We start from the raw sequence: 72,089 nt of genomic DNA on the forward strand, positions 1-72,089 counted from the left end.
TACCTGACAGTTTTAAAGAACTTTTTTGTTAAAACAATCAAGACACTAGTGTTCAAAAATTGGTATTTAGTGCCTTTTAGCAGAAGGAGAATTGGTTCCATGATTAAAAATAAAAGTCTTACGACTTGGATTCACAAACTGTTTAGTTAAAACAAGCAAACACAGACATCTACCACACTGGCATTTTGGTGTCTTTAAAAATATGCTATACAGAGCATTGTGCTGATTATGAATTATGAAAAAGAAATAATCTGCAAGGCACTTGTTAATTTTCAGACATTTTTATTCCAAAACTTCACAGCAACAGTGTTTTTGTTGTTGGGGGATTTGAAAATAAAATCAACAGCTGAGGTCAGTTTATTTAAATGTTTTACATTAAAATTAAAAAGAAAGTATGATTACTTAAGAGGTATTTTTGTAGAATCATTCAAACGGTCCACATTTTCTTTCTCCCAACCATGGATGTCCACATTGACCTTTCCTGTAGAACATAAGAAAATAATGTAATTCTTAACTGAAAAGTAAACCATGAAATTGGTTTATTACATTTATGCCTATATTTTAAATGTTTATATAAGCCTGTGTCTTTAGGTAAATTAGATAAAATGAACTGCTAAAGTCATGAAATCATATGCTGAGCTCACCCATTAGACCAGAGGGTAACTGGCTGCAGTAGCGATGCCGCATTGGTTGTTCTTGTTCCTGGACATCAGGATGTAGCCTTTTTCACCCCATCCCAGACCCCAGCTAGAATAACAGCAGTTTGGGGCATTTAGTTGTTTGGTCTCTGTTCATTTGTGTTCCATTTTATATTTTAATTCTTGTTTCATCATCTTGTGATTTTTTTCTTAACCTGTTCTTGACGATCCAGTAGTCCTCTTTATCCAAACTTCCATATCCAACAGCCAGGACGCCATGATCTAAGTCAGAGCTGCTGCATTCAGGCTCATCGTAGATACCTAGGAATATTATTTATTAAGTTAGCCAGGGACATTTTTATTAAAAGCTGAAAAATAATGAATACAAATGTCAAATTTTAAAATCTAGCACCTAAAAAACAGGTGATGATGACACTTACCTGATTCATAGAGCTGAAAGCTGCTGTGTCCAGCATCGATGGCAACAGATACAGGGCCGATTGTGGCCACAGCCTCCTGTAGTGCACTTTCATCCCCACTGGCAACATCAACATATCCTGTGCAGGTGGCACCCACAGTGCTCGGGTTATAACGGCACTGATCATCCTGCGTGGAGAATACTGATGAGCAAAAATTATTCAGATTGTTTTCAAAAATCAGCTGAAGCTGATTTATTATTCAAACATCATTAGGACTCACAATGGCTTCATACGGGTAGGAATCCTCTGTATCCAGACCCCCATTGGCTTCAATGTATTGGAAGGACTGGTCCATCAGTCCACCACCACAGCCCATGTTCCCAAAAGCACCAGAGCAGTCAACCAGCTGCTGCTCACTTAGGGACACCAGTTTCCCTGTCTTCTTGAATGTCTGACCCTCCAGGGAACCAGTCTGAAAGACATAAGATCGAGAAAGGTTAAGAATGCTGAACTGGACTTTATGGATTCAATAAACATTTTCATTTCAGATCTGTTTATAAAGGCAAAAATTTGAGTCTTACTGTACTGAAGGCCCAGCATGATCCACAAATCTTCTGGTCTTTAACATCGGTCACGTAGCCCTCGTCCCTCCAGTCCACGGAATTGGGCAGCACAACGGCATCCTTCAGCCGGAAGAATGTAGCACCACCACGAGCCTTTGTGTTATTCAAGGATCCCAGGCATCCATTGAACGCCACCTGTCTGTATTCCTCATTGCTCTGAGAGAGGATAGAAGGAAGATATGGGATGAATTCTAAAAATGATAATTAAATGAATTAGTGCATTAAATTTATATATTATATAAAAATAATAATATAATGAAAAACATAAAAAATACACTACACATTCATCATCAATTTTCTCACATATTATTATGATGATTATTATAATGAGCTGATTGTGTGTTTTTGTGTTTGTGTGTGTGTGTGTGTGTGTGTGTGTGTGTGTGTGTGTGTGTGTGTGTGTGTGTGTGTGTGTTTAATTTTTTACCATGTCAGCAAAGTATGTCATGCCAAGCCTGTAGGATTTGATGCCCTGATCTGCCATCATGTTGTGGACCAAAACAAGTTTGCGATTGGTCAACCAGATCTGCTTTCGGTGAGACTCTTCCTCCACAGAAAGGTATGCTTTACCTGATACACACAAGGACAAGGTTTTGCTGTTAAAATATTTTAATAGACATTTGTAAAAAAAAATATATATATACATATATATATATATATATATATATATATATGTATGCATGTATGTATGTATGTATGTATTTATGTGTATATATATATAATGTGTTTAAAATATTAAAATAAATATTTAAAATATTAAATTAATGAAATGTGTGTACTAAATAATGCAAATATTTCGCAAATGATATTGGGTAGAACAATAAAATCTTAATAAATACATTTTAACACAATGAATTTGATTATAGTCATCTGTAATGTTTAAAATACAATTACACAGTTTTCATTATAAAGTTTCATGTTTAAAAAACATGCAGAAATGATTTGACTGTCAAATAATTTAAAGTCTTTTTTTATGTTCAGGCATCTCCTAAAATTGTTCGGATGTTCTGATTCAACCAAAGACCTATTTTTACATTCCTTAAGCAACCTGTGTACCTGTAAGTCTGGAAAATTACTCTGTGTCAAGTGCTGAGTTAGATTAAGTAATTTCTCATATACACTAGAACAAAAACCTGAAGAGAGAAAGGACACAGTGAACAACTCTTCTGTCTTTGATGGATTGTCTGAATGGCTTCTGTGTCTCTGTTTCTGCCAGTGAAGAGAACCTGATGAATCTCTTTTCCTAAGATTTTAAAGAAGATATAAATAAAACTAAAGGAGACTCTCTTACCAAATTTCATTTTCCATGCGTGAAACTCCATGTCCTCCAGAGAAAGACTGGCAGCACTGGCAACAGCCAGAAAAGCAGCGGCAACAACCAAAAACCTCATCCTGCACAGAGAAAGACAAAAGTGCACAAAATAAAACAGAACAGACTCAGAGTGTCTAACGTCACTTTTCATTTCTTCTGTCACTCTCCCCCACATTTTTCCTCAAACAGTATTTTTTTTTTTTAAATCTGGTAAAACCTGAGTTCTTACTTGTGATGGTATGTAGGATATATGTTTCCTTGATGTCAGTCACCCGGCCTGTCAGTGTTTACCAGAATGGAGATCTAAAGAGTTTATATAGGAGATTTTGTGTCTCTGATCAGGTGCCTGTCATGAACCCATAAAATAAGTAATGCTGAGTACAAGAGAAAAAAGGGGAAATTACATAACAACAATTGTTTGTGACGAGTAAGGGTGTAATTCTGGGGAACACATTGTGTGGAGGGAAGTTTTCTGTCAACATCAACTGGAGATTGATTCTTTTCTTCTTTCTTTCATCTTTTACAGTGGATTTGTTTGATTGTGTCTCAGCAGTATATGAGCTGTGTATTTATGAATTCAGTTATTCAAGTTATATTAAAAAACTGTTAGCTTTCATACCAATGACAACACCGCAAAATATCAGTCATAAATATTTAAATATGAAGTTGCCAATTTTCCTGTACATCCAGTAACAAACTGCATGTGACATACTTTCAGTACCGGTATGCATGTGTATATATGTGTCTATGTCTATATGTGTGCACGTGTGTATACAGGCTTAGCTATATGGCCTATGAGGAAACATTCTGACTTAATCTGAAAAATCCAGGAAACATTCTCGTTTGTATCGTTTTTACGATAGTTATTACGATATACATACAGTGAGTTTAGCGTAAATTACCTCAGAGGAAGCTAAGCAGAAGCTTTAAGATAAAGTTCAGGTAAGATTAGCATCATTTTAAACTAATATCTCATATCCAAACATGTTACAAATGGGATAATGTTACAGAGAGGTCTGTGAAAGGAGGTTATTTGGCAATAATGACAGGCTCAATGTTCAGTGACAACAAAAGTCTGTTGCCCTTTTAGTAAGCATGTGAGTGAATTTTTGTAGGTTGGTATGGCTTTGTGTGCCCCTATAACTTTCTTTAATTTATAGCCCTACAATACAGACAATGTTTATGTTAGCCCAAGAAGAATCATCAACTTCCCTGTCCACACATTCACATGTGCAATTTTCCACATGGATTTTCCTACACATACTGTAATGACTATATCAGGGTTTTTCTTGAACTCATTCTCTCTTCTTTGCATGTAAGCATTGTGATCTGTGTGGCGTTTGATTGACTGTTAATGTGAAATACCATTTGAGTGGGAAGATTCAGATTACTTTGAAACACATAGCTTGTCTCGATTTCTTTGAAAAGTTTGACCAAACCTCAGACGTCAAGTTCAAGTTCAAGTTTATTTTTAAAGCACATTTAAAAACAGCTAAGAGCCGACCAAAGTGCTGTACACTGTCAATAGCACAAATACAATAAGTAAAATACTAATAGCATAATGTCAAATACACATAACATGACTTTAGTGAAATCAATTATTAAACGCCAAAGTACAAAGAGGAGTTTTAGACAAGATTTAAACACAGGTAGAGTGGAGGCCATTCTTATATGAGATGATAAGTTGTTCCAGAGAGTACCAGCCTCTCAGATCATGAATTATGTGGAATATGGACTCAAGGCCACTTTAAAAATCATTAATTTGTCTCTCTCGAGAAAAAAGATTACATGACACAACAGAGTTCCTATGTTTGAAGAACATGGCAGATGTGGTTTTAGGTTAACATGCTGCAGTTCTCTTAATGACAACTGGACAATGAGCTCTTTTGTGTTGAAATGGACAAAAGTACAGAGCTCATCTTGTTTTTTGCATGTGTTTCGTGGTGGTTTAAAATGTATATATGTAGGCATTTGTGTTTGGTCATGTGTTAGTGCTTAGTGTACATTTTATGTATGTGTGTGTGTGTGTGTGTGCTGTGCGTGTTTGTGCATAAACATGTTTTGTTCCTCATTACTGTCTATCATAATAATTAAGTTTGTAATGTTTTTGAAAGAAGCCTCTTATGCTCGTTCACTAGGCTACACTTATTTGAAGGCATTATTGACATTATTGACAATGACAAGGCATGATGACAAGTGTTATTATTTTGGGTAACACTTTACAATAAGGGTACATGAATAATCATGTACTAATACCTAAATTAATACTTGATTATATTATATGACTTATATTATATGCAGCTTTTAAAAAAAATTATGATATTACCTCAAAACCCACAAGGAATATCTGGAGATATGATTTCTAAAGAAATGACCAATGTAAAACATGCAGGTAAGGTCACAGCGTTTGGTGGGTGTCAGTACAGTTCACTCTCTATCCAGACGCAGGCAATGATGATCCTCTACCTCCGCTCTCTGACTTCTTGAAAAGCCAAACCACATCTCGTGATCAGACTCATACATACTGTGTTTGTACATGTGTTTTTGATAGAAAGTACAAAATAAATCATGGGCTGAGTTTAGTAAGTAGATAACAGTAAATTAATTATGATTGGGCCCCCTAAAGAAAAGTAATGCCAAGAGAATGCATTAACAAGCCATGAGTACTGTAAAGGTTCATTGTTAATGTATGTTAAGGAACTTTGTGGCATGTATTTTTTTTATTCAAAACCAATGTATTATTTCTATATTCATAATCATATGTAGCTTATAACATAAATATAAATAGTTCCTGTTGACAGACAGAGATTTTGTACCAGCTGGCTGTCATGTTTTTTGGCAGGGTAGTCTTAGAGGAACCAACTATCCATGCAGCCGTTTATAATTTCATGATGAGGCAAGAGTGAGATTGAGCTCTGCAACATCAGTGATAAGCCTGGAACATCTTTCCTTCCAGAAGAACATAAACACAGTCTGATCAGTATCAAATCTGGGCTACAGCAGCCCATCATTACACAACATATGAAAGAGAAATGAAGGTATTCTGTCTGTGACTAACATTTTAGCTGGAAATGTTTCTTTGGTAAATGCTCATAACCATAGACATCGTTTAGAAATGAGAAATAAGCCAAGAACAAGGCAACATATTTAAATGCATTTTTATTATGGAAATACAAACACTTGCTTACATTTTCAGTCTTAACAGAACAAGTCTGTTCATTTTTAATTCAGTAAAGTAGACCCACATAAAAATAAAAAATAAAATAACTTGCCACTTATAACAACATTTATGGAACCTTGTCAGTTTTTTACAGTGGTTCATTAACTTGGAAAATCACATCATTTTATCTCACTCTTTTATAAAGTATGGTTTATTAATTATTTGTGTTCTCTCTGGTTTATTGTAGCTGTTTAACACCATAGCACGTTTTCCAAGAGAAGAAAAAAAAACTAACAGCACTGGCCGTAAGTGTATTTTAATGAAAACATAAATACTACTGTAGATATATTTATATATATAAAAATACTGTACATGAGAAGAAAAAATAATGCAAAGAAACAATAAAAACACATTGCTGACATCCGTATTCAATCAAAATATAAACAGCCAGATTTTCAGAAAATGTATCATTTTGTGTACTGCACCATGCAATGTTTCTTGCATCTCACCGTCGAAACAAAGTACTGTAGAGGGCAAGCTGGATTTTTACACCACAATAAATTAATTTTAAAAAGATCAAAAACAGAAAAGCGGATAAAAAAAAACAAAAAAAAACAGAAGGACCATGTGGTCTAGCATCTCTGCCTCCCCAAGGTGTTCTCTCATCACCCTATGTTCATATCTCCATGGTGCACACAAATAGTCCTGGAGCGTGTTCAGAGCGTGTGCTGCGCTGGTGAAGAGAGCCGCTGTGTGTGGAGGCTAAAGAAACAACAGTTCAGCTACAATGGGCCAAACTGCAGACTTTAATTGGATGGTCAATGAAGGGCTTCTCATTAAAACCAGTAGAGCTCCTTCCCTTTCTTGTGGTGCTGGAGACCTGCGGTGCAAAGCAGAAATGAACACAATGGCTGAAAACAAGACGGACCCATTCACACACACAATCTCCATGGTGGCTGCAAGCCCTCTATATAATAAGCACCAACAACTGAGGCCAAACAATCCATTTCCTGCCATTAACCTGGAGGGTGTGTGGCTTGTTTGCTTTTAACTTCATTCATGCACTTTTCTAAATAGAACATTGTGGAAATTTGATCTGTAATTTGTTAGTTTGGAAAATGAAGTTCTGTAGCAACTATGAAAACTTAATAGCTTTGCGTTCCAAACTGAGTTTACCAGCAAATTACTGAGGAAGTTTCCTCAATGTTCAATTTAAAAAAGAAAAATAGCTAAAATGCTAAAGCTAAAAACATTTGTGGGCAGTTTTATTTTTACGTTTTATATTTTATGTTTTTATATTTTTACTTATTATGTTTTATTTATTGTACTCTTGTGTCACAGATTGCCAACTGCCTTAAATGGTTAATCATGTGTCTCTGGGATTATAAGTAAAATTTATTAAGTTTGATGAATAGCTGATGCTGACTTAGACTATTTGTTAATACAGTATGGACATTTTTGATGTTGCTCAGCCAGGTTATATAGCATTATTTTTTAAAGTGATAACCTATTCTATGAATCGATATTAATCACTAACATAATCATTTGAAGAAGTACACTCTTCAGGGACACTTTTCTAAATTCCTAAATTTCAAAATTCTCCTTTTCTATCACATTTTGTTACTTTGTTTTTTGAAGGGGTGATTTTAAGATGTTGCCAAGATTTTGTTTAAAAAACAGTTGATAAATGTTCATTGGAAATATCAGCATTAGACAATTACGAGAAGCAACTTTTAGTTATATGACCATGAACCATGAACCATAAACCCTTTCTGAACACATAATTATATCTCTAAATATTAAAATGTATTCATTTCCCTTGAAATGTCACAATGCAATTTATTTAATTTTATTCATATTTAAATTATGTAACATTTAAATAAATTATCTAGAATGTTAAAAAAAAAATTATATCATTAAATATTCATATTAATTAAATTATTAATATTCATTAAATATGAAAAACACAAATTTTAACTACAATAACCTCATTATTCGCATTTTATTTTGCCACATTAGATCACATTACCTGGTTCCATGTTGAGAGCCAGACTTTGTGCCACTTCCCCAGGCGGAAGCAACCCTGGCCATGATGGGTTGGCGTCCAGCTTTCCCACATCATAATGCCCGGGCAGCGTCGAAAGATGAGGCGGCCGGACAGCAGGCATCAGTAGGGGTCCGTAGTGTGCATCCAGCCCAGGAGAGGAGTACAGTTCGTGGAGGGACCGTGGGGGGGGATAGGGCTGGCTCTGAGAGTAGCTCCAGGACTCTGATGGGTGCGGGTGAGCGTGTGAGTGAGGCAGACCCGGGTGCAGGGCCTGGGAGTAGGGGTCCATAGCATAGCTAGGAATGCCTGTCGAATCACAGTGGGGTCGACTGGGTGGAGAGGGGTAGTTACTGTCCCAGAAAGATGGAGGGAAACTGTGCCGACTGCTTGAGGCTGAAGCATCTAAAGCAGAGAGAAAAGTAAAAGAATCACAAAGAGAAACAGGAAGCAAAAGGTGTAATGTAATGTTACCATTGATTTACGGTGTATCATATTTTGTTGTTTTGCAGCCAGTTTTTGTTTTATCCAGCTGTATTTACTCAGTGCAACTTATAATGTCCAAGTGAAAGATGTAACTCCAACATGTAAAAAAAAAAAAGTGAGTTGAAGGATCACCCCTCTCCTAAAAATGATTGTAAACTCAATAAGTTGTAGACAATCACCTTCTCAATGGCACACAAAGCTATGTGACTTTCAGCTGTGATTATCTTATTTTGATTAGATCAGCATGGCAAGAGCTATCCTAGAGCATTTCAATCCTTGGTAGTGCAGCTGAAGCAAACAATCAACAATGGTTGAAAAGCCACTGTCAACAGATGACCAGGATAAAGTTGCTCAAGTCAGGAGATGGATACAAAAAAAAAGTTGTAAAAAGTCTTTATCAATGCCCTGAAGCACAGCAAAGTCTATTATTAAGAAGTTAGGGGTGTTTGGTAAAACACAGACCCTCTCTGGATCAGGACGTCGCTCCAAACTGGATGAAAGAGCCAGGAAGAAACTGGTCAGAGACGAACAAGAAGCCTACAGCAAAACTCTGATGCAGTTACAGGAATTTATGACAAAGAGTGATCATTGTTTGCATGTAACAAAAATATCAGAAATTCTCCACAAATGTGGCTTATACGGAAGGTTGCAAGAAACTAAATCCAATGAGCTTTGCAAAAACGCACCATGAAATTACGAGGCCACATGGAATAAGGTGTAATGTTCAGATGAGATTAAAATTGAACTATTTGGCTCAACACCAAACGATATGTCTAGTAGAAATCTAATACAGTTCACCATCACCAAATCCATGAATGAATGTTAAGAAGTGAAGTAAACTTCAACAGATTTCCACTGCTCGGGGAGTAGGAAGCAATGAACACTGAATAGGGACCATGTCAGTCGGAACACAGTTCATGCCTGAGCTCACTTCTAATGAGCTGATTATTTGAAGTGAGACATGCAAAATACTGAACTGGGGTCATGAGGACTGGAATTGAAAACTGCTTGTATTGTCATTATAATCCATAATTATGTCCCCACTGGATGCAACAAATGCCTAATTTATAATGTTTTTTTTTTTTTTTTGTCTCTGTGCCCCGGGACAGATGACATCAAAGTATATTAATGGGCGTAGCATTTCCGTCACATGCTTGAGGTATTCGGCCAATCACAATACACTGAATAGCTGGCCAATCAGAGCACACCTTGCTTTTCAGAGCGATGTGCTTTGTAAAAATCTCTGCGTTTCAAGAAGGCGGGGCATAGAGAAGAAGCAATACTGTACAGCATGTGGAAAATAATATGTATGTGGAAAATAACCTTAAACCACATAAACCTTTTTTATTACACCAAATACACAAAATAATGTTATTTTATGCAACATCATATGACCCCTTTAAAGGAAAATATGTTGAAAAAAATGCACCAGAAAATCAACATATATGTCTTTTATGCAAAGTTTTTCTGTCACTGCAGTTGCTATGCTGACCTCAGGAGAATATAACCACTGTTTTAGCGCATCTCTCTGCGGTGTGCTTTAACTAACTTGTAATCTCAAGTTTGTGGTTCCTGAAATGTTGTCTGAACGCTGTTGAAACACTGAAACTTAATTAGAGGGGACCGACTCCCTCAAACCCTCCTCTATTTTCTACACTGGTGTCGGTCAGTTATCATATTATTAGAGGTTCAGCTGAGATGGCATTTCTCTGTGTCCCATTTGTCCACATATAAGGCCGTTGCACCTTGGACTTTCAGGTCAGCCTTGTCACATGATTTCACATGATTTCCAGCCCCACGCCCTCAGATGTCTTTCTGATTGAATCATGTGGTGTTCCATTTGCTTCTAAAGAGCTTAGCACACATCACAGAAATACACATGGCCACATGAGAGAGATGAGAGACGGAAAGAGAGGGGGGGCTAGAAAAGAAGAAACCCCATCAAAGAGACACAAAAGACGAAGAGGTCAAGATATTGGCCAGCAACAAAACAGCAGAAGAAAGACAAGCAAAAGGCACACACGTCTGTCTGTCATAAAGATCTATATAAGGCAGAAAGTTAAACCTGGAGAACCGCATGTGGTCTTCTCCTCCTTCATATCGGCCCCTCAGCACCTCCACAGACCTGCAGACCCCTGTCTCTGCTCGTGCCCCCACCTGTTGTTTTTACTAACCCTCTCGCCCCCCGCAACCCCTCATAGAATGTGGAGGGAGGGGTGAAGTATTTTTTTAGCCGATACTTTTATATTTAGAATTCTTCTGAAAAAAGACACCGGTGATGTAGTCATGATCAGAGGAGGGGTGGGCGAGCTCCTCATAAATCTGATGCTCGGTATTGTGAGCCGTTTAAACGCGATATGAGCTCGAGCCATTGCGCTTACTGCCACGTATAAACATAGTATCTGTTGGGAGGCAGGCAGCGTCTGAGAGACTAGATGAAGATGTCATTGGAAAGGAGCGAGGGAGGGAGGGAATATACCAAAGGTTCATTAAAGTAAACACACACATTAAGCACCACCTTGCATTGCAGACACTAGTGCAAGCTGGTATTCAACAGGCTACTCACGCTAACTCAGCTGGCGGCACAAAAGGGACAGAAAGTAAAAGAAATGTTTGACTATTTGTTCATTTTCAGGGATAGTTCACATAAAAATGAAAATATGGTCATCCCTCATGATGTTGTAAGCTCATTTTCTTTCTTCTGCAGAAAACGAAAGAAGATATTTTAAAGACCGTTTCAGCTGATTGTTGTTGAGTGATTTCCTGCAGCTGTTACCTTAAAGAGTTATCTCTACTTGATTTAACCCATAAAAGTGAGTGTTGTTTGAATACATTGATGTAGGTTGGTTCAGTGATGTTAAATTACACTTTTGACTTCAATAAAACCAGTTAATTGAGATACTACTGTTTTTAAGTTACATTTTTTGTGTATGTATACAAACAGCTGTAACATTCTTAAAAATGTCTTTGTTTGTATACCTCAGAACATTGATTTCCATTGATTTCCTATTGATTCAATAAAAGAACCATCTTGAGTTCCCCAAAAGAACTTTCTTAAATCAATAAATCAATAAAACATTGAAGAAAAGATACATTTTTTCTTAGTTTTAAGAATATTTTAATAATCTGAACCTCTTTCCGCTATAAAGAACATTTTGTGTAATGCAAAGTTGGATATTTAAAGTTCTTCATGAAACCATTGATGCCAATAAAGAACCTTTTTTTACATGTGCAGAAAGAAATATCTAAGTCGCACCGGTTTGGAATGACTTAAGGATATAATGAGATGACTAAATAATGACATCATTAACATTTTGAGGTGAAATTTCCCTTTTTTATGTATTTTATTTATCACTGACTTTGAGAAATAAAAGACAAATTCAAATTCAAATTGATTTGATTCAATTCAGTGCATTGTATTCAAATGTAACTGAGCTGTGTTTACTTAGATGACTTGAGATTTGTGCACGTAAATTATTTGCAGTGATTTTAAATTCTTTTTCTTTTGCCTGTGTCGTGCATCTGTCTCCATTCAAACTGATGAGTGCTTTTGCCGTACTCTTACCTGTGCTGGGATCACTGTGCCTCTTTTTGCCCTCTGCTTCCATGTAGGTGCTAAGAGCTCTGGAGAAGTGTTCGTCCACCACACTGCTAATGTCCCCTTGGTAGTAGGTGAAGAGGACACATCGTGAGCTCAGGTATTCTGCCTCCCCGACCTCTTTGTCCTTCGTACCCTCCTCTACCTGCCCAGCCGAAGGATACGGTGATGAGGGCGGTCCCCCAGAGCTGGAGCTTCTTGCAGAAACCAGGACACCGTCCGAGCAGCACGGGGCCCCCACACTGTCCATCAGATCCCTACAGCGAGACGAGGGGCTTCTCAGTCCAAGGGGTGCCTAAGAAAAAGAAGTAACTGAGAGACATTGCGACACATTCTGTTTGTGTCTGGTGTGTTTGTGTGTGTGTCTGACTGTGTCAGTATTTTTGTATGCTTGTGTGTATGTGCATATGTTTGACCTTGTAATTATAAATGTATTTGTATGACAGTTGTGAATAGGTAAGACCAGGGCTAGTTGTCATATTCTCAGTAACTATACATTTGTGTCAAAAATCCTTACACCAAAGCTTGTTTTCTCTAGCAGTGGTTTTGTATGTTGGTTTCAAACATCTTGTTCTAAAATCTCTTAAATCAGAATTACTTTTGTGAATTTAATCTTCAAAATTACAATATCATATTTGTATTACAATATATTTGGTTGGATAAAAAAAACATAGACATAATAAAGTTACACAAGTACATACAGTTAGGCTACCACCTGTGTTGTTAAAGTTATTTCAGATTTATTTGTGCAATTTATCAACCACAATAGTCGTTGACCACAACACTTGCTTGAATTTTTTTTTTTACATTATATGCAACGTTTTTGCTATTTCATTAATTGATTTGTTGTTTCCTATTTTTTTACTGTTTAAATGTAGCTGAAAAGTTTATGCAAACGATTTAATGTCAACTTGTCCCATCTAATGTGACCACATTCCCCGCGCAAAAGGTCAAAGTCTTCAGTGAACTGCATCTTACTGAATTTTATTTCTGTGTAATAATGGAAAATAAAGGTTGGTGCCGATACAGCACCCTAAGAAACTTTCACTGTAATGTGACAACTTGCCCCGCTCTAACAGACCTCACACGCAGACCAAAAACATTCGTGACATAAACATTAAAAAGTAAATAAACAATAACACTTAATTACAGTTTAAGCATGCACTTCCCATATGCATTGCGCGGAAACCTGCTTACCGGTAAAGTGCTGATAAACGCTGAAGCTTTGTGCGCGTACGGTGCGTAATGACCATAAGCCGGGTACATAACATCCAGACAACTCATGATAACCCGCTCGCTCCTCTTGGATCGTAGGCAGCGGAACTGTCGCGCTCTGTTTCACGTGCAGAAGCAGAGAAACGACTAAGAAAAGTCAGTTCGGACCGTGCAACATCTCGGTGTCAGTAAACAGAGCGCGCAGAGACTGATCGGTGATCCACGGTGACGCGCACCTGACAGCTGCGCTCGCGGGACTGTGGTTAGGTTTATACCACAGAATGCACCCAAGAAAGAGATTCACATGACGACCCCTCCCACCCCAGACCAAGACCCCCGACCACCCTCGAAAATTTTACAGCGTAATCCATACAGTGCAGAGCACGTTTGGGCTACCGGTTTGGACTACCCATTTATCTATCATGATTGATGCCTAAGCAATTACATGTACCACTTTTTTGGAATAAATATATGCAATATAAATATACCTATTTTGCATTCTTCCCCCCATAGCACAACTTTAAAATTTATAAAGGCATAACTTGTTGTAGCTCTAATTTCAAGTAAAAAAACTTGCTGTTATCTTACTGTGCTGAAGAACATTGGTGGTATTTGGCTGATTCTCATGGTGGCACAAGGGTGTGAAGTATAGACTGGACACCCAATCCATACCAGCACATGAGCAAAGAGATTCCTCTCAAATCTAGCTCGCGTTATCACCTTCACTTAAACAAACACGAGGTCAGTCAAACACACACCTATTAATTTTGTCTCTGTTCTAGTATTAATATTCCAAATCAAAACTGTTAATGCTCTCCTCGAGAAGGAACCTCTTCTAGATCCTGCTCTGTTAAATGTGTCAGATATTCTCCCAGATATTAATATGATCACATTGGACCTTGAGTGCCAGGAGTTTTCTGACAGACATTCTAGAACGTTAAGAGAATCATGTGGAATATTTGCAGAATTTCATCCAGCAGTGTTAAACAGAGAGGAATGTCTCTGAAGTGTTTGCTCAGGGTCGACCGGGGAGATGTGTGCCAGAACTCTGTCAGCTTCAATTGACCAATAAATTCTCTGTCTAATATAATTGTTTTCAGACCAACTGCTTCTGCCATGTAAAGTGTCCAAAATTTCAGTGCTTTTAAATAATATACACATTATTTTTCAATGAACTCAAGAACAAACGCACAAACATGTCAATTACCAATTTTTTTTTTAAATATTAAAATATTTGATAAAAACATAATTAAAGCAAAATACTATTATTTATTATCATATTTATTTTTGTTGTATTTAAATATAGATAAAATGCCAATATGTTATTATTATTAATATCTTGTATAGGGTCACTTCTATAACAATAATAATAGTAATATAAATGTAACCTTATACAAGATATGAAACAGTTCCCGTGTATATTCACATAAAAAAAAAGCACTTGCAGAACTTCATGCAAATGCAACGTATTGATTTGTTTTAACACACGCAATAGACTCAGTTATGAAGTACATTTATGGGAATGAGAGACATGGACACTTGAGACAAAGTTGGATCAAACTCCACACTGCTGTCATGAGTACATGCTTGAGTATTCCTCGGTGGAGGTCAGAAGGTCCGGGACCATTAACCTCTCATTTTACATGCATTTAAAAGACTTGTTATCTGAATGTGTTCTGCAGTCATGGACATGCTGTTGCCCAACTAATGTCTGTCTCGGCTAAAGCATACTGTGAAACTTTACTCGCATTGGTGTGGGGTTTTTTTGGGTAACAGGGGGAATGATGCAATGCCACAGGGAAAGGGGTTGAGAGCTTTAGTGTGACGGACAGCTGCTCCTGATGACACGCAGCACAGAGTTTAAAACAGACTCTGCACTATGACCACATGTAGGACGAACCATTTATATTAATGGCCATGACCGATTGCTCTCGCTCTCTCTCTCTCTCTCTCTCTCTCTCTCTCTCTCTCTCGCTTTTTCTCAAAGTCTTCCCAGCAACACATATCACTCTCTCCTTCCTTTTTGGAACAGTAAGTCATTTGTCATTACTAAGAAAACAGGTTGTATGACTATATGTGTATGCATGTGATGTCTAGCCCAGTCTGTATCACAATCTCTGAGCCCCAGTGTATGACCCCCAATGTAGAGCTCTGAGTGACCAAACTAGGGAACAGAGGAGAAGGACAGATTGCCCCCTCCTTCCCTTCACTCTCCTTCAAGCTCCATTTCTCTTTATTCCTGTTTCATTCACTGTCCAGGCCTCTCTTCCTGAGCCTGTATGTTTGTGTGTCTGTATTTGTGAGCGAGCAGAAAATAAACACAGATTACATCATTGTTTGGTTTAGACCCTTCACGCTGTACCAAATCACCCAGTCATAAAACTAAACTGACAACTCAGTCTGGTGATCATGGGGTTAAAATACCATATAAAATACAGTACAACATACTGCAGGATTTAATAAATATAAATTATATGAGCAATAATAAAAAAAAAACATTGATATGTTTTCATGTTTTTCTTCTGCAACACTTAAGTTAACAAGGAAAAATTATCTGAAATCTGAGAACACATTCAGATCCTTGTAAAGATAGTATTTTTTTACAAAACACATTATGGAAGTTGATGTAATATTGTGTAACATGCTATACAAAAAAATTCTAAAACAATTTGAAATCAAATATTTATATTTGATAATTATTTTAAAATGTTTTACTTTTTAAAATGTATTTAAAAAATAATTCTTTCCAAAATACTCGATACCTTATATTTTCATATACATTTTAACCTTAAAATCTTATTTAAAAAAAAAGGAATGTAACACTTTTTTTTGTTATTTTACTTTTAGTTAATTATAATTACACTGACTGACTGACATGCATCTGTGATACAGGAAGCATGGTATTGAACAAGATGGTTTATATTGCAAGTACAAAACAAATAAAACAATTAAATTCCTAAAAATAAATACCAAACACTCTCTTTAGCTAGCACACTTACGGGGGTCATATTCTGTGAGGACCCTGAAACAATAGTCTGATTATAGGACCTGATCTAGCCCATCACCAAAGGGGTCGGGGCTGGAGGTTACAGTGTTGTTTGTCAGCTATAGCTCAATGTGTGGTGTCCAGTTCCTCCGGAAGTGCACACACACACACACACACACACAAACACGTGTGCTGTCTTACCACAACAAAGGTCACAAGCAGTCTGATTCTACATTATAACAAGGGCTCTATAATGTCGGTTTAACTTTACCCCCAAACACTTAACTGTATTACATAATCTAAGAGCAGGAACTAAAGATGCATGATTGTCATCTAAGATTATCTCAAGCTTAACAAATTGTTAAATGTTAAATTTTTCCCTTGCCATGTATTGCAATTAAACTACTGCAATTAGATGAATTTGGTTCAGTTTGGTTCAGTATGATACCTTACACAAGGCCATGGAAAGTCCAGCATTGTTTGCTAAACCATAGGATCAATAACAATTACAATAACAGTATTATTTTATTATGTAACTATTATTTTTTATTTTACAATATGAATTATTATAAACCTTTAACACAATAAACCTTTTATTGACTTTTAACTCAGAAGATCATATTTTATTTTATTTTTGAAGCAGGGGAATAGAAGAATTGCCAACATTAATAGCTCACAACAAACCTTTTATTGCCTTTTAACTCATAGGATTATATTATATTATGTTATGTTATGTTATGTTATGTTATGTTATGTTATGTTATGTTATGTTATATTATATTATATTATATTATATTATATTATATTATATTATATTATATTATATTATATTATATCATATCATATTATATGAAACAATGCTGGTAAGTTTTACACTTAATTGACCCTAACAAAAGCACTGACCTCCTCTCCCTCAATAGCCTTTTTTACCATCAAATGGGGATACTTTCTCCTTGGGCCTGTTTATTAAAAGCTAACCCACTCAGTATTGGTAGTACGTGAACAAGCAACATGGCTGAAGTAACTGACGGGTGCTACATTCCCCCTTTGGCAGCCTGTAGTGTTCCAGCGATGTAGACAAGCAGCTGATGTCATCCTCGGTGTATATGTGTGCGTGTGTTTGTAAAGGCCTAGCAGGAGATTGTCACCCTGCTGTTGAACATTCCTGTCCCACAAGCACAGGAGGGCACTACTGTCCCCAGAGAAAGAAAGAAAGAAAGAAAGAAAGAAAGAAAGAAAGAAAGAAAGAAAGAAAGAAAGAAAGAAAGAAACTGAACTGAAGGGGAGATGTGGTTTCAAAGCTGTTGTGTCACATGCTCCAACAGCGATAATTTACTCCACTGCAGTCAGATGGTGTTGGTTCCTCAGAATGCCTGGAACGCAGATGAGTTCATTCTGCACACTATCAGACAATCACATGTACAATTCACGTTAAAGGGCAGTTCCCCCAAATGTTTCAGTGCTCTCCAATGCTTCATCATGGCTTTTTGTTTCCCACAGTATTCCCTGAATTTACCTAAAACACTTTCAGTTTTGTTTTGTAAAAAAAAAAAAAAAATCATGTAATTGGATAAAGTTCAGTATAAATATGTTGTTATTTAGTGTATTTAGGGAATTCTGTTTTACTGGTTCTACAGGAATGTGCTGCGGTACTGCTTTGAATTGTGGGAATTCTTCACCATTTCATATTCAAAGTGATTTATTCAGTGGTGACATCATAGATTTCACAACTATTTTTATTGGCCGGTAAACTGGCAGATCTGCCCTCAGTTACAACAGCTAGCCAATCAGAGAGGGTCGGGGGGGGGGGGGGGATGCTTTATGCTGATAATCAACCAGACTTCCACATGGAAAATCTATGGAAAATTATGCAATATACAAATGACATTAAAAATCAAGTGTCTGTAATTGTTGACTCTATGTTAAGAAGGTCATTGCCCTACCAACTGCACAACTCAAACCGAATACTTTATCCCATCGTTTTCCCTCTCTTATTTCTCACAGGACCCTGAAACTGAGATGACACTTACCACATCCCTGTGCAATCTGAGTGCAGGACACTCTACTCAGATCACTGCCATCATTTTTAAATATAAAATTCACCCATCATTGACCTGTCACATGCAGCAATGAGAGGCAGAGCTGTTATGACATCGCAGACAAATGTTGGAACTTTTACTCTTCAACAAATGATAGAATGTGTGGTCCTTTATTTGCAATTATGTAAATGTGGGGGCAAGTGTTTTTTTCTTCTTTTTCTTTTAATTTAAATAAATTAAATAAATAAATGTATGCATTAAGCAGACGCTTTTATCCAAAGGGACTTACAGTGCATTCAGGCTAAAAGTTTTTACTTAACATTAACTTTATTATGAGCGTTTAAAAGCAATACCCTGTGAAATATCTCAGCTATTTAAAAAATTGTAATATGATGCATTTAGTGCCCTTTTTACACTGTAGTTATATATTTAATTACTGAGATAATAATTACTTACTGTAGGGTTACGTTTAGGATTAGTTGCATATAATTATTCATGATTTACTTTTATTACTATAGTAACATCTAATGTGCAATAAGGAAGGACAAGAGTTACTGAAAATTTGTATCAGAACATTGTGCAAGGAATCGCAAATGTGACACACATGTCATTGTGAAACTAACAACTGCCCTTTTCTTCCTTTTTCATGGTCATTAGATTTCAGTTGGGACCCATGTACCCTATCTACAAAACGTAAAATACGACAAAGACATTTCACTTTTTCTAGTTCTAAAAATAAAAGATAAAGTATGGCTAATTTGGAATGAACACATCCAACCACAACATTCAAAGTATACACATCAAAAGCTATATTAAAACAAGATAAACCAGAGAGCTGATTACTTACACTATAAGAGATTCATTAGACCACAAATCATTTTTCCATCAGAGCAATCTTAGAAGATCTGACATTCGGGTTTTAAAAGCAAATAACAGGCCATGACTGAAGCTTGAAAGGTTATAGAGCACAGGTCTCACATCTCTTCAATCAATTACAAGGTGAGATAGAGCTACTAATGAGTTGTTCTGACACAGTCTGAGACTCACAAATTGGATCAATACACATTCAGTAAACGGTGAAGACACCATATTCATTCATGTCACTCCTTGCAGGTTTTAACTGTGTGTGTGTGTGTGTGTGTGTGTGTGTGTGTGTGTGTGTGTGTGTGTGTGTGTGTGTGTGTGTGTGTGTGTGTGTGTGTGTGTGTGTGTGTGACTAAGTGATCTGCCTTGTGCATATGTTTATTATTATTAGTGTATTTTTTGCAGAAGAAATTATTCGTAAGACTTCAGAATAGGTCTTATTGGATAATGCATTACATTTGTTAAAGTATTTTTTTTAAGTTTATTCCTCTAGTTTGCACTGCTTTAATAGGCTAATACAGTTGTACAGTTTTTGTAAAAATTGAGAAAGAGAGAGGGGTTAGGCAACTATTGTTAATTTTCTAGCTCACACCAAAGGCATGTGTCTTATCCACTGCGCCAACACCACCTCTATAATAAAGGACTTTGGCTCAAACACACTACCAAAATGAGAATTAGCATATAACTCACATGTGAACACTTAAAAATAATGCATTTTTCGCTTACAAGTGGTCAATTTGTTTCAATTAAGTTCTTTGTGCAAACTGCGTAAAAATAACTGGCGTCTGGCGGTCAGTGGAGCAAAGCTTCGGTTTGCCCTCCAGGTGACGTCACGTTAAAACTATCAATTGGCCAATGGACTGACTAATATCAATTTGCTGCATAATAATAACATCTAGTGGCATACAAGTGACAGTGCAGATATTATTTCTACCCGGATTCTCATAATACATAAAACACAACAAACAATATAAAGCCATTATATTAATATTAAAATATAAGCAGGGTTTATTTATCTATTTCTTCATTTCTGTTCATAACAGGATGGAAATAAAGTAAGCACATGTGTGAGATAACTTACACAAGGTGTGTTTTATTTTATATTAGATACGTTTAATATTTTAGCCATTTTTTTATGTTTTATGCTTTCAGGATGATATTTTTAAACTGAGACAAAAAAGCTTACCACAGAGTTCATCAAATTTAGCCGATCGCCTACATCCAGATGTTTTTTATTATTATTTTTTTTTGCAGTCATTTTTTTCTCAACAGAAATGGTGTTTCTTTCAAGATGATGTTGATGATGATGATAAATATTATACATAACTATATGTAATATATAACTTATTTTATGCCTAGCACACTATGAGGAACGAGCACTATCAAAAACATGTTTTATAAATATTAGATATGAATTATTATTATTATTATTTTAGATATTAGAATTATTATTTATTTCTTTATATAAATGTCTAAATATCAGATACCCTATACACCCTCCTCCTCCCAGCCGTAGGGTGGCGCTGTACCGCCGTGAATAAACGTGCGGCTGCCGCTCGGCCATGTTGAAGTGTGGAGGAACTGCAGCCCGCCATTGTGTGTCTGATCTACAGCTGTAGCGAAAGAGAGCGATAGAGAGCGGTAGAGAGAGAGACGGGCGCAAAGACTCTGAAAACACACACATTTCCCGTTGACTTTAACCCGCAAACAAACGCACAGGCTAACACACAGTCTCCGGGGAGAGAGAAATGTCAGCCAGCAGCCTTCTGGAGCAGGTAAACAGCGGCACTTTGTGAACATTGAGCAGAAGTGGCGTCGAGGCGGGTTTTTTTTCTCTCGCAGCGCGAATTCAGGCCTGAGCTTCATATAAACCTTCATTTATTCTCCCTCTTTCCTCTCCAAAATCACACCTTCATGAATCACCTGGACCCAATCCAGAGACCGAAAGGCCAAGCAAACAAAGGTAGGTGAAGTGCGGCTGTGCTATATTTGTGGGCTATTATGAGTCTCGTGTTGGTGCTGCTGTTAGCAGGCCGAGTGTTAATACCGATTCCCCTATTAATTCAACCGTTAACCCTTCTTAAAACAGTCCCACGCGGAATTAAAAGACAATGAGTCTTATAGTAGAGTATGGGTTTGGTTTTAGTTTCTCATAGAATGTGCGTTTGGTGCCAACGCTAGCTAACGTTAGCCGCCTAGCACAGTAGTGAGGCCGAGTAACGTTGACGTTACAGCCTGAACACCCACCTACATTCTGCTTTAATGCTGTTTTGGAGTGTTTTCTTCAAGTTTACTTCTGAAGATATCTCACTTAAACGTAAAATCATCATCTGTAACGGTGGCCAAGACGCGGGGGTCTAAACACGCTGTCATGAGGAACCTGTTGAGGGGATTTTCAGCACCACACTCAGCGCATCTATCTTTCACAATCCAGTTGCGTGTTGATTCAGTGCATATGACCACGTGGATATGACCTGAGAACTTTTTATTTTAGTCCATTTGCAATTTAGAAGAGCTTTTCTGACATCGTTTGGCTTACAATATTAAATAAAGACACTAACAGACACGAAGTGATAAAAGTTGGGGAAATAATAAAACGGGGCCAGTATAAACTTCATTAAATACCACTATATAATGAATAAACATCAAACCTTAATGACATATTTAAGATTACAGTGTAGTATTGACAATAAATAGACCAGTATGAAGTTAAGGTCATTGGCTGATTTCTGATGTTCAAATAAATTTGGCTGTGATGAATGAACTTCTGACACTTTAGTAAAATAAAGTGTCTGGCTGAATAGAGTTTCATTCAGTTTGTATTTTCTGTTTAAGATGAGATGCCTGTTGTTTGAGTCAAGCTATTTCTTAGAAATTTAAATTTGGTGATATTCAGTGTTTCATGTTCATGTTGATCTCAGCAGCAGGTGCATTGATCTGATGGTCTGTTCAAGTCATGATGAAAAGATTGTTTTTACAAGTAGAAAGCACATGAACACCACCAAAGTCATAATTATGAGTGGGATTTTCTTTGAGCCTCAAATTTTTAAGTTGGGGTGTCAGTGAGAGAACATGGTTGACAATGGGTACAACATCTGTAACTAATTGTGTAATATGCAGTGTTATTTTACTTCCTAAATTGATTAAAAGCATACCATACAAAAGCACACCTAGTGCACAATTCATTTTGTACAAGTAAAAAACTAAAAACAAAACTATTTTGTTGAAAGTTTCCTCAGCATCTCGCTCCGACCAAAGGGATTTGAATGCACTTGATGTAATTAGGACTTCCCAAGTCTTATACAAACATCCCCTGGGGTACTTAAATGCACCATGACTTTTGATTTTGTGCCTTGGGAAGCACCCATAGGTTGAAAAATTCCCAGATAAAACATAGATGTTTGGCCTAATATTAAAATTATCACGTTTTAGAAAAAAAAAAACAATGTTCTCTAACTTTCTGTATCCTTTGCTTTCCAGTGCAAAACGGAGCTGTTACCCAAAAGGATACTTTGAATGATGATGAGTTCGAGCCTTACCTGAACGCTCAGCCCAGACAGGTAGGTCTTGTTTCAGAGCTGAACAAAAGAAGGAAACCATAGAGACAACAAGCAGGGCAATTGTTTTTGTTGCCTAGTCTCTTGAGGATTCATTATGGCCTGTAATTGCATCCTGGTCTCTGGGCTTTGTTTTCTTATTAGGGTGTCACTTTGGCACTCTATGCTGGAACCAAAGACCTTATGAGAGTTGTTTAAAGAGGTGTGTGGACTTGGTTAAGTCATCCATCATACATAATGACATAGACAGATATTTATTTGCTGTCTAAATTGTATTGCATGTTGATGAGTCATAGGAAATTGTGCAAAATGCAGAGCAGCTGTTTACCAGGAAGTAATGAAAAGTGATAAAAAAAATGAAATAATTAAGTTTGTGCTCCTGTGTAGACATTCTGTACATTCATTCAAATGAAAGAATCTCCAATTTGTCAATCCCAACGCTAATACATGCTGAAATAACGGGTTTTCTGGCAAAGGATGTCTTCTGAGGAAAATGGGACACAGATGAATAAAGGGTCTACTATTCACCCTGTCAAAGGAATGCTGGGATCTTTTGTGGGAATCTGTGCCACTGTTGCCCTCACAAAGCTTATTGCTGGTGTTGAAAATATGAGCAGGCTGTATGCCTGGAGGGGGGGCCTGGTCCATGACCAGTCCCAAACTATCTTCTCAAAGCTCTCTTCCCAGCACTCAACATGTCAGAGGAGGTCTTTTAGGACATTGTTTCAGTACACTTTTGAGGTTATAGTTCACAGTGCTGAACAATAAAGTTGGTCTGCTGACCTGAGGTCACTGTGAGTTTAAGAGTTTATGCAAGTTGATTTAGGGTTTTGTTTTTATTTAATTTTTTTTTTTTTTTTACATTGGATCAAAAATACATTAAAAACAGTTTAAATGTGAAATGTTATTACAATTTACACTGACAAATAACTTAATAACAAATATACTTTAAGTTGTAATTTATTCCTTTGAAGGCAATGCTGAATTTTCAAGAGCCATTACTCCAATATGCAGTGTTTCTTATAAATGTTGGAAACTGTATTTTTGTGGAGAAGATAATTTTCAGTTTATATATATATATATATATATATATGTATATATAAAAATTTTTTATTATTATTTTATTTTATTTTTTTTAGTAAAGTTCAAAAGCACAGCATTTATTCTATGTATAAATTTATATTTAGCATTTACATTGTGTTGGTCAGTGACATTTCACAGTGCAGGTAGTAATCTGAATTTAGAGCAGAATAAATCCTTATTGTTGAGTTCCTGTTTACTTTATTTCTTAGCCCCAGCTTCATTTTCTATCGAATAAGCAGTGATGGTAAGGGAAAGTAGAGAATATTTAATGACAATGCAGATAATTGAAATGGTGTTTTTTTTTTTTCAGTCTGTGCAACTGACTGTGCTTAATATGAAAACTTATATATTGTTCTTGTTTTTGCAGAGCAATGCCTATACGGCCATGTCGGACTCCTACATGCCCAGTTATTACAGCCCCTCGATAGGCTTTACCTATTCGCTGAATGAAGCAGCATGGTCTACAGGCGGTGATCCCCCGATGCCTTACCTGGCCTCTTATGGACAGCTTAGCAATGGGGAGCACCACTTTCTACCTGATGCCATGTTTGGCCAGTCCGGGGCACTGGGGAGCAACCCTTTCCTGGGACAGCACGGCTTCAACTTCTTCCCCAGTGGGATTGACTTCCCTGCCTGGGGGAACAGCAGCTCTCAGGGACAGTCCACACAGAGCTCAGGTTACAGCAGCAGTTACGCCTATGCTCCTAGTACACTAGGAGGTGCTATGATAGATGGACAGTCTCCCTTTGCAGCCAACGAGCCACTCAACAAGGCCGTGGGAATGAATAGTTTAGATCAGGGCATGGCGGGGCTTAAGATTGGGGCTGGGGACATGACGCCCAAAGTTGTAGGTTCTGGACTTCCTGGAGGGCCACTGAGTCAGGTGTCTGCAGCTCCCACCATGCCTCCCGCCTCCTTGGCTCCCGCTAAAGCTGCGTCTTGGGCGGACATTGCCAGCAAGCCGGCCAAACCGCAGCCTAAGCTGAAAACCAAGGGAGGACTTGTTGGGACGAATCTGCCGCCGCCTCCAATCAAACATAACATGGATATTGGGACTTGGGACAATAAGGGGACTATGCCTAAACCAGTAGCCCCACAGCAGACTTGCCTGCCCACTAATGGACAGCCGCCAAATCAGTCGTCTCCTCAACCAGGTGCTACTGCCGGTGGGGTGCCGCAGCTGCACCTCAGCAACGGACAGTTAGTGCCTCCCACTGGTCAACTCGGCCAGCACCCACTTCCTCCAGGTGGCCAGCCTGGAGCTGTCCCACCTCCACTCTCCCAGGGCCCTTCAGCTCCCCAACCCTCCCAGCCAACCCGCTGGGTGCCCCCGCGTAACCGTGCCAATGGCTTTGGTGATGCAGCATGTGGACCTGGCCAAACCCCTCCCAATTCAGGAATTGGTGGTGTTGCTGTGCCATCAGAGCCCCACCCGGTTCTGGAGAAACTGTGCATGGTGAACAACTACAATCCCAAGGACTTTGACTGGAACCCAAAGCACGGTCGCGTCTTTATCATCAAGAGTTACTCTGAGGACGACATCCATCGCTCCATTAAGTACAATATCTGGTGCAGCACAGAACATGGCAATAAGCGTCTGGACGCTGCTTACCGTTCACTAGTCAACAAAGGGCCGCTCTACCTGCTCTTCAGCGTGAATGGCAGTGGGCATTTCTGTGGTGTGGCCGAGATGCGCTCACCCGTGGACTACAACACTTGTGCAGGCGTGTGGTCACAGGACAAGTGGAAGGGGCGCTTCGATGTGCGCTGGATCTTTGTGAAGGACGTTCCCAACAGCCAACTCAGGCACATTCGTCTGGAAAACAACGAGAATAAGCCAGTGACCAACTCCCGTGACACACAGGAGGTACCGCTGGACAAGGCACGTCAGGTTTTGAAGATCATCGCAAGTTACAAGCACACCACCTCCATTTTTGACGACTTCTCACACTACGAGAAACGCCAGGAAGAGGAGGAGAGTGTGAAAAAGGTAATCTACAATGCTGTTTCTCCATCAGGAATATAAAGTTGATTATCCGGTTCTTCAGAAAGTTATTTTGATGTTTTTTGATTTTTGAAATGTTAGGCCCATTGTCAATATTTTCTTTGTTTGATTTTGTGAATCTGAAGTCATGCATTTATTCACTTAAAAATGGAGTTGTTTACTTTGAGTTTATCTAATTCAAAAGCATTCCCATTTTCCTAAGGATAATAAATAAAAACGCAATGTTTAGAAATTGTAACCTAACCACGCATCTAGTGTGTCGCCGGCCGCGCGCTCTCTCTCTCTTGCGCACGCGCACTCTCTGGCCCATACAGCTAATGAATAACGGATCAACTATGACAGCCTACATTGCACATCCTGCGATGTGACTATCGTGGATTCGTACATTGCGATATCGATGCTTAAACGACACATCGTGCAGCCTTAATCACATGAATTATTATTATCGAAAATGAAAATCATCGACAACGATTCTCTATCGATTAGGCAGGTCTGCCGAAAGTGCATGTACAACTGCAGCCGGTTGCATCATATTACAGGACCGAATAAAACTTTTCTATGGACAAAATGCATCTACAGATATTGGAGGAAACTGAATGAGATCTTGCAGGAAAAGTACATGATACAATTTGCCCAAAATATGATAAATCTTTATTTTAAGTTTCAAACTGATGCATTAGCGTAATGGCTTGCCTTTTAGGCACTTTTACAGATGCTTGTGTGTGTCTTCAGCACAAAAAAACTTTGTTAATGGTCATATCCTTATCTGTAAGTGTCACAACTTCTCGTAAGCGTTTCCATTTTTGCATAAAGGCCCGTCCTGGCAGTCTGTTAAGTTGCAATCTTTACTGAAAGAGCGCCGGCGCAGCAGGTGCGCGTGTTAAACAGACAAAACAGGGAGGCGATATTCAGCGCAAAAACATTAAATTTGCTTAAATATGTTGTTTAACATTTATATTTAGGTTTAAAAGTCAACATGCAGTACATGTAATTCATGAGTAGGAACTGTGAAGGGACAGCAGCGTCTAATTGTCTGAATATAAATATAATACAGGATATTATTGACAGGATAAAGAAATGGCATTAAGAGGAGACTGACTGTGATCAAATTGCACGCAGCACGTGTTCCTGCAGAGCATTACTGTGATTTTATTCTTCTTTGTTTTTATTTTTAATCTAGAGATTTAAACTATTCACTATATAGCTTACAGTGATTTTAACAAATATCTGTAAGGTTTTTAACTAGTTTTGTAAGGTTTGTGCCACTGCTGCCCTTAACTTACAGTATTGGTAATTAGCAAAATATATTTTTTAGCTTTCTGTATTGGTTAGACCTCCAATATGTGTAAGCTTTTTAGTAACGGTAGTAAGCTTTTTTTTAATGCTATAATAATTATTGCTGTTATCTGTGAAAGGCAGAAAAAATTGTCAAGTGTTTTAGTGTTGTTTTTATTTTTATTCACATACCCAATTAGTCAAAAAGTGCATAAACAAAGCCAGCAACATGAGCTGTTATAAAAGGCAAAGAGGTCATTTTTGTTATGTGAATAAATACTATTTAGTTGTTTCAGTTCCTAAAATATTTGTTTTCTCTTATGACAGGTGGTCTAATAAATTAAGCACTGTATGTTTTCATAGCATTCAGTTGGCACATTTGTTTTAAGGACATTGGGCAGAATGTGGAATAGTGTTTTTGTCAGTAAAATTCTGATTAATTTAAAAAATAATCGGCCAACTAATCGATTATCAAAATAATTGTTAGTTGCAGCCCTAACTGTGGCTATATAAAGCAGTTTTACCATTGTTTACAATGGGCTTATAGCTGACAGATTACTTCAGTGTCTTGATTCCACAAAGTCATGGTATTATTAAAATGATCCTCTGGTCAAATGAGGTTACAAGAAGTGTGGCATTATTTCTTTTCCCAGTCATTGTTTTTTTCTTGTGCTCATTTGCTAAGCTGAATAGCCAATTGAGGTGTCTTTCTTGCTGATGAGCTCCATCACTGAATCGACATCCAAAAAACTAAAGCTGACCGACGCTCACAAACCACCCAACTTTGCCTGACACACAACACTTGGTGTGCTGTGGGGATTTACATTATTTTTATTTTTTGTAAAAATTGCTGAACTGTCCCATTTTACTTATGGTATGGTGTTAATGGACTTTAAAAGTTAAATGAGAATTAAATCTAATTTTCTCTCTCAGCTTGAAGTTTTTTTGTTTTTTTTTATAAGTAGGATGATATCTACCCTTTTGAGTCCCTATAAACCTGTCTTTGGTTTGACCTGAATGTTAGTATGTTAGTCACAAATGACAAACACGGGGTTAAAACCACCTTGAAAACTTCAGCCACAGGTATGCTGGGGTTTTTGGTTTACTGTCACTGCAAGAGAACATCTGTGATACATTTTTTCAGTCACATCAGTTCTCAGGTTACTTGAACAACATTTTGATGTTGCATGTACATATTTCAGATTTCACCAAACATCGGCTTACAATGTTTTTTTTTTGTTGTTTTTTTTTTGTTGTTGTTTTTTTAATAAGCAAAATAGTGTGAAAACATTTAAAATAGCACATAAAAGGAGTAGACTTGTTATATATGGGTGTGATCACTTTTATTCTGTATTTTCTTGAATAATTTAGTGTTTTGTGCTCCGTCATTTTGCTTTCTTAATAGTATCTATCTATATATGGAGTTGGAGTTGTGTTGTAAACGCACAATAAGCATATAAAGTATTTTAGTGTGGTGAACAGCATTTATAGAGTTACCTGATAGCACATAATTAAGTTGAAACAATTGAAAGCCCAGCCCAGATATCCACCATTCTGCTTTGTATATTGTCGACACTAATGGTTTTTCTTCTGTGAATGCGTGGTGCTGTTGAAGCCAAAAAGAGAGGTATTTTTAGAGAATTAATTTCTTTACCATGGTTACGAGGATGAAGTGAATAACGGGCGTAAAGCTCCAGAATAGAGTTCTTACTGCAGTTGTTTCTGTGTACGTGGGCTGTCATTACCAATGTTTTTAGCAGGACAGTTCTTCTGTTTGAGTAAGATGTAATTGCTCTATTGTTGAAGGGTTGCATACTGAAATAATACATTATAAACAGAACCTTTGAGTGAAACTTGCTTTTATTGTCCTTTTTCCTAAGAAATGCTGGTACTTTGGTTCCCCCTCATCTCCCTGCAGTGAATAGACTTGTTTATTTTATTTACAAGTTTCACAGTTAGGTATAATATGACTAGAGAAACCTAGCAAAGAAAACTTGGAAATATCTGTAATTTCCAGGCCAGAAAAAGAAAATAAAAAATCAGGGAATTTCTATAGTGAATATAGATACTTCTGGAAAAAATGTCATTACTTAAGGAATGATAGCACAATGTTTTAATATATAAATATTGACTTTCTCTATAATTTGCATTTGTAAAATGTTTGGTTTTTGAAGGGTATTAAATGGTGTAATTCTTTTGGGCAGGTGGAGGTTCAGGGGAGTGACCCGTACTCCAGTAACTCCAGTCGGAGCCACTACAGAATGCAGGTGATTAACCTCCTGCTCATATTGAAAGCTTTCTGACAGCATGCTTGTAAATTGTGTGCCTGTGAGCTTGTAAATAATGGGTTTTTAACCAATTAATTTCAGCAGGCCCTGACCAGACTTGTCAGTAGGCATGTTATTAAGAAATGTTCATTTTAACAGTTATAGATGTCTCTTGTTTAGCAGGCAGTGCTGGCCATGTAACAATAGCTTTCAACAGTTTGGGAAGAGTACAAATTTTTTTTTTTCACCTTATTGTTTTGAGAGTAATTACTACTTTGAAAAACAAAGTAGAGTCCTGAAAAGAGTCCTGAAAAATAAACCACGGTTTCATCAAAGCTGTTAAACAGCACAGTTGTTTACAACATTGATAATTGAAATGTTTCTTTGAATGATTTCTGAAGGATCATGTCACACTGAAGGCTGGAGTGTTCGCTGATGAAACCTCAGCTTTGCCATCATAGGAGAAAATTGAATTTTATAATGTATTAAGTTATTTTAAATTGTTGTAATATTTCACAAAGATGCTGATTTACTGTGTTTGATAATAGAAATGCAGCTCAAGGAACTACCCCCATCTTTTGGTTTGATTGTGAATAAAACACCGTAATCGTTTGTTTGTTTTGTTTTTATTTAATTTTTTGGTAACATTTTTCTAGGAAATGCTTATAAAAGAATTCATCACATAGTTTAAGGGTCCGTTCTTTACATAATTTTTCAAAACATCTTCCCAGCATGCATTGTTGATGGTTTTATTCATTCTCTTTTCCAGGATCGCCAGGGACGTGTGAAGTAACAAGCACTGCTTTGGGCAAAAGACTGACAGGCCCGATTGTCTCTCCCCAGTCTTACAACCAGATATTTTCAGAATTTGTTTTGGGGAAAGATTTAACCAAGGATTCAAAAAGAGGGAAAAAAGAAGCTAAATGAAGACTCTTCTTTTGATTTATGTTGACCTAAAAGACTTCGAACTTGTAGTAAAAGAAATGACACGATTATTCATAGGACTACAACTTAATTCTATAGGATTCTAATAGTGAACCCAGTACTTTTCACTTTCTTTTTTTTTTTTTTTTGGTCCTGTTTTTGTTCTGCTTGCCTCTTTTTCTCCTAAATTTCTTTTTTTGTTTTGGAAAAAAAAAACATCTGTTTTTACAGTCCAAGCACATAGATTTGCTTCTCTCTTACCACAATAGTTTTTTTTTTTTTTTTTTAATCATTAAGTTCCAGTTCCCGGATCCTGTATAGGAATTCCTCCTCTCTTTATTGGAGCTGAAAGCATCCAGTCAGGACGTGCAATGATCGTCGCCTTCTCAGTGGATGCTCCATTATCGGTTAATTGGCCACTAGTCAGTACAAGACTCTTTACCTTCTGATGAGAAAAAAAGTTTACCCAGTTTCAACCAGGGGAAAAAATAAAAGTAATTAAAAAAAATCTAATCTAATGAATGTCCAGGAATGTCTTGAGTTTTTTTCTGTTCCTGTTTTTTGTTTTTGTTTTTTGTGTGTGTGTGTTGGAAATAGAGGGTGTTTGGCAATAAAAGGAGAAGCCAATTTAAGTTAAGGCTTTTGCTCATGATCAGTTTTATAGTGAACAAAGGGGGCTGTGTTTGAGCGTTGTCATCTTATTTTCCATATACTCCTTTTTCTTCTGCAAGTTAAAGAAAAATTTTTGCTATGGGCTGCTCTCCTCCCGTAATTTTTTATTTATTTTTTTGTTCTCGTCTTTCTCTTCCGTTTCTTAATTCTGCAACGAGGTGGGCCTTGCACCCTCTCTTTCTCATAATCAGTTCATTAAAAATAAATGTGGTATACTCGGCAAAACGTGTGTTGCATTTTCACCTTCTTTGTCTAAATACTAGGTCATTGCACTAACCTGTGTCCCGAACTGCCTGGTCCCCCTCCACCCAGCACCCACACTCCTCTCCTACACTAGCTGCCTGCACACTTCACCCCTTCTTCTACTTTGTTCATGTGCATTGAACGACTCCTGCAAAACTGCTGGCGTGGTTTAGCAGTGTCAGAATAAAGATGCTGCGCAAAGCTTCAAGTGTGTTTGCTTTCTGAAGAAGTGAATTGACAGATTGACCAACAATTTGGTTGGTCTGTTCTTATATGCAGTTTGAGGGTTTTTTTTTTTTTTTTTACTTGTATCCATGTCTCTGTTTAATTGTAGCAACAACATGATTTTCTTTTATACATATATATATATATATATATATATATATATATATATATATATATATATATATATATATATATATATATGGTATAAGTTAAATCATTCATTACCCTATTGCTTTATGTTTAAGCCAGGCCAAAGAAAAAAAAACGTGTCGTGATAATTCTCTAGCGATATGATTTCTTACAAGCTGAATTGTGTTTTTGGGTTGACCAGCTTTTCTCACATTTAGTCACGTAGGTCTTCCATGAAAGGGTTTGATTATAATTAGTCCGTGATCGTCTGTTTATATACATTCTTCATAAGCCATAAGGTGGCGCTGTTTCCACAGCTCACGTGAACGCGAAAACCAGGTTTTACCTTGAGGAGCGTGTAATCAAATCTCGTATGTGTTAGCAAATCATCAAATTCTAGCTTAAATTTTGTAAAAAAAAAAATATATATATATATATATATATATATATTGATTTTACATTTATCGAAGATGCATTTCAGCAACCTAAAATCACAGTGGGCCTCCTTCAATACTCTACTCGACGGAAGGACCATAGAGGAAGGACAGGTTTAATCCTAAAATGGCGGCACTGTGTGGAAATGAACATGTTTGTCCGACAGAGGGCGTCAAATACTTTATTATGCCTCCTAAACTGATGTAAACGACCCGTTTGAATGAAAATAAGAACTCGCATTTATGACCAGTTTAAATCAGATTTTTATTCTGTTAATTTGAGACCGTTTCTATGTTTTTTTTTTAAACAAAACCTCGTTCCTAATTAAATTACATAACTAAACCCTTTAAATAAAAAAGTATAGCTCACTCAAAAAAAAAACATTTTAATTTTCTTACTCCAGTCTGTATGACGAACTGTATGACGTTCGGTCTTCTGTGAAATATAAAAGGATATATTTTGAGAAATGTGGCACTTTTCTTTCACAGAAGAAAGTCATATAGTTTTGGAATGACACAAAGGGTGACAAAATAAAGACAACATTTTCTTCTTAAAATCCACCTTTTGACCTCAAAGAGTCACACGTAATATTGCAGTGTCATAAAGACTCAAACATGGCCAACACTGTGAAGATTCTGTGACCACCCTTCACTCAGAAATAAAAAGCTGTCACTGGGGTGGCACCTTTTCAAAATTATCTATTAGGTATAACTTTAAGGTACCAAAATGGACCATTTAAGGTACAAACATGTACTTTTTAAAAAGTTACTGCCCAGTGACAGCGTTTGTAGCCTACCTTTATTTCTGAGAGTGTTGTTTGGATTGTAGGCTTTTTCTGTGTTCGCAACATTAAATCTTTCACTTTGTTTCATGAGTTAAAATCATCAGAGACATTTCACAAGAAGTGTTTAGACCATTTACATTTTTACCATCCAACGGTTTTGTGCTTGGGTAATTTGTCAAGGGCCACAGTGTCAATGAGGTCACAGCCATCAATCATATTAAACCTTTTAATTGACAGTGTGGTTGAGCTCTGCCTCCTTAAGTGCTAAAACCATGTTTACAAGTTGGCTTATGTGTCTGAATCAGTTCTTGTCTGATGTGTGTTTGGCTATAGTGTGTATCTATTTGTGTCTATTTTAGAACATGAGGTATTAACCTGTCTAATTTGGGTAGGCCTACGTGTGTGTGTGTGTGTGTGTGTGTGTGTGTGTGTGCATTGTTGATATTGGGGGTGTTTTAGGCATGAGGGGGAATGAGATGCAGCACATGGCTCAACCTCCTGTCTGTCTATATAATGCCGCCTGAGGGGCCCTTCTCTGACCTCAGCCTCTCTCTCCCCAAGGACCCCAGAACCTCTTGGGATCCAGACAACATGAAGGTGGGGAGGGGACCGGCACGTGTCTCTGAGAGCGTTGATGCGTTGTGTGTTTAAGACAGATGCAGTCTAGTCTGTCCATGTGTCTACTGTGATTCTTCTCTGAAAAGAGAGCAAACAATATAGTGTTCACGCCTGCTGGTGTTTACATTACGATTTACCTTTTTGCTATTAAAAATAGCCTGCCTTAGGTTTAAAAAAAAATCTCAACCTCAGAAAAATATTGGGAAAATTCATATTAAACCATTTCACTTTTGCATGAAAAATACTAATATATAGGTTTATCCTGTATACTTTTGGATCAATCGCTATAACAGTGCAGGCCACAGGAAAGTCTACTGTTTTCCAGGCTTTTAGATCATATCAATTTGAGCGCTGATAACAGGCTGCACCTGATCAACAAAGAGACGCAGGCCTGAACTCAATCAGTCTCGGGTTGAAGAGCAATAAATGTTGGGAATTTCTCATTTAGGTTCTTCCTGTACCCCAGACAGAATAAAGGCTTTTTATCCTGCTGCCGTTGCCGTCCGGATTGTGTGCGGGGTGAGGGGCGAGGAGCGCGCGCTCCGTTTATCAGTGTGTTGACAGTCGAGCAGCCGCGTGTGTTCAGCGCATTATCAAGAGCGCGCGCGTGTATTTTTTGCCATTTGTAACGCCTGGCCATGTCTGCAGAACATGTAATTTACATAATAAAATCATTTCTGTATTACAACGAGGGATCGATTTATTTCAAACGAATATGTATAAATGGAGGTCGAATGAAAACATGAAAGGGTCTTTAAAATGTCATTTCAATTGCATGAAAACAGCAAAATAAATAAATAAATAGCTCGATTTTAATTAAAACCATTAAGATTAACATGAGTAATTATATTCTTATCTTGCACATTTAATGATGACTAATTTTCTAGATTTAAGTGACCAATTTGTTTATAGGCATTGGCTATTTGTATATTTATATAACAAAGAAATTATCCAAAATAATTGTATTCAAAATATTTATTAATTGTAATTTGCTCTTAATTGTTCTAAATGATGTTAAGATGTTTTCCATTTGCTAAATCTTACGAATATTTGTCATGTATTTTTTTTTCTCTGTAGAGGATTTTGAGACTGTAGGCCTAAATTAAAAACAAAAAACAAAAATCATTAAATGCATTAAATTAAATGCATGTTAAAAAATAAATATATAAATTCACATTTTTTATTAGCGTAATATCTTTTCCAGAGACCGAATATTGGACACATGAAAATTTTAGGCTATTTGTCGAAAAAAAATATTTAAATGCTTACAATTTTATAATTATGCTCCATTATTCTTTGATACAATATACAATGTTTTTCGTGTGATTTATGTGACTTATTCGTGGTCGTCACAGGTTTGTGGATTGCAAGAATGTAACTCGTAACCTCAGCGTGGTCGAAGTGCAAGGTAACGTTCCTCTCAGTCATTTAATGAATGTTGTGAATGTTGTGAATTATCTTTTGGAGTGGTCGCCTATATTTTAAGTCTTCATAAGGACGAATGTGGAAAAGTGTGGGGAAAAAAAACAGTCCTACGTCTCAAAGGTTTGTAAGTTGCACGACCGAAAAATACTCTGTGTAAAAGTATATCAGCTTAAAATGCAACACCAGCAGCGTCATATGCAGTATGAATGACTGTCAGAGTGATTAATATTTGCTTTTATTGTCTTCACAGTTGTGTGTTCCGTAGACGGAAATCTAGCCTGAGGAGAAGTGCCTCATCCCAGACCCTGTTTGCCTTTCTTTTGTGAGTAAAATTCATCATTAGGAATAGTCATCAATAAATACGTAAACTTTGACCCCTCTAACCATCTGCGCCACGTGCCTTGAGCAGATAGGTGATTTATTATTGCCAGTTTGAAGGAACATGATTTGAATGTCAGAAGCATAAGAAGTAGGGCCTTGTGTGTTGGTGTTTGTGTTTGTGCTGTTCTCCTGTTTAAAATCAGCATTAGCAGGTTGTAACAAACCTCAATAATACACTACTAAATTGTTTAACTTAAGGGGTTGGTTGCAACAGCCCCCTGATCTTACTCTACATTCACTGTGTCACAGATTTCGACAGTGCTGTCAGAGATGACAGAATTATGAAATATTATGATTTTAAAAATCTGCACAGATAGTATGGGTAATATTTAAAGCCTTTAATCCCATACTCACTACACTGCATTTGCATATTACACTCCATTGCTTGCAATGATGGCTTGTGTTGTGAAATGTAGGTCATAACGCAACCTTTGCAGTTTTCGCCTCTGAGCTTATTGCAGAGCATTCCTACTAAATATAATCTCATGGTTTGGAAGAGATACATCCGTCCTTTTGTAAATCATAATATGCATATTAGGCCCTGTGTTTGTGTATTTTTGTTTAATTTAATGAATATGCGATGGTCTACTTAAATGTTTGCCATGTATAAAGGGATAAGCTGGTTGCATGATATCGATGTGAATCAAATAGGGGTTGGCAAGTGTAGTATATTATTTTATTGTGCACATATGATGTCTAATATGAACCCACAGTTGTAGTGACCATACGTAACATGACATTGCCCCGTCGATCGGTCGCTCAGGTGAGTGCTGCTGTTGGCTTCTCTCTTGGCATTCACCGCGTGCCTTAATTGTATTGAAATTAAATCAAGGTCCACTGTGAACACAAAGAGCAAAAACCCAAGTTTCCGAACGTCGAAAGTTTCCACTTTGTCTTTTCCTACAAACCCTCTCCGTTCCTCTTCATCCTTGCCGTCTGGTCTGTTCTCACGGCTAACGGTTCAATCACGCACTTCAGCTTCCCTGCCGGTTCTCTCGCTGTATGTATTTGGTCCCTATGCAGTCTGCACATCCTGTTCTTGTCCTTCAGTACAATACCACATTTCTGTGCTCATCTAAAATCCCTCTCTTCTCACCTGTCCTCCTCCTCTTGCATCTGGTGTGGGTTTCGTTGGTGTTAGTGCAGTCCAAACAAGAAGTCCTAGTCTTGCACAATCACACACACACACACACTCACGGACACTTGCAAACACACTATCGCACATCTTTCCCAGGGTTCTCCCTGTGCGTGCAGGTTTTAAATCACACAATTCCCCCTCTTCCATCGGCCTAGATGTGTGCATAGAACAAAACATACATGATGCAATAGTGTTTCTCATGCTTATATTTTACACACATATACACAAAAATCATCCCATTGAAAAACATTCAAACCTTCATAATTCTAGCTATATCCTGCACCACCATGTCCTGAGAAATTACAAGACAGAGAAAGAGAAAAGACAGAGAGATAAAGAGGATCTACCTTTTGTTGTACCCATTCTGCTAGAAGCCCTGGCACCTGCCTTCTGTTTCATTCCAGCAGACCTTTTCCCTCTCTCGGCCAAACAAAGAGGACCAGCAAAGCTGTGTGTGAGGGATGTGCAAAGATGCAAAGCTATGCACTGCTCTCCCCCTCATCTATTCAGCACGTCCACCGCCATGATGAGATGGCTGCCAGCATCACAATGTAAAGCTAGCGCTTCCCTATGACAGTCTGTTCTCTCCCTCTCTTCCCCCACCTCTCTCTCTCTGTCTTTTTATTTCTTTCACTCTCTCTCAGCATACGCACACCTATACGGCAAGTAAAAACAAGTACGGTTAAAATCACATCACATGAAATGAGTTGAAGCTGACGATGACTGTTGGAATAAATGCATACGTTACAGAGATGTACATGTATTTAGGAAAATAATAATATTCCAAAACACATCAGTTACAGCCACAAGCATCAGATCTCATACAACAATTACCCAGAAGCACGGTCTATTTCTTCAAAACTACTGACATTAAGCAGCAAATTATCTTTAGCTTCGTTCTTTTTCCTTGGATTCTCGCTCTAGTGGAGAAAACAGAAAGGTATATCCTGATTCCTTTAGTTCCGTCAGTTCTCGCTATTCTCCATCCAAGGGTGAACAGGGGGTCCTGCTGAAGCTCTGCCCCAGCTGAAGGCTCCTTTTCTTGGGGCTGGAGAGCGGGTTTGCAGGGGGAGATGTTCTGGGGGTGGGGTGGAGGGGGTTTAGGGGAGAGGTAGGCAGGTAGGAAGGTTTTCACGCATGCAGGAAGGGAAAATCAGGTGCTGGGATGTTGCAGCCGCTAAAAACACCAAAGCCAAAAAAAGAGGAGTATTCTCCCCCATGAGAAAATCAGCCTGAGAAAATCCAGTTGTGCACGCCTCAAAAATTATCTTTTTTTTTTTTTTTAAATGAAAAGTTGAGAATGCGCATATACATATATAAACACATCATATATGTATACATATCCAGAGGAAGAGGGAAGGAGCTGGTAAGCAAGGGATGAGCGGTTCACACAAACAGTCACACACACACTGCGCTGTGCACACGCTCGGGCTCCAATTTATGCTCTCCGTTTGACACCACCCCCACCTCCCTGGGCACATACATATACGCTCACACACAGACACACACACACACACACACACGTGTAACATCCCAGCTGATCGTGGTAGAGAGATTAGATTGTAGGGACAGCTGGCAGGGATTACACACGCAGGGGGTTGACTGAGCAGGGGAGGGGAGACCCTCTCTGACCAAGATGTATACACACACACAAAATAAATTGCACATAAATGCAGGAAGTAAGTGTGCGGCATCACATTTACTTAAAATATGATCTCATATAAATGGCTGCTAGATTTGGAAATATGAACACGCACTCAGAAACTAAATGCAGGACGCACCTAGTGTGCATCTGGATGCTGAGGGTTAATGTATGGTAATGCATACTGACTGCTAGGGGGTGTCGGGGTGACACAGTTGACCTTTGACCTTGGACCACTTCATCTTTTCAGGGTGATCAGCTGATTGCAAAAAGGGGGCCATGGGGAGGCAACCCAATATGCTCCCCTGACACGCACGCACACATGCTGAGACGATACATCATGCATGATATAACACAAGCCACTACTTCGCTAATGTGCAATATCACTGCGATTCAGTGAGACGGGAGCTTCAAATGCAAAAAAAAACAAAACAAAAAACACATTTAAATAATTTTTTCTTCATTTGTCCGCATCACACTTGATAGTGTTAAATCTGGAAGCAATTCAAAGCGTGAAACCCAGTGAACTAGCTGTAACAGAAGAGATCAATACTGTTTAGTGTTGGATTTGGAACAGCGTTTGACCTATATCTGACATTTAAATCAATTCTATGCTTCAGCATTTTCTGGTACGGAGGACTGCAAGAACATTCTGTTCTTTGAGAAAAAATTTTAAATGCATGGCTATTTAATAAACCTTTTTTCAAATTTTTTTATGAATAGGAATAATATATGGAGTGTAATATTTATATTAAATATATTGGTAACACTTTAGAATAAGGTTCCATTAATGTTAGTTAATGTATTAATTAACATGAACAAACAATAAACAATACATTTATTACTTTATTTATTAATCTTTGTTAGTTAGTGAAAATACAGTTGTTTATTGTTAGTTCATGTTAATTAACAGTGCATCAACTAATGTTAAGAGAATGTCATTTTTCAATGAAGCTAAAACATAAAAGAGGATATTTTACACCTGTCTTTAAAACTATTTGTTTGTGTGTAGCACGCTGAATATGTCTCCTTTATTTATGTCTTTGCCAATGCGTGTATATTCCTGCATGAGATCATTATTGTACATTTTTGCCTTTAATGTGTGTATGCCCCAGGCAAATCAAACAGAAAAAAAGTGTATGTAAATGGAAGAGATTAGGGCTAGTGTGTGTGTGTGTCAGCACTAGCCTAGCCTGCATTCCTCAATAGCGTCCTCTGAGTCCACTTTAATCTGTAATCTGACAGATTAGCAAATAGGAGCGTTTGAGCTGGATTATCACCTCATTACCAATGACGAGCATCCCAGGACCTGTTCCTTGAGTGTCTGTGTGTGAGTGTGTTTGCACGCGTGTGCGTGTTAGCATATTTTGTATTCTTTGTGTTTTGTGTCTGTGTAGTTGTGTGCTTTTAAATACACTTCCATGATGTGGGTGTTTCTTTAAAAGTGACACCACATTCATTGCTTTTAGTTCATATTTTAATATTAAATGGTTAAACAAACGCTACAGTTTTTCTGAACAGAATTAATCACATTATATTTTTAAATATTTTAGTAATATTATAATTTTTTCTTCTGTCTTCTATGTAAAAAGGACCAATTTTCAGGCTGTGTAGAAAGATTCATTTATTTTAATCCCAGAGTTCATATCTTGTATGTCAGCATCAGATTAAAATTTTCATCAAAAAATAAATAAACAAAAACAAAGCATCCAGATGTTCTGTGGAAGCATTCAGTCTTTGCGGCGCATCATTTTAAAGAGGTCACATAACAGATGGGTCGCTAAAACGTCCCCACTGATGAGACGAAATGGGACATTTACAAGATTAAATAGACTAAAGCTAAATGAGTTTAAAACCTAAACCTGCAGTATTTAAAGGTGAAAGATCATTTTAAACTATTGCAAACTACAGCGTGCAAATGGGAAAAAAAGCAGAACGGTGCACAGTTGCACACTGAGGTGTGTGTGTGTGTTTCTTCATAATTTTTTTTTTTTTTTTTTTGTGTATGTGCTTTTATGTGCTCCTGCATTAAAGGTATACGGGTATAATGCTGAGTTGGTCATTATATGTGTGTCTCAGGAGTGTGTGTTTGCCTATGGGCTATGCATAAATGTGTATGTGAGCGAGCACTGATGCATGTGTGTCTGTGTGCTTGGTAGGTCGTTTGGTAAATCCGGCAGCATGTGCTATTGTGTTCGCCGCTACACTAACATACATGCACATGCATATATAAAACCATGAAATGCACAGATAAATGTGACAAAAAATACAATTTGTTGTTAAATCAACACATCGACAACACAAAAAGGATAGTTTACCTGAAAATGAACATCTTGCCACCATTTATTCACCCTCATGTTCCAAACCTGTATGACTTGAATTATTTTGTGGAACACAAAAGAAGATATTGTAAAAAACGTTGCAACTGTTTATAAAAAGGCTTTTTTTTTTTTTTAAATAATCTGCAAAAAAGTAAAACTGTGTTGTTAAATCAACACATAGACAACACTTTAAAGGGATAGTTCACCTAAAAATGAAAATCCTTGTATCATATATTCACACTCGTGTTGTTCTTCTGCGAACCACAAAAAAATATATTTTGAAGAAGGTTGCAACTCTTTTTTGAAAGGCATTTTTCATAATTTCTGCAACAAAAAAAATGCAATTTGTTGTTAAAACTTTTATGGGATAGTTCACCTAAAAACGTAAAATCTATCACCATTTATTCACCTTCATGTTGTTCCAAGCCAGTGTGACTTTTGGTCTTCTGCGAACCACAAAAAGAGATATTTTGAAGAATGTTGCAGCTGTTTTTTGAAAGCCATTTTCCGAACTATCAAAAACTAAAAGTACAGTTTGTTGTTAAATCAACACATAGACAACAATTTAAAGGGATAGTTCACCTAAAAATGAAAATCCTGTTGCCATTCATTCACCTTCATATTGTTCCAAACCTAAATTACTTTATAACCTATTTATAACCTGTAATTTGTAAAAAAAAAAAAAAGAAAAAAGTTAGTTCTTCTAATCCTATCTTATCCCGCTGAGCGTTAAAGGGACAGCACTGCAGTTTAAATTTGTCTTAAAGTACATGTATTAAGCACTATAACTCATATTGGAATACAGTACATAAAATGATGCTAGTTATGGCAGTGCACAGTGCAGTCTCCAGTGTACAGCTGAAAGCATGAGCTCGCGGTCATGAGTGCTTCATTGTGGATGGATCAATGCCCTGCTCTCCCCCTGGGTCACTGGTGTCCTCCAGTGCCCTTAATATTAGTAGCAATTTCATTAGCTCTGACCACATTGCTCTGATAGAGAGGGTGGCTGATTAAGTAGAAGTGCATAAATGTTTTTTTTCTATTGAAATTATATCTACTAGTGTCCTATTTCACATTTATTTCATATCTCAGATGCTTATTCATTCTCTTTGTAGTCGAAGCTCTCGAATACTGCATTTGGAATGGGATCTAGCGTCTTCGGATGCTTCTTGAAATAATGATGCTCTTGGACCTACAACATGACTAATACCAAAAAAAAAAGGATGGGAACTTCTCTTTCTATCTCTGTTTCTCCCTCCCTGACTTTTTTTCTTAGTACGCCCCAGTAGTCAGCCCAGCAACAGCACACAGAAGCTCCCAAAAGCAACCCCCTTCTCGCCGCCTCTGCATCCAGTGACCCAGTTTCCACCCCCTCTCTAAAACAAATCACTCCATGACCCACTTCTTCGTTTCACACCACTTTAGCGTGCTCATGTGCTTCGCAAAATTATGCATCTGTCTTCGCTATGAGGTTCAGAGGCATTTCATCTGTGCATTTGGTTACCGAAAAATACTGCTGGCAGTATAAAATCCCCCACATTAATAATAAACGCACAGAGAACTGGGGATTTCTCTGCCTTCTGTAGGTAACATCAGTATGTCTGCTTGTGTTAAAACAATCCTTCAAGGTCAGCATTGCCTCCTGACCGTCTATAAATAGGATTTTTGCAATCACAATTATTTTAATCTTCCGCTTTTTTGAGGTTCGTTGTTGGATAAGTGCGTGGTTTGTAATTAAAGTAGGCAGAAAACGGCTGAATACTTTTCTGATTAATGTATGTGATAATGCTCGTACTGCTGATAATAAAAACATGTCAGTGAGACTGTCAGAGGCAGCAACAGGAAGGCAAATCAATTTTGCGGACTATTTAAGCAGAGAGACGAATGGTAATTTTTAATAATCAGCTACGCTCAGGCGCTAGGTCACACATACAAGCAAACTCAGTTTCTAAGGATTAATAGGTAAACATTTGTAATATTTAATTAAAATGTTTCTCTGTAAAGGCAGCTGCATGCTGTCAGACTCTGAAGTCGATTCAGGTTTAATTTAAATGAGCAGTAGGCCACGGACATCTTTACAAATTTTTACTCAAAGGTGCATAGTTTAAAAAAATCATAGAAAGTGTGTATCTATAATGAATGCAGTGGCATGAGTGTGTGTACTGCGATACATGAAATGACAAGTTACACATAACAGCAATTAATTTTCTTTATTAACTCCCACCATCCATGTCTCTTTATTTTTATTTCTTTGGTATGTCAGAAAATATTACTTTACTGGACATCTGGCAGCTAGATGTAGCTATGATTACTGTCTTAAATTTCAATATTTAATGTTATTAGGAAAATAAAAGCCATTATAGCTGTTTAATATTTTACCCCAGTTTTTACACGAATATTTTACCCAAGCTGTAAATCGTTTTATTTTTTTTTTAAATAAAGAGAGATGGATGGTGGGAGTTAACAAAAGAAAATTAATTGCTGTTAAGTGTAACTTGTCATTTCATGTATCGCAGCGCACACTCAAGAAGTTAAGTTTTACAATTTTTTAAAGTTATTTTAAATTATTATAATATTTCACAATGTTACTGCATATATATATATATATATATATATATATATATATATATATAGGCTATGCATTTATGTACTGTGCTCAATGTAACAGAGTAATTATAACTAATATAACTAAAAAACTAATATAAATAATATAAAGTATAACTAATTATAACTTAAAAACTAATATAAATATAAATCATATAAAACTACTATTGTGAATTAGTAGTGGTATGGTGGTAGCAGGTACTATTGTCTGTATTATTTTATAAATATTGTTTATGCATGTCATGGCATCCTCACAGTACTTCCCATTTTTTCATTGTAAATCTTGTTCACAGGAAAAGCCCTATAGGAGACATTAAAAGCTTAAAGCCACAGATTTCTGCACAAGAGTGGGGTGGAAAAGGATGACTATGAGGGGGAGGGAGGCCAGTGGCACGTGTCCAGATTAAACGTAATCCCAGCACAGGATGCCAACAAGGCTTCAGGTGAGAGAGGAGCTCCAACGGGACTAGAAATAGGAGGAGGTGGGAGGAAAGACAGGTGGCCATGAAGACAAGAGAAGAGGGAGAGTGAGGAGGTGTGTGTGGATTTGCCCTAATATAATGATGGCCACTAGAATGGGACTAAGGACAGATTAAAATGTATAACTGTTATTCCAATACAGTGTTGTGAAATATTATTAACATTTTAAATAATTATTACATTCTATATTAATATTTACAAAACAACTTTAATATACGATAATTAATAAATATGAATATAGACTGTAAGCATTCAGTGAATGCTTATTTGCATAAAGTTGAAGAATTCTGAACTTTTGTTGCTTGATTGTGAATTGATAAATTAATGCAAACTTGTTTTTTATGCAGCTTGAGGTGCCCTTCAGACTGAAAATTCACACAATGCAGTTTAGAATATCACTTATATCACTTAATATCTTGCCAAAAAAACTTGTGTCTGCTTTAGGGGCACATTTGAGCGATGCAAACATACAAAGAGAAGGAAACTTTGATTGAAACGTCTCTGTAGTCTGTGTGAATGCACGGGATTATGGGGAAGCTGTAATCAGACCAACCCATGTGGGGTAAGAGTGTCTTACTCAAGGCTGCTCTGGGGTAAAAACAGCAAGGGTTGAGGGGGAGGGGAGGATGATATCTGCTAACCAGTTAACAAGTTCACCAGCTAATCCTGAAGTGGGATTGGGTGGATGCGGCCCTGGATTGAACACAGCGGTTGCAGTGTGACCTTCACAGACACACTGATAATACATTTCTGAGTGAGTGGAGAAAGGCAAAAAAAATTTTATTTTTTAGTGGTGATGCAAAAACGTGATTTAATATTTTAATTAAGCATCTCACTCGAGTGAGACCAGCAAAGCCATAATTATGCTAAAATACCCAACAGTTGACTGCCTCTTTTCTCTCTCATGTTAATCAGAAAGAAATGTGTGTATGCCGTAAGCAGTCAAAGCTTATCAAGACTCTTAACTGTGGGATAGATGCCTTCACGAAACAAATCAATGTTTAGAACTAACCTGTCAAACCTGGTTCCAAAACCAATAGGCCAATCCCTTCAGAAATGTCTTTAATTAATCTCTGATTTTATCACTTGCACTCACCTTTTCTCTCTTTGAATACCTTACTATATCACCTTCTCTCTCGTTCTCAATCTACTGTAATCTGTCATTAACAAAATCCCTCCTGCATACTCAGAATCCTGTAATTTGAATCTCCAGCTGGTACCAGCAGCATCTGCCAAGAGCGAAAATGTGAACGATCAGATGTTAATGGCCCTCTAACGGTAACAAGGAGAACGAATAGCTGCAAATCTCCCCCCTCGTTCTTTCGGAGAGACCTCGTCTCTCTTTTTTTTTTAGCTCCAATCCATGAGCCGTCTAACAACAGTTTTGTTGCCATTTACAGAAACACCAGTTCAGCATCGCACCACCCACTCTTAAGTTCACAGACCGGATAAGAATTGCAAATACAAAACCACAGAAAGAGAGATTTTTTGATTGAATGCATAATGTTTAATGCAATCTACAGTATTTTGAAATTCCAAAATTCCTATACCTATATATATATATATATATATATATATATATATATATTAGGGCCGGGACTTTAACGCGTTAATTGAGATTAATTAATTACACAAAAAATAACGCGTTAACTAAGATTAATTTATTACAGAAAAAAAATTCCCGCATTTTCAATAACTTATTTTTGCACCGCGGAACGTTTCTCACTGGATGCGTTTCGGCGGACCGATTATACTAAAGCACCAACTAGCGTTCGCATATCACCGCAGCACATCGAACCTCAAGTATCACCTCAACGCAAAACATATAGCAGCTAGCGTGGACTTTACACTTTATGTTGAACTATGTATTATTTTGTTGGTGCAACAGTTTATGTTGAACTCTTTATTGTTTTGGCCAAGGTTATTGAGAGTTGGACTTAGTATGTTATGGCCTCTGAAGCAACAGAGAGATGTTTTCTAATAGTCAGTGTTTCCAATGTTCTGAATGAAATTGACAGTATTGTGTTTTACTTTAAAAAAAAAAACACTTTACAGAACGTTCAAGCACCAATAAGCTTCCTGAATTTCTGAAATGCACTATTTCTAAATTGTTTCTAAATATGCTATTGCTACACTTCATGGCAAAAATTGCACTGGTCTGCTAGACTTGGTTGAACAAAAATAAACAATATTTTGTTGCTTAAGCTTATGTATTCAGTCATTATTCAATGGTATACTATAAATCCATGTGAAAAAAAAATTACTTCGATCTGTTCTCAGGTCAAATATTTATCTGCGATTAAAATGCGATTAATTTCGATTAATTAATTACAAAGCCTCTAATTAATTAGATTAATTTTTTTAATCGAGTCCCGGCCCTAATATATATATATATATATATATAGATAGATAGATGGATAGATGGATATAGATATATATATATATATATATATATATATATATATATATATATATATATATATATATACAATATCTGAAAGGAATCATTCCACCTTTCTCAGTATTTATCCATCAGTATATCTGTTTCACAGCTTCTCACAGCTTTAATGAACCAGTTATTTCCTCCTCGGGTTTTGTTTTAGCACTGCTGCTCTTGCCAGTGTGCATTTGGTAATTATATCTCATTTGCAAAGCAATTTCAAAGCTTCTCTTTCTACCCTCAACACCTCTACAGGTGACACCAAACCTCTTTTTTTCTCAGATAAGAGGCTGCTAGTATAAAAGTGAAAATAGCAAATGACAAATAAAAAGCCAGCTTTTTGTTTTTGTCTTTCATCCTTCTGGTATGAACATGAATGGTGTAATGTTTATTTACTTTTAAAAACCCGATTTTGTTTTTTTTAACAAATGTTGATCACGATGCATGATGCTTACACAATACATATGGATGGATGGATATATGTCTGTCTTCTAAAAATATGGTTGAAATGAACAGAGCCCTTTCTAGGAGTATCTGCAATCCAAGCACAGAAAAGAAAAGCCACACTTGCTGACATTACAGCTATGAATCTTAAAGTAAAGTTTATGGGATTCTGTGGATCACTCTTGGTCTACATGTTAAGCTTGTTTAATATTTCAGTGCAGCGAATAAATTTGACTTGAAGGGTGAAGCACAGCATCAGTACACGCCTACACAGTATAGTGAATTTAATGTTGGATGATGACCTGAATTGATACAATTTCTGCTTTTTCATGAAGCTGTCTTGAATTAAATGGGGAAGGTTGAGAGGCAGTGCCTTTATTTTGACAGTTGTCACTGAATAAAACCACCACTGCAATGGAAAGAAATGATGGAAGTATTTGCATGCACAGAAATAGCAATAATCATGATGAATGGATTCCAGATGCTAATTTTAATGTATGCAGGTGCGCTCCTCTACGACAGCACACAGATGCTCAGTTTTGCTATGCCGGCAGACGTACTGGAAACTAATTTGCATGCCGAACTGCTATCTTAATGTGGATATTTATTTTAATTTAATTTTTTCCCCCCACATACCGCACGGGAGGCTTTTGTGGCAAAGTCACATTAACCTCTGGCTAGTTAATATTTATCTGGCAAATCAACCCCCACCCCCAGCACTTGATGAATATTCATGAGGTGGGCGAGGCTGTCCCCTTACTCCTCCTCCAGCTCAATGCCTCCCGTGTAGAAATGTTTATTTTTTCAGGCAGGAGCGAACGTAGTCATCATCATCATCATCCTCATCTACCTGAACGTGTGACAGTCACTCAGCTCAATATGGCAAACGAGCATTTTGCCCACTAAAGTGTGCTCTCTAAAGGGAAGGGAGGAGAAAATGGTAGTGGCAGGTCAATTTTAAAAGAAGCTTTTAAACTCTGTAATTTTGTATAATTGATCTGTTGAGATGAGATAAGCTACCACAATTTTATTGTGACAGGGTTATTTCTACAGTTCGGTGCTTTTTGGGCTTTGAACCTTTTTTTGTCATAACAGAAAACCCAATCTTATTTGAAACTACATTAGTGATAATTTTTCTGTTTCGTATTGATGCCATAAAAAAAAATGGTGTAAAGAAAAAAAAAATAATAATTTAACAGTGTTGAGTACTCAAGACTCAGACTCGGTCTCGAGACCGTATTTTAATGGTCTTGGTCTTGTCATGGACTCCACTCGAGTCCCAATCAAAATATTTCATGATTATTACTGTATATTAATATTTCTTTAAATTGATATGTGATTATAGGGCCTAATTCTTGTTTTGTAATCCAGTCATAAAAATTGAATTTACAGTTTAACGCGAAAGGCCACAGAATTTGTCCAATTCTGAATGAATACATCAAATAACGATATGGACTAATATCTTTAAATATTAAGCCGGAAACGTCTATTTAAATATGAATCCTGCATGTTCATGTGTCTGTGTTAATTTCATAAGGCTATTTATTTTTAATGAATAAATTAAGTTGTTTATGCATTTAAATAATTAGACATGCTAAAATACAGAATAAGGTAACAATAAAACATATGGAGGACCCTATAGGGTCCATATTACATAGGGCCCTAAACATGTAACTTAATAAATTGTGAAAATGTATAAGTGTTATGATTTTAATTAATTAGACATGCTTTTTGATTAATACAATTAAATTTAACCATTAAAAAGGAGTCGAGAAAAATGTAAACAGAATTAATTTAATCCAGAAAAATGAAAATGGAAAAAACGGAATTTTGATAAAAATAAAACAGGAAACAGGAAAAAAATTGAAATGGATTTCATTGGTTGATTGACACAATGATTGGTGATTTTCTTGTGTAGTGAGATGTTAGCGTAACATTAGTGCAGGGGCAGCAGGACTCAGATCAGGATGTCTCATGAACTTAAAATTTACTTTTTAAAACGTCTGTTACATCATCTATTATTCAGTTTGCATATAAGAGCCACAAAGAGTTTGAGTGCAGTAAGACTCTAAAAACGAAACATTCTGTGATATGTGGAATCTTTACCCTTAACTGATAATATTTTTTAAACCTATATCAATTAAATAAAATACAGTGTACATGCCATGTTATATTTTATATACTGTTTGAGTATGGTACCAATTTTATTGTTTCCATCAAGCATTTTACATACTCTTGAAGATTTCTTTAGGTCTTGTCTCAGACCCAATCTCTCTGGACTCGGACTCAACCCTCTCTGAACTCGATCTTGACTCGGACTCGAATGAGCTGGTTTCGACTATAACACTGGTTGTTTTTTGTTTTTTTATAACATTTAAATAAATGTCAGATTATGTGATTTATTACATTAACAACACTGTCTTTAAAATATTCGTTGAAAGTCAAATCTGGGAATAGAATATATATAAATGCATTTATTTATTAATTATTTACATCTAGGCAATTTATAACCATATGACAAGATGGGCAGTAACTCAAAACTACTATATCAGTATTATTGATATCAGTATAAATTTTTCACAAACAAAAATTTTTTAATGATTAAAATGGGTGAAATTGGCAAAAAAGGGCGCAGCACTAGTTTTCTCTAACATGCACTATAAATAAAGTATTCTCTAAAGAATTTGTAGTGAAATTCTCTCATTAGTAACGTTATAAACATTATTTGTAATTTGGGGACATAAAAGACACTGAATTGTACAATTGACCCAGTAACAATACTAACCAAAATAATCGATTACTTCGATTACTGTAGCATAGTTTTATAAAGACAAACAACAAAAATGTTTTTCATTAGCATTATAACTAAAAACAACTGACTCTTTTGGATGATCAGTGTGAATGTTTAATCATTAGCCTGTGATGCTCTGATGAGGACTATAACATCTAGTGTGTTAGCGAAGCCCACATTCACTGCTTTTACATGTCTGCTGTGGTTAGATGAAAAGGATCATAAAAAATGCATCAGTCATTGGCTTTCCTAGCAGGAGTGAGTCTTTTTAGAGTAAAACTAGTCATAGGTGGCTAGCCACTCTCCTTATTCCAAAAATGGAGTTCCCTACTATAAATAAATAAATGTATGTAATCACCAGCAAACAATAAACCAGTTGATTATGTGCCTTCAGATATAACCATGACAGTTTTGCTGGCCTGTTGCATCCTGGGAGTTCTGGTGCCGTAGCAGTGTCCAGGGGCCCATCTGTGCATTATGCGCATGAAAGCTCCGCCCCCGTCACGCATTCCCGGCCCTTCTGTCGAAGCAGCTCGCTGTCACGGCATGGTGGAAACTTCCGGGCCTCTGCATCCATGGGAGGTGGAACAGGGTTTTGGGGAGGATGATCAAACCTTACCTGCTGTTGCCATGCTGGCACTGTTTCGGCCCAGAACAGCCTGAGAAAATGTACTGATGTCATCATCACAGTCACACCTATCTATTTAAATGTCTCTATTAGCAGTGTATTTAAATGTGATGTATCCATTTTACAATTAAATTTAAGTTAATGAATAATATGGGTTATTTTAGTTATGTTCAGTCTTGTCAGTTGTGTCTCTGAAACCTCATTATGTCTTTATATCCTCTCTATATCCTCTCTACCTCATTGCCATTTAGAGAGCAATTTCATCTGACCTTGGAGAAGAAACACCCTCCACACAGAAGTATTTAGAAGATGCTTTTTATTCAAAGCAACATAGAATATACAAATAGGAGGCTCAGTTCGATGTTAACAGGCTGTAGTTAAAAGCTTTGCTAAAAAAGACACAGTGGTGACGAGTAAAACTGTTATCAAAGTAGCTCTCCAGATCCTGAGCTTCCCCTTCCTAACTGTAACCTTTGTGTTAGTAGGCGAGATTCCCAACCTACAATATTCTACTCAACTTTCAGTATAAGTCACGATATTTATAACATACACCTGTGAATATTTATATACAGCTATTGCATAAAAACCCATCTTTTTACTTCATCAAGTCATTCAGAAAGTTTACATTTGTTTGCTTAGGGTCTGGAATCTGGATAAACTGTTTTTCTACCATTGTATCGGTTAGCTTATGTTTTGTCTCGGGCATCAGAATGCTGGAGGTGTTCCACAGATTACGTGCACTATCTTGCAAACTGTAGGCAATGAGGGGGGCCAGCCTTCACCATAGCAACCGGAAATGGTTGCTTGGAGACAGGTTTGAATAGAAAGTATGGTATGAATGCATCTGCAGTTGCCTACAGGGGACATACAGGCATTTGAATTTGTTGGTGGCTCTAGTGTCTCAGCTGATTCAAGTTGACCCAGCATGAGGTGCTGTGATGCAGTCCAACAGAAACGGTCTTGAATGTGCAATGTTTAACAAGAACGTGAAGACTGGTTGGTCTAAGACACTTTCATACTGAGATCCCTTTGATTTTCCTTCATATTCAGAGTCATAAACTCAGCAGGTAGGCCTAAACACAGTATACACCCTTTTCTCCACAGTAGATTTGTTTATATAGTCACGCTTGAAGCAAAAGACATGGTTTACCCTAAAGAAAATATGGTTAGATGGATATGAAATCAGGAGAATCAATATTTAACCTAATAGTTTGTTTATAATTGGATTTAAGTAGGCTTACAAAAAGTGAAATAAGTTCCAATTGGTTAAAAGTTTTTGCTTCCGTTCAGTTGACCAATTCTAGATTCTTTATTGAATCTTTGGCAACTTTAAGTTGTCTGAATTTTGTAAATAAGATTTGATGGAGTTTCATTTCAGAAATTCACCATTTGTGTCTTGAATGTTGAATCCAAAGATGGCTAAGGTGCCACAAAGCAAAACAAAGCCCTAGACCCAAAACCAGTACTATGCATCCAACCAATCACGATTGACTGTTATGGCCATGTTATAGAGGGCACGTTTAGAGTCATGTAAGTCTTAAAAAGTGTTGGCTGCATTGACAACAGATACATGCTGCTAGCCCAATTTAACATTAGGTCCTTGGGTTATGAGAAAGTTGTTGCTTTGAGGGATTGTGAAGTGTAATTCCAGTGACATGATGATAAAAAAAAACTTCCAATACAGTGTTGCGATTTCTGATATTTAACAAGGCTATTTTTTTTTCTGCTGCTGCCAGAACACAATTCACCCCAAATTAGGTGCTGGAACACAATTCACTCCATTTTGGCCAAAGTTTCAGAGAAGAAAAGTCCTTTTACCAGTCCCATCACTGCATAAAAAGTCCTCTTCTAGATCTTTTGTGCTTTCCTGCCTTCCTTTGCCTTGCTTTATTTTTTTCCTCTTTTTTTTCGTGTTGTCTTCACTGTCCTTTTTTCGGCAGAGTGATTGGTAAGGTGTTGTGGTGTTGTGTTGTTGGCGAAGGCGTCTTTTGGCACAGTCACAGGGCACTGTTAAAGGAGACAGACTGGCACCTCCTGGACCCATGCCAGAGCTCCTCGGGAGAAATACCCACTGCTGTGACTGGTGTGTGAGAGAGAGATAGACAGAACAGGGAGAGAGAGAGCGAGAGAAAGGCATTATGGGAATGTGAAGGGAGGAGGTTGGAGAATAGTAGAGAGAGAGAAAACACTAGATTTGTGGTGCCAGAGCTTTTGTGGATGTTGGTTGTGTTGGCGTGTTCTTGGCTGGGTTCACTTTATTCCAGTTTGTTTGTTACATTATTTTTTTCACTCTTCGCTGGATGGAGTGGCTGTGTGTTCATCTGCTGCCAAAAGGCACGATGGAATGAAAGACAAAAAACGCGTAGCTCCATATTTCTGCCGCTCTTATGTGTTGCGCATCCCTCTCTTGTATTCCTCTGCCCATTCCTGTCTTCATCACTCACTCCGAAATTCATTTATCCTTCATTTCTCACCTTCTTTATTTGGAAAGTGTGTTTTTCTTTTCTTTTCAGATCCTCCCTCGCAGAAATTAGAAATGGCATAATTGTAAGCTTGGCTGGCAGGTCAGTACCAGGTGGTCTGTTCAAACATTTCGAGATTTGGCAAATGTGACTGCAAAGGTGTGTGTGTGTGTGTGTGTGTGTGTGTGTGTATTTGATGCGTAAGTCTACATCCCGACAAGAATAAAGGAAGTTTTGCTTGTCAAAATGACAAAACAAACTGCTCTTTTTATCTTGATTTGGTAGCATGGCTTTTTTCTGCCTGGTTGTCTTTGTCTCTCAGTTGTTTGCTTGTCATTTCATTTCCTTGTATATTAAGTAGCGTTCTTTGTTGTGGTCAATGTGCAAAACAGGTTAAAGTTTTGCAAAAAAAAACAATATGCACTTTGTGTTTTAATTCTGACCTGTGTACTCTCACAGTGCTTGTGAATAATAAAATTCAGTGAGCCTTCAGTTGTCTGACATCTGGCTAGTGATATTGATTTATGTAGGGGTTTATTTTATTTTAGTTATGATATTTTTGTGTGCCTTTTGTGACCAGTGCTGTTTAGATTTCCTTGTGACACTTCGCTCTTATTTCTTCACAAACTGAGCTAATTTGAAAAAGAGTGTCTAAGCTATGAAAACAATCCAGCTGAATGTGCTTTCGTGTACCCAAAAATGTTTTAAATTGCCTTTTATACTTGTGTTTAGTGTCACCTTAATGCCAGATGTAAACAGGGCCAGTTTTAAAAATAAAAATTGTCCAATTTTCAAAAATGCAAAAGAAAATGTACATTCCATTGTGCTACATCTAGCTGTTTTTGAATGGATCATATGAATTCAAACCCAGTTTAACTGTCCTGGAACTCCATTTAGTCGACAAGTGATTTTTTTTTTTTGTAAATCCATACAATCCGTTTTTTTGTATTCTGAACAAAATGAGATATGCTTGCCCTAGCAGAATGCTAATGCCAGGTGGATTGGTAGGGTGTTCTGGGTGGTTGCTTACTAACCTAAATCAAAAGTCCCCCTCTCTAAATCTCTATTATATTCTGGTTTCTAGATATGGCTCAGGTCCCTCCTTCGAGGTAAGTCCATTTATGCCCGTCAGAAGTCTAATCGCTTAGGAAAGTAATAGCATACCTCTCCTTTGAAATGCACAAGATTTGAGGCATCATTCATGTCCAAAGCAAAAGCATTGCAGTTACTTGCCAAAGTTTAGTACTTTGCTACTCTAGGCTAACTTTACCAAGCTTTTGCAATTTCGAAATGGACAGATTTTCAGTATTAAGGTCATAATCGTATACTTCCAACTTTAGGGAGATTAAAAAGGGGGAATGAGGTGCACTATTGTGTGTGTTTGTTTGTGGGGCCATGACACATTTCTTCGTATATATGCTAATATTAGTACGCTGTGTGTAAACCACTATCCTTTGATGCCTGGAGATTTAGGTGGTAAATCACTTCAGTCTTCTTAGCTCTAATCCTCCCCACATCTGTGCCCCTTTTCTCTTCCTCTTTACTGCCCTAATTCCAGTATGGCATAGTTGGCCTCATTCATCCAACTCAGATACATTTTGTTTGCCCACCCTTTTTCTCCCTTGTGGCCTAATCCACTGCAGGTTGTTTCAGAGAGATGATGTCTCCTTCCGATTCATTCGCATCACTCGCGGTTTGTGAAATCCTCTGGATCGTTTAGAGGTGTGTGTGTGTGTTGGGTGGGGGGAGGTTCAGCAGTGTAATCTGCTAAGTGTCTCCCACTGCAGAAACAGCAGCACTGATTCAGCTTAGCCTGAGCAGACCAGGCAAATCTGCAGTAATCCTTGCCACCGAACCCAGTCTGACAGTCCCACCATCTGGAACAGCGCCACCTCGTGCATACGTACAGCCCAATTGATTACAGAACATCTCTATTGGTGTCTTTCTCTGTTTCTGCAGCAAAGCACGCAGCAAATGGGAACCCCACAGTGAAGCCGTTTTTGCGGACGGCATGTAGATGTTCATGCTTAGTGAGTTTGGAGAATATCATATTCCAGAGTTCTTTGGATGCAATTTATGTATTGTTTCCTAAAGTACCATTTGTGTCGGAGTAGTGGCTCATGGGAGACCTGGGTTGGAGTCCAGCCTGGGTTATGTTCCAGTCTCAATTCTTCATCTCTCCTCTTGACTTCTTTTAGTCAAGTGCCAATTAAAAAGGTGGCTAAAAGCTCATTTAAATTATTCATTTCAAATGTCAGTATCCAAATGTCAGTATCCAAACATAGAATACTGTTCATAGTTTATTGTGAATTTAAGTTAAGTCTGTAAAGTTTAAAATGTTGCTGCCATATTTTTTATGGTGAAATTCTGGCAACCACAACTGCCGGTATTTTACCGTTAATGTCACAGATTTGTTTTGTTTTTTGTTTTTTTACAGTGTGCATTTGATCAAAACAAATACAATTAAAAATACAAGAAATACAAGAAATACAATAACAATTGTGTTATTGTGAAATATTACAAATTAAAATAACTTTTCTGTTTTAATCTATTTTAAATAACGTTGTCAATGTCATTTCAAAAATAACTAATCACTTTTTTTATATTAAAATAATTTCACATTCAATCTTCAAATTAATGTAGAAACAAAATAAGGACAGTATATTTTTTATATTTGTTTAATGTGATCATGTTTATGACTAAAGGCGAGTATCACTGATACCCATACTACTGATGTCTCTATGAAATTGTTTTTCCCCCTAATATTTAACCATTGACTATAGCCACACATATTACAATATAATTGAGAGCTATCAATTTGAACATTTATTAGATGTTAAAAATAACAACAAATTTAAGTAAACTCAAAATAATTTTTACATAAACCCATTATAATAAATGTCTTGTGCCCTTCAGCAGGTAGGAAATATACAGAAATTGCATAAAGTTACCAAACATGAAATTCTAGACTTCGAATAGCAGACTTCACAGCAGCTGGGTTAAGGTTAGTTTGGCTGCTGAACATGACACAGGTCTGATTGTATTTTCACACAACTCTTAACCTATTCTGACTCCCTTCAAGTCTTAAAAACTAATAATAAGCTGGCAAGGTGAATTGGGTGTGTTAAATAAGACTTTTGAAAAACGCTGCATTTCAGAGACATGTTCTTAAATGTGACTCATATATAACAAATACTTACATGCATGAAGAGTTTTAAGGCAGCTGTAATCACCTTTTCAGTAACTTTTGGCAAAAACAGCATTTGTGTGAAATATAAATATTTTGTTAATGTATCATTGCGGAGTACAATTATTAATATCTTTCTTGCAAAAAATTATTTTACTGACCTCAAACTTTTTTGATTGTAGTGTAAGTGCTCCACAGGCCACAAGTTTCTCAACTGTCACAAACATGCATAAGTGCATTTCACACAAAGCATCGAAAGCTTGCAGTTGATTCCAGTTGCGATTCATGTGTGATACACTAATACGCACAGAATATGCACACACAGATACTGAATACAATTAGTTGAAGGTAAAAAGAATGAGATATTAATCACTGAGCTTGTCACAGTGCATTGTGGATCTGTAATCTACATGCAGTGCTGCCTTAGAATTATTTTGTGTGCCTTACGATTTTTGGGAAAAAGGTTTTGTTTTGATTGGGTGGGTGGGTCACAAAGAATCAAAATTGTCTGAATTAGATTTTTTTATATAATGTTCAGCTGTAGTGTTAAGATGTCAAAAATACATAGTTAGGAAGGGCTTTATAGAAGAGCCAAAATGATTTTTTTTTTTTTTTATCAACAAAATATTCAGTTTCCTCTCTTTTTGAGGTGTTCCTGTAATTATTGTTATTTGATGCCTCTGTCCCATTTTTGTTCAGGTATGGGCTATTTTTGGGGAGTAGAGAGGCACTTCTGGAGTATTGCTGGTGTGTTCTCGACACAAGTGGGCTATGATGTGGGGGCTTTACACGTAACTCTAACTACCATGAAGTGTGTTCAGGTTAGTCCAACCCACACAAACACAGCCGATCAAATACAGATATGTATATAGACTCATGCCCAAATTCATTTTCCTCACTTCCATTTCGCTGCTACATGCTTGTTCACTTCCCATATCAGAGGTCTCTGATGACACTTTTCCCAACCGCAAGTCACAAACACTGTAGCAGCTTCACTGTACCCAGATTAGTGCTTAGCTGCAGCCTTCACCAAAATATTCCCTTCATCTGCAGTGAACTACCCAGAGTGCACTGCTCTCTCCCAGATCCGCAGCCCTCCCCCCCTTCCTCTGTATGACCTACTTGTAGCCAGACAGTTCAGAAGAGATGAGATGGAGGGATGCAGCTGTGATGTTGCAGTTTCTGAACTGGTCCCAGCGAGAAGATTCTGACTGCAGCTCTGCAGAGGGTTGACTTTCTTCTCACATACACACACTGGCTCTTTTAAGTGTCTAGTGTGGAGAAGACTTGTGTATTGAGGTTAATATGTAGACAACCTTTGTTATTTCTAAGAGCGGCAAGTGCGTATGCTGATTCAGTTTTACACAATAGTTTATTAAAAGTTTGTACACATTTGACAGAATGGTTCTTAAAAATGGATCTTAAAAAACCTTCTAAAAGTTTATGCTCAAATTCTTGGAAGTAGTTTTTTAGCCAAACCCCACGTAAGGTAAACCAGGACACCTATTCCATCACATCTACACGCATACACTCACACAGATGTCCATAGAAAGACTCCTAGGTGTGAGATGCGGTGGTCCAAAAGCAAATTGCCTCATGAGGTTAAAAAACGGCTGCATCTGTGTGTTCACACTTCCCTTTGCATGTGTATGTGCCGGATGGTCAGGATGATCTCGCGGGAATCGGAACAGCTTAAGACAGGCTATGTTAATGTGTCTGAGACCAATTCAGCCATGAGAAGAAAAGAGACGTTGCATATGTGTGTGCATTAGTGCAAGCATCACCAATTCCTCCAGTCCGCTAGAAACAGGCCCAATACTGAACACACAGCTGACACACAGATTTGGCGTCTGTGTTTTCATTTGAGAATATATCAACCTTGCTGTCTGCCTGCGATCCAGCACTAAGCATGAGACAAAAAAATAAAATATATGTATTTAAACATACTATAGAAAATAAGTACAGAAAATAAAGTCACTCCATACAAGTAATTGGTTGATCTGTAATACTAAGTGTGTTTTTGACAGATCCTTCTGTCTGTATCTATCTATCTGTCTATTTGTCTTGCTTTCCCTCCGTTCATCATTCCAGCTGCATGTCTATCTATCTATCAGTCTGTCTGTCTTTCTACCATCTATCTATCCTTCTGTCTTTCCATTCTTCATTCTGTCTGTCTGTCTGTCAGTCTCTGTCCATCTGTCTGATGTAACAGCGTGGCTGCAGCATGAAGCTGTTATTTAGCTCTCTTTGTTCAGTCACCCTTAAACAGAGAGAGAAGAGAGGAAGTCACTCCTCTGAAACATTCATAAAGCCTGACCCTGAGGACCTGAAGTGCGCTCACACAACTATTCAGCTCTCCTTCGTCAGCTAGACTGTGGGACTACAGTCTCTGCTTTAATAGTTTATATGGCATCTATGGTTTGTTCAGTCAGGTCCTCTAATAACTTTCTTGTTTGTATCTTTTCATTCTGGAATGTGCACAAATTCCCTTCGGGGATGAGTAATGCATGTCTCTATATCTGCCAGTTGATGACATGCCCCTAAAACCTGAGCGCAGATTTAAGTACGTCGGAGTGGTTTTCTACTTTAAATCTTTCATGTGTCAAATCATCGGTTTGAGCTGACATGATTACCCTGTGTGTTTAGTTCTGTGCCAGCTCTCTAATTCACATCATGTTCTGAAGGTGTCTGAACTTTAAAAAGTTGCCCGGGACAGCGTCACACTGTCAGCCTGAATTCCCCAGAAGGTAAAGAGTAGTAAAATTACTCATTGGAACCAGGGTTAGTTGTCAGAAATAGCTTTCAAATATGATTAAACACTGTTTTCTTTTACATATAAGAATACAAACTGACTAGCACAGAGGTTTCCAAACTCAGTCCTGGAGGGCTGGTGTCCTGAACACATCTGAACCAGCTAATAAGATCTTGTTTGGCATACTAGAAACTTCCAGGCATGTGTGGTGAGGCAAGTTGGAGCTAAACTCTGCAGGACACCGGCCCTCCTGGACAGAGTTTCAAGACTCCTGGAACTCATCTGTGGACAACTGATTGACTAGCTGATCTTAAAGGAGTAGTGCACTAAAAAATAGAAATCTGTAATTATTTACTCTGCAGAACACAAAAAAAAAATTATTCTGAAGAACGTTGCAGTCCAAACAATAATACCTTCCTTTGTGCTCCACAGAATAAAAAAATACGAATGTGGATCAATGTGAGAGTGAGTATATAAAGACAAACATTTTATTTTAAATAAACTGTCCCTTTAAGTATGTTCTGTATAATTAGACTGGCTTAGGACTATGTCCACCCAACCCGATCTGATGTGTAAGAGTTAGGCCCCGTCCACACGGAGACGCATTTCTGTGAATACGCACAAATTTTTTATCGGATAGGCGTTTCGTCCACACGGATCCGGCGTTTTCATCAGGTGAAACCGCTATTTTTTGAAACCGGGTCCCAGAGTTGATAAATTTGAAAACGCCGTCTTTGCGTTTTCGTCTGGACGGCTAATCCGTATATTTTCTGAAACGATGACATCATCAGCCCACGTCTCCCCCGTAGTCAGACACCTCTACGTCACGTAACAGCAACAAAAACATGAACAAACACTGAACAATTGTCTTTTTATTAACTAACATTAACACTGATTAATGAATGTATTGTTCCATGTTCGTTTGTGTACCACGCACAAGGTTTATGAGCATAGTCCAAGTCTTCTTCTCTGTTTTTAGTGTATCTCTGAGGCTGAATTACAGCGCCACATAGTGGTCTGGCATGTATACTACATCATTATGCGGTTTCGTGTGGATGCGGATATTTCTTGAGACGAGGAAAAAAAAGATCGGATTGGGGTAAGCTCCGTCTCCGTGTGGACGGGGCCTTAGAGTGCAATAGAAAGCAGAGATCTTAAGACACTTTTTTTTAAAGCTGAAGCATTTTTAACTTGAAACTTCATCTAAAATAGCTTTTATATACATAGACCAGGTTTTTAAAAATAGACTGCAAGCAACTTGCAGCCTTTTATTGTGATTAATTATAGATGGTCAAGAAAAATACAAGCTAAAAGGTATAACGTTTTACAGCAAAAAACTATCATAGTCCTCCCAAAGAGCCAAAAAATTTTGAATAATAAGAGAAAGTTGCTCAAAACAAATGATCAGATTTGATTGTCTGGAGATGTATTGTTGAAACTGTGGCTCTTTAAAAAGGATCATTTTAGAGATTAGAGGATTTTAATAATTTCTACCCAATAAAATACAATATAGCCTGACATCAAATATTTAATATTTTATGTCAACAAATATTTAATATTTACAAATATTTATCTACAAAAATGCCTCCTGAATGTATGAAACATGCTCACCTGTATTGACGTCTAAATGTGCACTTGGTAAGTTTAAACCAATATTTCAGCATTTACTAAAGCAAAACTTGTCCTTCCATATTCTGTTTGCCATTTTTAGGCCATGTTTCATGACCCTGCAGGAGTTTGGGTAGAGAAGCATGATGGAGAGCATGGCCCATGTGCGTGACAGAAGCGTCAGATTGTGTTTTTTGGCGCGGGCCGCTGCACTGAGATTGGCTACAGAGAACCGGGAACGTCTCTGTAGGCTGTTCATCCATGCATGCATGCATAAAGCAAACTCAATTTGTCCGTACCCGAACACTCACACTGAATCAACTATGAATCTGTGCACGTGTGTGTTTGTCCTTACTTGAATCATGGGTAAGTACAGTATGAAACCATTTCATAGGCTGGATGCTTGTTTCTGTTGCGCACAGAGACCTGTGTATTTAGCTGCTGTCTCACAATTCAAAGGGTTCTGCTTTCAGCAGCATGATTTCAGAATCATCCAATCACGGCTGGGATAGCAACATCCACAGCCAATCAAATGCTCCCAGCACGCTCCTCTTCGTACCCCGGTCTCATACCCAGCAACACTTGCTCTGGCAGAATCTTTAGGTCGTGGTATTGCAAATGTATGGAAGCTTCTCTATACCCTAAGCTAGTTTTCTATAAATATAGGGTGTATTTCATGCCGTCATGCTACATGCTACTTTGGCTGTGCTGACAAAGATAGTACAGGAACCAGAGGGTGGGGAGAGACGAGTTGGGAATTGGGTTCCTGGATGGATTTGACAAACAGGAAATGACTGAAGCTAGTGTAACAATTCTATTGCCTGTGGCAATCCATAGAGTGGAGAAGTGCAGTGTGTACACACACACACAGGAGAAAAAAGCGCACACGTACGCATGATCGCCTCAGCAGTTTGTTACTTCCTTGTTTAAGAAAGACCCCCCTCCTTCTCTCCCCATTCCCAGGGCTCTCAGTCTGTCTACAGGATAACAACATCTTATCTTCTCTGTTCTCCTCTTCTCTCCTCCCCCATCTCCGGCTCCTTCTCTCCTCCGTCTCTCGCTCCCCCTCACCATCATCCCACCAGCATTTCCACAGTGACTCCTCATTCTTACCATCAGCTTTTATCTCTTAGTCACTTTCTTCGTTCCACCATCCCGCGCTCCCTCGTTCCGCTAACAGTGAAAGGCAAGAGGGCGGGTTTCTCTCCTCCTTTGTCCTCGTTTTTCTGTCTTGCCACTTTCATCTTTTATGGTGTCATGTTTTTCTCTTGATTTGCAGTATTTATGTAGCTGCTGCGTCAGAGAGTTGCATTAACGCACGCTTCATGGGGGAGAGACAAGATGGCTGACGCAGGCGTTCATACCTTTCAAATATAAAAAGGTTTATCTAGATTCTCCGAGGCCTGTAAATGTTAAATCCAGTTTCCTACCTGCCATCTGTGTGTAATCTGTGACAGACACCTTTACTGTGTATAAACATGGATGCACAAGATAATTACGTTCTGAAACTGTTTGCAGGATCTCTATAATTACTCAGTAACACTCTTGGTTTGTTGTTGAAAACAAAGGTTATTGGGTTCATGAACACCATTTTGTACAAAAGCCACCAAATGGGACAAAAAGAAGAGACTGTTTCTAAATTAAGATCCCCCCCTCGTCTTTTTGGGGTGCCGTCTCCAATGGGCACGTGCCTCTCGGGGGGTGACCTCGACCCCGGCTCCTCCCCAATGAGGGGGGCTCATTACAGTTTGTCAATCAGCTATAGGAGGAGGGGAGAATAGATTGAAGAAATGCTTTTTTTATGTAAAAGGGGTGGATTTGCTAGCAAAAACATTTTATTGTTGAGAAAATAAAGAAACCGAGCTTCTTTTCTAGACATATTGTTTTCTGTTGTTGTCGCTTTATTGAAGGTGCACACTGTATTTGTATATATATGTATATTTTGAAAGCAAGCAAGAAAGAAATGAAAACTTTTATTCAGCAAGGATACATTAAACTGACCAAAAGTGACAGTAAAAGACAGTAACACAGTCTTTTTCAAATAAATTGTAATTTCTGACAGAGATTTCAATTCATCAAAGAATACTGAAAATCTAAATCTAAAAGTTTCTACAAAAATATTATGCAACACAACTTTATTCAGAATTGATGATAACAAATATTAAATATATATTTTTTTAGTTTAAGTATATTTTTCATAAAATAATTTAAATTACATTCGGTGAATATAGTTTTTATACAAATGCTATTGAAAAAAAACCATTTAAATTATTTTTTAAAAAATTTTAGGGCCATATAAAATATTCTTCTTATTTTTTCTGGTAATCAGATGAAGACATAAAACAATTTAATTTATTCTAATCAAATTAAAAATAATAAAAAATTTTGGCAAACAAAGTGCTGCACAACAGAGGTTTACGGTTCAAATTAAAAAGAAAACAAATGGGATTATTCATTTAAAATAAAGATCCTATTAATATTTATTAGTAGTAGTAGCATTGTTGTTAAATTGAGTCTTAAGACTGCTAAATAGTAAAATATTTTTGACAGTTTCTTCACGTTTAAATAAACTTTTATTTTGATGGTTTGCCATGAGGAACTTGCAGCCATTTTGTATGTGATATGACGGTAGTTTTGTCAGATGAAATAATAAAATGACTCTCAGAGTAACTGGGGATGAAATTCCTGTATTCCTATCATCATAGTAAGACGATAAGTGTTGTCCGTGCTTATGTAATTCATTCATCCATTGCGGAAATTATGCCGCCTTTACGGGTGATGTCAAATGCTTCCACAGATTTGTAGTATTACCATAGAATTTACCTGAGCATTGCAAATCTCCCTTTGTTTTTGGTTCTTGTCAACAGTATCTCCGCCATGATAAGCACTGAATGAGTGACAGGCTTTCTGTTGTAATATTGCACAAGGTAAATAAGAAGGGGACATCAAATGTTAGTGGAGAAGACTAATGAAAAGATTCACGTTAATCAAATCTTCTTTTAAATGTTTGCTGAAATAAACATAGGAAAATATTGATTCACAGCTTTTGAGAGTCAATATCGAATCAACGTCATTAAAAAAACTATTACAAACTATATAAGTACATATTTTTCACCATTAGGCTGAATACCAAGAGCAAAAACTGATGTTTGCCACAGATTATTTCAAAGTCATGGATCTAGTTTTTACAGTAATATAAAGATTATTTCTTTTCTGCAAGAAAAATGAGTGTGAGAGAGCATTATTTGTGGTGAAATCACTTAAATACTAGCAGATGCATATTAAAAATAGCAAACACACATACAAACCATATTACATTTAAAGCACATTTGAAATGTGTATTTTTTATTTAAGGAGAGTGCAAGATTTTGTGTGTATGTGCAAAAGAATGAGGTTGTGAGCTTGTGTGTGTATGTGTGTTACATAAGAGGTGTAAAAATAGACCCAGCTCTGCACCATTCCTCTTAGCTGGCTGCCCTCGCACGCACACTGCTTCACTTTACCCACAGGGCACACACAACAGTGCTCTGAACAACCCCTCAACCATATACTCTCCCTGCATCATATACACTCTGATTCACAAACACTAAAGCACCACATGTGCACCTTCACACAAAAGGTGGACATACTCTATCAACAGTAAACAAACACAAAAGCCGATGGAAATACGAGCCACAGAGTCCATGAGTAAAGCGATAAACACAGCAGACTGAGATTCGGAGCCATCAGTGTGACACATGATTGACATTTTGTGTGACACAGAAAGTTTAGCTTTTGAAAGACGTGGAGAGATCTCTGGAGTCAGTCCACGGGCACTGAATTTTTTTGTCATTATTTACTCACCATCATGTTGTTTCAAACTATGGTGTTATATACTTTTTCATAGTTTATAGTGACCATGGCGTGGGCTGAACTACAAAAAGGAGTTTACAAAAAACACAATCAAACTGAAACTTTAATACTCAAAATAAACACAAAACAGCGCACCAGCCCCTCACGGACGACTGGTGAGAATAAATAAAAAGCAAACACATAAAATATGGCCCAGGCCTGGTCCTCTCTCCTCCTTTACGGTCGTCGCTCCAGTTTTATATCCTTCCATCTCCTACGTGGGACTCGAGACAGGTGGTGGGGCGCAGGTGCAGCGCATCTCCAATCACTACACCTGGCCTCACTCCTTGTGCCCACGTCTCTCGGCCCCGCCCCACTCGTCACAACTACGAAAGCACCATAAAAGTTATCGTGTTCTGATAATTACTGATAAATGGACAATATTAAAGTTTAAAAGTTAGATCAGTCATTTTAAATGCTACAAGTGAATTAAAATGAGATGATGCTGTTTTCGAAAATTGCTATAGATTATTTAACAGTATCTAAGGCTACGTTTACACTAGTGTGTTTTCATTTTAAAACGCATAACTTTTGCTACGGTTACACCTGTTGTTTACACTACTCCGACGTTTTCGACCCTCGAAAAACTGAGACTTTCGAAAAACGATGCATACCCCATTTTAGTTTGAAAACTCTGGGGTTGCCTTTCAGTGTAAACGGACCAAAACAGAGACTTTTGAAAACAATGGTGTGGCTGCACACATTCGCTCTGCGTAATCTTGATGACCGTTTGAAAAATAACGTCATACTCATTGTTGAACCTGCATGAAAGGTCATGTGACATATGTTTTCAGGTGTGTAGTGTGAACGGAGAAAGTTCTTGAAATGCAGTGAAAATGTAAGTGTAAACAATGTTTGTTTTCATTTTAAAAAGCCATTTTAAAACAAAAACACACTACTGTAAACAGGCCATAGTCTAGTTAAAGATAAACCAATTAATAAAAAAACATTACTAAAAACAGTGGCTGGTAATTTATTTTGTATTTAAGGATTAATCTTGAATCCTTAAAATTAAACTAATGGCCATGAACTCATTGTACTGAAAATTATATTTAAATAAGTAAAATATTATTTATTATTATTATTATAATGCAAGTGTGACAATTTTTAAGGTGAATTATCATTTGGAAAATTCTGTCATCTTTTACTCACTCTCAGGTCATTCTAAACCTTTATGAATGTGCGTAATGTAGTCTATAATGCAGTTATAAGGCCTTAAAATGTTAAATATTGTGGTAACAAATGACTGAATGATTTTTTTGTCATATGATAATGGTTATCACATAAAGAAGTGAGAGCAATATCACACAAGTGTTGTTTTTATTTCGAATAGCATGAGTACAAATGTGAATTTATTCAGTTCAGTAGATAACTTAATATTGTGTTATATTTTATTGTCTGTTTTTTGCTAAATATTTCCAATGAAAATATGATCTATATAGCCACAGTAGAACTATTGTGGGTCTCTGCGCAATTATGTAGCAACATTCTGTAATCATTTACTCACCCTAAAGACTTTTTGAAGACTGTTGGTAACCAAGCTGATTTGGTAACAAGGCAATGACCTTCACTGTATAAACAAAAAATAGTGAGGTGTTTCTCGAATTATCTTAGGCTGTTGTAGACCAAATGTCTATGTGCAAAATCTTTTGGGGGTATTTTCACAGCCAAATTTAATTTGTGATTAATTCGATTAATGGCCACGTCATGTGATTAAAAATCTTATTTGACTGACAGCCCTGATTATTACACAATTTTCATTTTTGGGTGAACTGTCCCTTTAAGTAACATCAATGTTTATTTCTTGTTACTTGAGAACTAATGTCCCTCAAAGCCCTTTTCAACAAACCTAAACACTAATAAATATATGCTTTTCATCTTTCCTTTTTCATTCACCTTTCCAATTCTTTTTTCCACTTGTTTCCTGATCATCTCACCAGGAGGGCCACATACATTTCTGATATTTGAAATGCCTGGATTGGTCTAAAGCAGCCTTAGAGGATTGCTGTCAGGTTGATGCTTTGTGTGTGTGTTTGCTTTAACGCGTGTGTACAGCTTATTCACTCACAAGTAGTAAATCTTTCCTTTTCTTTCCTCCATCTAAAGCAAAGGGTGATGGTTCTTGACCTCTGCGTTAACAGAAATAGTTTTCCTGCAGGACAGCCGTGTTATGGTAAGAGAGAGAGTCTGCGTGTGACATTTATGTAGTCAGCTCCTGTCCAGCTTTCTACTCTCACCCTGTTTTAGTGCTGACGACACATCTGCAGTGTGCGGCATATGTGTGTTGAGAGGAGAGATTCTGTATATTATTCATCTTGAACAGGGAGGATCATAAATAATAACTAAGCGCTGTGATTGAGGCTGTAAAAAGAAGAGCTCCGCTATCTCGGGTGGAGTATATTGAGGGCTCATCATTTCCTTTTTGTTTTTTACTCCTTTTTTGCTCATATGAGAAGAGATAGATTTAAGGGTTTTGATACAATAAAATGTATGTGAGGATTTTATAAAAAAAAAAAAAAACACACAGAAAGCAGCACAACTGTTTTCAACATTGATAATGTTAAAAATAAGCATATTAAATTAGTCCTGATATATCATATGACACTAAAGAGTGGACAGTCTTATATTATTCTTGACAGTCAGACCTGGGGGAGCAAGTCAGGTAGGTTGTCATTATTATTATGCCAAGCTGAAAGAACAAATATGAAAGATTTGAAGCAATCTTTTACTGAGGATTGAAATCCCTTCCAAAAACTTTTTGTGGACAGCAGCATGGCCTTCTCCAGCAGCGATGTACTACACTTTTGGTCAACTTAAAGTACCAAGGTCAGTGATTTTGCGCGGAGGCTTTGGGAAGGTCACGACCTTAGCATAACTTTTGTGACACCCTGAGCTTGTCAACAATTGCAGCTCCAATTGTATTTGTCTAAAAGGAAAAACTCATATACAGCTAGGATGGCATGAGGGTGAGTAAATCATGGGGTCTTTTTCATTTTTGGTTGAACTATTCCTTTAAATTAAATCTGTAAATGAGGTTACAATTATTGTTTATACTTATTTTAAAAGTTTTTTTTTTAGACGTTATTTACTTTTATTTTATGAATAATTTTTTACTATACTCTTTCATGGTTAATGTAATTTTTCTATATTGTGTGTTAGAGGGGACATTAGTGAGAAGTAAGGATACACTACTGTTCAAAAGTATAGGGCTAGTAAAATAAATTAATACTTCTCTTCAGCAGAGATGCATTTTAATTGATCAAAGTTAACAGTACAGATATTTATAAAGTTTCTATTTTTTCTCTATGGAATTTTTTTTTTTATCACAGATTCCACATAAATTTTAAGCAAAACAACCATTTTCAACATTTATGATATTAAGCACCAAATCAGCATATTATAATTATTAAATTATATGTGAAAACTGGAGTAAAAACTGCTGAAAATTTAGCTTTGTCATCACAGGAATAAATTACATTTAAAGTTAAAATGATATTTTTAAAATATAATAATATTTTATAGTGTTACCTCTTTTACTGTAGTTTTGTTGCGTTTTTGATCAAATAATGCAGGCTTTGTGGATGTTAATTTATTTTTAAAAACATACAGATGCCAGAATTTTGAATGATAATGTACGTAAATGCATAATTCATAATTATAAAACAGATTAAATCCAGTGATTTGTCTTTTTCCCCATCACATCTTCAGAAGCTCTTCTATCTCATTTCCAACCACTCTTTTTCATTCTTTGCTGCTCTCAAACTGTCCATTGTCAAACGCTGACTGCCCACACCTGTCAGAAAGATGCTTTTGTGGATGCTCATGAATGCAGCTCATCTGGATGGCTGGCCTGTTATCCCCTGTCACACTAACGTGATGATGCTTTGTTTTGTAAGGAGCAGGAACTTGGGTAACTATCACTGTGGTGACCATTTGCTCCTCATGTCATCGGTTATGCTTCTAGTGCTCATATGTGATTTGGGCATGAGGGTTATGAGGCGTCGGCAGGGAGGTTGGGTGACCACTATTTGCATCAGGTTGAAAGGTCAGGCTTGTGGGAGGTAGCTTTGGTTAAAGAGACGCATTCAGATCAGGGGCCCCAATGACCCCACAAGCTGAAATGTACATACACACAAATGTAAACATTTCTTATTATTGTCAATGTCTGATAAATATTTCTTATTATTGTCAATGTTGTGCTGCTTAATATTCAGTGTAAAAGTAAATCCTTTATGAATTGTACATTTGAAACAACAGTATTTATTTTAAATATAAATATTTTGTAACATTATAAATGTTTTTACTGTCACTTAAGATCAATCCAATGAATCCTTGCTGAATTAAATTAATTTATTAATTGTGTTCCTGTAGCTCAATTGGTAGAGCACTGCACTATGAAGCGCAAGGTTGGGGGTTCGATTCCCCAGGAACACATGATATGATATGATATGTTGTGATATGTAAAAATTGATAGCCTGAATGCACTGTAAGTCGCTTTGGATAAAAGCGTCTGCTAAATGCATACATTTAATTAAAGTATTAATTTCTTAATAATAATCAGTATAATTTGAGAACTGATATTGAATGTGTAAATAATAGTAAAAAATAGTATTTTGTATGGTGTGTAATTATTGAGCAATATGTCACATTACAATTTTGTATGGAACGAATGGCTCCAGATTGCATGAAATCTAAATCTAAATATGTTTATAAAAAAAAGCAACACATCTCCAAGACATCATAGCTTTTCCCTGCAGTTCCAGTCCTTGTGCTTCTCTCCTGATCCTGCTCTTTCTGAGGGCGGAGTGAATCTGAAGTGGTTATGAAGAATGGCTTGGTTACATAAGCAGCAGTGATGAGATTAGACATGTTCAGAGTCTTGTTAAAATATAGACGAGTGTATGAGTGTGTTTGCATCCGTCATACTATGGAAAAGCACAGCTGATTGTCTGGCAGTGGAGAGTGAGAATTTGAAGAGGGACACTGACATGAAAAACAGACGTGATGAGATTGATGAGGCCTTTTAGAGGACACTTCCATCAGGTCAAACTCAGGTGATGAATCAGACACCGCAGTCGCGAAATGAATTATTAGCAGCCATTGAGGGTAGCACTCCATCGAGGTCTCCCAAAACTCTGCCATCATTGAGGGCAGTCAGGGAGAAGGAAAGGCGGGAGTGGGAGAGGAAGCGCTGTGGCTGAGGAGGGGAGGGGTGCTGTAATAAAATGTAGAAATTTGCAGAACATCAAAGAGTTTTTATTCAGTAGTGAAAGGGAGCGAGACGCAGGGAGATAGAGTAGAGGTACAATCCTGCTGCAGTGAAGCACTTCCTCAGAGGAGTTATTTTGGGGATTTGAACAGAAGTTTATGACTTGTCTTTGTTTATCTGCTTCTGTACACATCAAATTATTATTTTATTTTTTTAAGATAAAGTCGCTGCACAAATGTGATTTGGGGTTATTTACATTATAGTTTTGGTTGCATTATAATTCTGCTTATTTACATTATATTATTTAGATTTAAAATGACACTTTCTCTTTGGCTCAAACGATCAAATACAGTCAGAGTTATATTTAAAAATGTCCTAGATCTTCCAAGATTTATAATGGCAGTGTATGGGTGATATTCAAAAGTCCAATAGAAGTCCAATAAACTGCATAAAAAAGTGCTCCACATGGCTCTGGGGGGTTAATAAAGTCCTGAAGCGAATCAATGCACATTTATGAGAAAAATATCCATGTTTATAACTTAATGGTAATCTCTTGGTCGTCCGGTGAGAGGTGACGAGTGCAGAGAAGAGTGCAAAACACTGGTCACAAATGAGAAAGTTGTCTGAAAGAAGAAAGTCATACACCGTACACCTAGGATGGTTTGAGAGTGAGTAAATTATGGGGTCATTTTCTTTTTTGGATGAACTATCCCTTTAAGCATGTTAGCTGATTCTGATAATGAAAAGGGCCATGTGATAATCATAAATGTAGTAGTAAAAGGCCTAAATAGACTGAATTTTTTATCCATAATGCTATTCTCCAGCATTGCCTAGCTCAGGTTTCCAGAAACACTTCATCTAAAGTCAAAATCTCTCTTTTTGTTCCATGTCATGTAATCTCAAACACATAGACGCTCATGCTCTCACACTTTGATCTGTCTCCGCTCACAGGTCACATGACCCTCCACTGCCTTATTCCCTCTCACAAAATGCAGGAACAGCCAAGGATGACAAAATGGCATCCTGACTATATCATATGTACACACACACACTCACACACACTCATGCTTAAACGCAAACTAAGCATGTGTGGAGATGTGAACATGCAAAGATCAGCCTTGGCCTTTGCACTGTGTTCTAAAGTGAAACACACACATATATATATAGATTTATATATACACCTACACATGCTTTTCTGTTGGTGCAGCTGAACTGTACAGCTTATAATATGTGGAAGAGACTCTAAACAAGAAACCTTAAGCAAGCTAAGCTAAATTGATCATGGTCTCGGGAATTTTGCAGTTTATCTTTTTATTTAATAGAAAGAGCTGCCTTAATATTTCTTATTTATGTTGTGATGTGAAAAGTAGGACAAGCTGATGTAGTTAAAACACGCAAGGACTGTGTGTTAAAGTGCACATGCTCAGGTTTGTGAGTGTGTGTGTGTGTGTTTGTGTAAATAGTCTTATATATAAGGTGAGTTAGAATTCTGATTGCAAAACTGCTGTGAAGACAGTAATATAATAGAAAATGATTGGACAAATAATAACAAGCATTTGTGTGTGTATTTATCATTGCAGAAACAGTGACATTATTTGAGTCATCAGAGTCACATGAATCATATTCAGATATGCAAATGCTTATGTAATATCTCTCTCTTTCTCTCTTGGTCTCTCTCTCTTTCTGTCTCTCTTTGCTTGACTGTCCACAGAAATGTTCTCCACCACCAGAGAGACACAGACCACTGAGCTTTGACAGTGCCAGCTTTCTGACACCATATCCACACATATCACATTTTTTCCCTCTGCTTTTAATGCACACTATGTAAAACAGGGCTCAACAATATGGATGTTCATTTCTGCTTGCACATTCAAGCCAGTGGTTTAGATTTGGTCTTGACCTGCAATATAGGCCTATTTTTTAGAAATGTGTATATATATATATTTTTTTATGAAGAAATTGTGCTGTATATAACCACAGGGTAGCTTTTGATAATTCTGACCATTTTTTGTGGATTCTGATTATAATATAATAGTCATTAATGTAGTACTTACTGGCCTAAATGGACTGAAATTATGTATTCTTTATTTATTTATTTTTAAATGCAGCATTTTATTTATGAAATTAATAATTATTATGTTATTATTATTATGGTAATAAAATTATGTTTAAATGTATAAGCACAATTTTTCCACACACTGGCACCAATTTTCTTTTTCTTTTTTCTTTTCTTTCTTTCTTTATTTTTTCTTTTTTTCTTCTTCTTTTTTTATGCTATTCTCTGGTAATAATTCTTCTTATCAAGGTTTTGGTCCTCTTTTTATGCATACCTGGCTAAATGTTTTTTGATTGTACATCTTTCTGTTCACTGTAGCACGTTTAACCATGTGATAATCCTTTAAGATAATTGTCATCTTTTTTTGCCTTCTAAAAGAATAATCTTATATTACAGAGATAATATAAATATAAATATAAATATAAATATATATCTTAGTTTTTTTTCTATTTCCAGCCTGCTGTTAGGATCTCTTGGTGTTATGATGCACATGCAGCCTAAAAATATGAGTAAATGAAGCAGAGTAAATTAAGCAGACTTCTGTCTCCACCTAGTGGTTGAGATATGAATCTACATACATTTCAAATAGGACACTTGTGATTGCTTAAAGCCAGCACAAAAACGCTCTCCTCTCTTTCTTTGTGTTGTAGAGACATCTCCCTCAGGTCTACATGTGAGCTTTAGAAATACTGCGATTGATGTTCAAAGCTGCTTTGTTCTGACCTTAAGTCATTTTCTGTTGGAGTTTGTTGATGTGCCTCCAAGAGGGAGACAGAACTTCATTCATGTCGCTTTAAAAAGAGTTTTGGACATTCTGTCTGACTTTAACATCACAAACACAAGAAAGAGAGGTCTTTCAGTTCAAAATGAGCTGCTTCTCCCAAAACAGCGATCAAGTATATTCTCTTGATGTCAAAATGTGACATCATTCACAGGGGCGTCGGACTGGGGTAAAACCAGTACTGATTACCAGGGCCCCAAAGGAAGATAGGGCCCTTGAAAAGTCTGGAATATATATTTTCAAGGGGT

General features: G+C 37.1%; 3 protein-coding genes across 3 annotated transcripts; 1 reads left to right on the plus strand and 2 right to left on the minus strand.

Moving 5' to 3' along the window:
* Positions 1–262: 262 nt before the first annotated feature.
* On the minus strand, positions 263–3,345 carry LOC127933621 (procathepsin L-like). Its single transcript, XM_052530714.1, has 9 exons — positions 3,222–3,345; positions 2,972–3,072; positions 2,108–2,250; positions 1,639–1,836; positions 1,338–1,529; positions 1,079–1,244; positions 854–959; positions 645–747; positions 263–481 (listed from the first exon to the last, which is right to left on the minus strand). Exons 2-8 carry the CDS (start codon positions 3,069–3,071, stop codon positions 648–650), a joined length of 1,005 nt encoding a protein of 334 aa, XP_052386674.1. The 5' UTR covers position 3,072; positions 3,222–3,345; the 3' UTR covers positions 263–481; positions 645–647.
* A 2,791-nt stretch (positions 3,346–6,136) lies between these two features.
* LOC128031454 (transcription cofactor vestigial-like protein 2) lies at positions 6,137–13,773 on the minus strand. The gene is made up of 4 exons (XM_052619725.1): positions 13,478–13,773; positions 12,248–12,575; positions 8,182–8,601; positions 6,137–7,032 (listed from the first exon to the last, which is right to left on the minus strand). Exons 1-4 carry the CDS (start codon positions 13,562–13,564, stop codon positions 6,989–6,991), a joined length of 879 nt encoding a protein of 292 aa, XP_052475685.1. The 5' UTR covers positions 13,565–13,773; the 3' UTR covers positions 6,137–6,988.
* Positions 13,774–20,932: 7,159 nt separating this feature from the next.
* LOC127933344 (YTH domain-containing family protein 2-like) lies at positions 20,933–31,392 on the plus strand. The gene is made up of 6 exons (XM_052530281.1): positions 20,933–21,159; positions 21,323–21,347; positions 22,865–22,944; positions 24,392–26,014; positions 29,509–29,571; positions 30,341–31,392. Exons 1-6 carry the CDS (start codon positions 21,133–21,135, stop codon positions 30,362–30,364), a joined length of 1,842 nt encoding a protein of 613 aa, XP_052386241.1. The 5' UTR covers positions 20,933–21,132; the 3' UTR covers positions 30,365–31,392.
* Positions 31,393–72,089: the final 40,697 nt, after the last annotated feature.

This window comes from Carassius gibelio, chromosome A17, assembly GCF_023724105.1.
Source record: "Carassius gibelio isolate Cgi1373 ecotype wild population from Czech Republic chromosome A17, carGib1.2-hapl.c, whole genome shotgun sequence".
Lineage (NCBI taxonomy): Eukaryota > Metazoa > Chordata > Actinopteri > Cypriniformes > Cyprinidae > Carassius > Carassius gibelio.

Excerpts from the sequence above, each read along its gene's own strand:
- LOC127933621 (XM_052530714.1), bottom strand. The coding sequence starts at position 3,071 with ATGAGGTTTTTGGTTGTTGCCGCTGCTTTTCTGGCTGTTGCCAGTGCT. Across the intron at positions 960-1,078 it reads CTTTCAGCTCTATGAATCAG|GTATCTACGATGAGCCTGAA; the intron begins GTAAGTGTCATC and ends TAATATTCCTAG. Across the intron at positions 748-853 it reads TACTGGATCGTCAAGAACAG|CTGGGGTCTGGGATGGGGTG; the intron begins GTTAAGAAAAAA and ends CTGTTATTCTAG.
- LOC128031454 (XM_052619725.1), bottom strand. The coding sequence starts at position 13,564 with ATGAGTTGTCTGGATGTTATGTACCCGGCTTATGGTCATTACGCACCG. Across the intron at positions 12,576-13,477 it reads CGTTTATCAGCACTTTACCG|GCACCCCTTGGACTGAGAAG; the intron begins GTAAGCAGGTTT and ends TCTTTTTCTTAG. Across the intron at positions 7,033-8,181 it reads GGCTCTCAACATGGAACCAG|GTCTCCAGCACCACAAGAAA; the intron begins GTAATGTGATCT and ends TTTGCACCGCAG.
- LOC127933344 (XM_052530281.1), top strand. The coding sequence starts at position 21,133 with ATGTCAGCCAGCAGCCTTCTGGAGCAG. Across the intron at positions 21,348-22,864 it reads GAAAGGCCAAGCAAACAAAG|TGCAAAACGGAGCTGTTACC; the intron begins GTAGGTGAAGTG and ends TTTGCTTTCCAG. Across the intron at positions 26,015-29,508 it reads AGGAGGAGAGTGTGAAAAAG|GTGGAGGTTCAGGGGAGTGA; the intron begins GTAATCTACAAT and ends TCTTTTGGGCAG.